The 69764-nt window shown below is 45.4% G+C and overlaps 4 protein-coding genes across 4 annotated transcripts in view; 3 read left to right on the top strand and 1 right to left on the bottom strand.

Moving 5' to 3' along the window:
* SOAT1 (sterol O-acyltransferase 1) overlaps window positions 1-9794 on the top strand; it is a gene marked incomplete at both ends in the record, with an annotated part of 23061 nt that extends 13267 nt beyond the window's left edge. The window contains 11 exons of the mRNA XM_080348962.1: window positions 391-498; window positions 2207-2489; window positions 3555-3633; window positions 4316-4397; window positions 5108-5153; window positions 5576-5705; window positions 6631-6728; window positions 7214-7312; window positions 7805-7940; window positions 8730-8875; window positions 9738-9794. Coding sequence (XP_080205088.1) covers window positions 391-498; window positions 2207-2489; window positions 3555-3633; window positions 4316-4397; window positions 5108-5153; window positions 5576-5705; window positions 6631-6728; window positions 7214-7312; window positions 7805-7940; window positions 8730-8875; window positions 9738-9794 — 1264 coding nt within the window. The remainder of the gene's footprint in view (window positions 1-390; window positions 499-2206; window positions 2490-3554; window positions 3634-4315; window positions 4398-5107; window positions 5154-5575; window positions 5706-6630; window positions 6729-7213; window positions 7313-7804; window positions 7941-8729; window positions 8876-9737) is intronic.
* A 4778-nt stretch (window positions 9795-14572) lies between these two features.
* Window positions 14573-35259, top strand: AXDND1 (axonemal dynein light chain domain containing 1; the record flags this gene model as incomplete). Its single annotated transcript, XM_080349101.1, has 25 exons — window positions 14573-14669; window positions 15348-15529; window positions 15897-15997; window positions 16589-16715; window positions 16813-16898; window positions 17866-17922; window positions 18044-18149; window positions 18867-18988; window positions 19485-19625; window positions 20052-20156; window positions 20778-20898; window positions 22133-22299; window positions 23150-23213; window positions 23646-23880; window positions 26172-26385; window positions 27008-27101; window positions 27787-27995; window positions 29008-29104; window positions 29933-29953; window positions 30074-30394; window positions 31247-31372; window positions 31515-31646; window positions 32813-32904; window positions 33771-33922; window positions 35078-35259. The coding sequence occupies 25 exons, from the start codon at window positions 14573-14575 to the stop codon at window positions 35257-35259; spliced, it is 3351 nt and encodes a 1116-aa protein (XP_080205227.1).
* A 2503-nt stretch (window positions 35260-37762) lies between these two features.
* Window positions 37763-44186, bottom strand: NPHS2 (NPHS2 stomatin family member, podocin; the record flags this gene model as incomplete). Its single annotated transcript, XM_080348751.1, has 8 exons — window positions 37763-38041; window positions 38497-38575; window positions 39390-39445; window positions 40151-40354; window positions 40621-40703; window positions 41008-41080; window positions 42583-42686; window positions 43910-44186. 8 exons carry the CDS (start codon window positions 44184-44186, stop codon window positions 37763-37765), a joined length of 1155 nt encoding a protein of 384 aa, XP_080204877.1.
* Window positions 44187-45990: 1804 nt separating this feature from the next.
* On the top strand, window positions 45991-62413 carry TDRD5 (tudor domain containing 5; the record flags this gene model as incomplete). Its single annotated transcript, XM_080349100.1, has 12 exons — window positions 45991-45998; window positions 46481-46719; window positions 47675-48103; window positions 48889-49016; window positions 51901-52121; window positions 53102-53308; window positions 54046-54112; window positions 54990-55190; window positions 56406-56564; window positions 58612-58758; window positions 60956-60989; window positions 62220-62413. 12 exons carry the CDS (start codon window positions 45991-45993, stop codon window positions 62411-62413), a joined length of 2034 nt encoding a protein of 677 aa, XP_080205226.1.
* Between the last annotated feature and the right edge of the window lie 7351 nt (window positions 62414-69764).

Raw genomic sequence — 69764 nt, 5'->3', positions numbered from 1 at the left:
GAGCAAACTAAATAGCCTTTGCTTTGAGATACTCTCCCCACTGCCATCTGTGGTCTTATGTTCAAACCCATGTGGACTAATCTGTTTAAGCTTTTCTGTCTCTTCATAAAACATCTCTACTACAGCTTTCAGGCTTCCCCAAATGTAAACCTTAATTACAGTCCTCTCTGTACCACTGAGATAGTGGCTAATTTTCCTTTCTCTGACAATAAACTGAGGAAGTGTCTGTACGGACTGGCACCCAAATTGTACATTAACTTCAGTCTCTTTAATTGGGATGGCATTGATGTCATCTTACCTCACTGTGAAACACTCTGAAAGGGAACATATGGGAGGTGTGATGTGATATGCTGTGTGAATGGCCTGATAGCATTTTAATCTCTCCCTTAGTGAGCTATTTGAAGTGAGTCACATCAGGACGATCTACCACATGTTCATCGCTCTTCTCATTGTCTTCATCCTCAGCACGCTTTTAGTAGACTTCATTGATGAAGGAAGGTAAGAAGAAAGACAGGGACCGGGGCTGGGAAATGCTCTTTTCCAAAGTACCAGCAGTACACGAAACTACAGGATGGTGCAAAAAAAGGCAAAAATCTTTTCTTAGGGTCTTGTTGGAACGGGGGTTTTCAACTTGACTTACTTAAAATATATACTGGATTTCTTGTTGAGGGGATATGGTCATTTCAAATCAGATAGCTGGATTTTATTAAAATCTTGCAGATTGGTGTATTCTGTGCAAATTATGGCTAGCACAGTCTAGCCTAACATAGCAAGGCTGGCAAAAGGGAGGGCTCATCACTGAATGTGGGCTATTTTAGTTGAATAATAAAATGGTAGCTTTCAGCTCCTTGTGCTGCCTGAAGGAGGACTGTGGTTAGAAAAACTTTAAATACTTCAGCAGCCCTTCCTCTGTTCAAAAATGACAGTTCTGGAACACTGTACTTGTGCTTAAATAAAAATAGAACTTTTTGTTGGGAAAAGTCTCAAGGATATTGGCACAGCCTCTGTTAAGATTGTGCTTTGCAGGTAGCCGGTTGTGAATGAGATTGAGAGACTGCTTTCCTCACACTTGCTTGTTGCTTTAAATAGTATCTTTTTGGCAAGCTGTATGCCATGTACGCAAGTAGGATTATGAGTCTATCTTGCTGCTTATCTAATCTTCGGTGTACAAAACTAGAGCTATATTTTGATTACAATCATTGTCCCTCTTGTGAAAGTGTAAGAACAGGCCTGTGCACTATTGAATGTTGTGTAGCTGATCCTAACTTAATAGTACGTATTTACCTGTAATCTCAACTAATAGAGCTGGATCCTCTGGTTACTTTAAAAGTAATTAAAATAAGATCATTGCTGTGTCCTCAGCTAGATCTGATAACTTGGATCCAGTTTGCAATTGAACCTCCCCATGAGAGTAAATAAATGGTGTTGGTGTACTCTGTACTACCTTCCTCTCTGACCCTAATTTAGAAGCAGTGCTTATGCATAGGAGTAAGCTCTGGTGACTTTGATTGCCAGTAAGCCTGAGCATCCTTTTGTTTATGTCTTTACATTTGAAGCTTCATTAATGAACTAAAGAACCTGTTGTGTACCAGTTGGACATATTTGGACTGACCATCTAATGGTCCTAAGCCTTTTTGGGCGAGTTCTAAACTGAATGCATGTGGAATGCCTACAGATTTCACAAAGCAGAATTGAATTATGTTTGAGCGCTAGATCTTAAACTACCTTGTGTCTGTAGAGGTGGGGAGAAAGCCACTTTAGGTGTTAAAATCCTGGGAAGAACTGATTCTTGATAGTGATGGTGTCCTGGGAGTGTTCCCCAAAAGCTCTTTTGGACCCTGGCTGAGCAGTGGATGGTTTAGTCACATGCTTGTTCTTAGCAGGGATGAGTTTGAGCATGCTCTTAAAGCACATGCTGATCTTAAAGATGTGCTTAAGCCCTGTGGGATTTGAAGGTAAGCTGTGCCTTGACAGCATTGATGGCATGAGTCCTTTATCTCTTATTTTCTGATGTGCTTGTGGGTGGTTGCTTTTAAACCTGCCACAGATAGCCCTCTGTTTCCGAACTGAAAATTGCTACAGTCACCTCTGTCTAGACTGGAATGATGACCTGGAAGCTGTGTGTTTTGTAGCTGCTTAGTGAAACAGTAGTATTTCCAATGAAACAATGGACACTGAATATTGTAACTTTCTTTGTGCCTTCTAGGCTGGTCCTAGGATTTGATCTCTTGGTCTTTGTTTTTGGAAAGTTCCCAGTCGTCTTCTGTACTTGGCTGTGCATGTTCAGTGCCACAGTGATCATTCCATACAACCTCTTTGTCTGGTGGGCCCAAGGCTATTGCAGTTCCTCCCACCGCAGAGTCCGCTCTTTATTCTACGGGATGTTGTTCACACTCTTCCAAACAGCTGGGCTTGGATTTGGACCAACCTACATTGCTGTATCATACGCCCTGCCTCCAGCTTCCCGTTTTATTGTAATACTGGAACAGGTAGGTCCCTACCCAGTATCTTTGGATATATTGAATCTTGTTTTCAAAATGGAAAGGGTCCTTTTTTGTAAGGAGTCAACTGTTGCTTTTATTCATTAAATTAAGCCTGGGCTGTGAATGGAGTTTATCTTTGACTTGAAGACAGACTTAACATGCAGCAAGTCTAATGAAAAAAAAGTAGATAGTAAACTTTTTCTTGACCTGGAAACCACTTCTATTATTTACCCTGTATTTAAGATTTTGCTGTGGGTTTTTTTCTGAACATACTTCAAGGCTGAAATTCCATTTATATCTAGTTGTCTTGTGGATGCTAAATGCTTAAAACCGATTTGAAGAGCCTGTTGTGCCATAGCTCACAAGGAAGCTGTAACATTCCTCTTAAAAAAACAAAAAAAAACCCAAAAATAAAACAAACCAAACAAAAGTCACCCACAGTGGTCCCTGTTTCCCTTTCTGTTCTCAAGAAGCAACTGTCTCTGTTCTGTAGTCAGAACTTTATTGAAAGTGGAGTTTTCTTTTCTGAGGGAATGGGGGAAGATAGCAAGAGTGTGGAGGACTGGTCAGATCTCTCATTAAAACAAGGATAGTCAGAGATGAGTGCAGGCTTGAAGAATTAACTTTGAACTAAACCCTCCTTTTGGTCCTTCCATGGCTACTTATATATGCAGCATCTAAGGTCATGGAGTCAGTTTTAAGACTTTGAAGCACACTGGCCTATTAAAATGGATAGGGGGTTTTTTGCTTCAATTTTAAGTTAATGTTAACTGGTTAGTGACTTACTGGTGTGAGTTGGAGTCCTTGTGTATGCTGTGGTCTTAACAGTGTAAATGAGAAACATTTTGACTTGGAGTCATGATTGTTACTGCATGTTTCACCTTGCAGTGTTGTACATTCATGTCAGTTACATTGGCTTGTGGGCAGAAGAAGCAGCTCTTCCCTTGTAAAATGGATAAATTGGAGAGAAATCAAGATATTGAAGGTGTTGCCTTAAAATGCTTGATCCCACTCTTCATCAGAAAGCTGAGAAAGTACAAATATTAAACTGATACTCTCTTGGTATTGCAGGTGCGTCTCGTTATGAAGGCTCATTCATTTGTGCGGGAGAATGTACCCAGAGTGCTATCTTCTGTAAAGGACAAATCCAGTGAGTAACTTGCCATAGTGTTTTTATTTGGCAGCAGTGCATAACCAGCTCTTGGTTTTGCTCTATTGTTTTGAGTTGGAGAGATAGGATTTGAGTACATGACTTTGAATGGGCAGGTCATGAGGCTCTAGACAGACCTGCATCATAATTTCAGCCTGAACCTTTTCATTCTGTATTAAGGAATGAGCTAGACTGTTGTTCAGATCCAAGTCATTTCTGCACCTTAAATCTTGCTTCAACAAGACTCCTTATTTCTGCTTTTAGGAGAAAAAATGTAGAAGTTGCCTGCGCAACCCCCAGTTCAGTGCTCTGATTGATATGACAGCAGTTGTAGAAGCACACAAGTTCTTTCAGCAAGTTCAGAGCTGAACATGAACCCACATGTTCATACAGGTCTTGGAGCTTCATATTCCCTAGGATGAAAGGAGACGTGATATCAGGGTGTTAGCACTGCTCTGCCTGTTAGTCACCCTCACTTGCTAACTGTGCTTCACAGGGACAGCTCCATATTATATGTCTAGTTTGCTTTAGTCTGTTGCAAATCTCAGACCTTTAGTTCCAGACTGAGGATTTTTGAGGTGGTAAGGGTTCTGTGTTGTGAAAGGGTTCTGGGGAAACTAAACTGTCAGTAAGCAGAAAGATTATAAAGTGTCCTTTTTTTTATCTCCCCCTCCTCTCCCAGGTACAGTACCTATTCCCAGAATTTCTCAATACCTGTACTTCCTCTTTGCTCCCACTCTCATCTACAGAGACAACTATCCCAGGTAATGTGAGCAACACCAACAGAACATTAGAACAGCCTAAAAACTGAAACCAACATCAAGCATCCCTGAATGCCATATGTTCAATTTATTAGAGCTTTCTTATAGATGTGGTTAAGTCAGTAACCTGGCAAGGGCAGGACTTGGCCATGAAAACTCACTCTAATGCTAAAGGTATCTTGACTTTACAGTTCTGGTTTTATTTGTTTAAGTAGTATTAATACACTTGAAGTGAACAAATTGAGAACTTGCTGCTGAACATCTAGTTCCTGCAGTAGGGTTGTGTGTTGTTTTGTGTGGTGCTAATGAGCAGCCCTGCCTCTGGAGTTTGAGGAGATAGGTTGAAGCCTTCAAAACTGGGAACTGTGCAGACTTTTCTGTACTTTGCTGGGTTGCACTTTGACAGTGTCAAGTCAGCAGTCCTTTACGTGACTATTGGGCAGATCACCACCTACGTAATGGCTTATTGCTGCTCTCAAGACACTGCCATTTATGGAATTGCTATAGTTGTCCTGATGAAAGCTGAAGAACCAGCAGTTTGGGCAGACATCTCTTGCTGGATGTCAATGTCAGGAGATTAAGAACACTGAAATTCATAAAACAGGGTTGTTTTTTTTTTTCAGAGTACAGTTCAGTAAAATCAATAATTGAAGAGAGGTTTTTGCTGCTTTGAGGCCCTATTTATATATGATATCATGTTCTTTTTTTCCTAGGAATCCTGTGATAAGATGGGGCTATGTAGCTACCAAGTTTGCACAGGTGAGTAGTGCAGCTTTCTGAAGAATGTGCTTTCAGAGATCACCAGAACTGTTGATAAACAGTTATCCCTTTGGCACTAAGTCACTGTTTACCTGGTGTGAGCTTACTAGAAAATAATACCTTTTAGTTACATTTACTTTGGCATTGGCATAAATCCTTTGTTTCATAACTTCTGAGTTGTTAGAACTATGAGAAACAGCTTCTCTAGTAAAAAAGACAAGTTGATTTTGCTGCTGGCTATCAATGTGGTACAGAGATGGCTGTCACTTTCTGCCTGGACCCTTTGGGAAGTTTATTAGCAGCAATGTAAAATAAATTATTTTGGCTTGTGCTAACAGCTACAGTTCCTCTCCTAGAGCTGTCAAGTGATGATGTGTTAATTGTGTGTTTCTCTTATTGAATCAGACTTGTTTTTGTTCCAGGTGCTTGGTTCCCTTTTCTATGCTTACTACATCTTTGTGAGACTCTGCATTCCTCAGTTTCTCAACAGTGGTCAAGAAACCTTCAATCTTCGTGGGTTGGTCCTCCGCATCTTCAATTCCATTCTGCCAGGTAAGACTCAGATTTATGAGTGATTATATCTTTATGGAAGAGGAGGTAGGGAAGGAAAGTGCTTCATACGAGATACATTCACGACAGGCAAAGATCTGCAAAGGAGGTCTCTTGGGCAGACTTCAGTGTTATGGTATTAAACTTTGGACTCAGCAGCACAAAATAAAAGCTGGGGTTTGAATATAATGGTCTTCAAAGCCAAGTTCTAGGCTCTATAGCAACCTTGCTGTTGCCCTCTGGGGTAAGCATGATGTGACCATGAGCCACATCTGGAATATTGTGTCCAGTTCTGGGCCCCTCAGTTCCAGAAGGACAGGGAACTGCTGGAGAGAGTCCAGTGCAGGGCAATGAAGATAGAGTGGAGCATCTCCCATATGAGGAAAGGCTGAGGGAGCTGGGGCTCTTTAGCTTGGAGAAGAAGAGACTGAGGGGTGACCTCATTAATGTTTACAGATATATAAAGGGTTAGTGTCAGGAGGATGGAGCCAGGCTCTTCTCAGTGACAACCAATGGTAGGACAAGGGGTAATGGGTTCAAACTGGAACACAAGAGGTTCCACTTTGAGAAGAAACTTCTTCTCAGTGGGGGTGACAGACACTGGCCCAGGCTGCCCAGGGAGGTTGTGGAGTCTCCTACTCTGCAGACATTCAAACCCACCTGGACACCTTCCTGTGTAACCTCATCTGGGTGTTCCTGCTCCGGCGGGAGGATTGGACTGGATGAGCTTTTGAGGTCCCTTCCAATCCCTGACCTTCTGTGATTCTGTCATTCTGTGGTGTGATGAGAAACTGAAATGCCTTTGTGTAAGTGGTACAAAGCTCATTTATATCAGTGCCTGTAAGAACAGTCTTGACTGCATTCCATGTTCTTGATTATTGCTGAGAGAAAACACTGCAAAAACTGTCTGAATCTACCTTGTTTCTAGGTGTGCTGATTCTCTTCCTGGTTTTCTTTGCATTCCTTCATTGTTGGCTTAATGCGTTTGCTGAGATGCTGCGCTTTGCAGATAGGATGTTCTACAAGGTAAGAAGCAGCAGTTCTAGTTTCTAAAGCAAGCTTTCTAAGGCTTCTAAAATTCATTTTTCTAATGAAAAGAGGAGGAAACTGAAGATTGTTTTACAAAACAAAGCATCAACAGAGTTTTGCTTGTTTATGCTGTTTATGGCTTAAGTTTGTTGCTGTGCTGTAGAACAGATCCGATTTCTACTTGGCAGTCTGAATTGTTTTTAAGGTGCACAAACAGAACCAGCCGCCAGACCTACCCAACAGCTCCTTTAGCACTCTTTTTATTTGTATCTCATCTGAGCCACTGCAGTTTGGAGTAAAACCAAACTTTGTTAGACGGAGTAGAATGTTGAGAGAGCAATGGAATGCATTATTTCATTGTGCAACTTAATATATTAGCTTGGTATTATCCTGATTAATATTTTTCAACTTGTTATCCCAGAAAAGACCTGTAGAATGTTTTATGCTTCATTAGATTTGTATTTTTTCAACTGTGCTTTCAGGACTGGTGGAACTCCACTTCCTATGCAAACTACTACCGAACCTGGAACGTGGTAGTACATGACTGGCTGTATTACTATGCCTACAGGGACTTCCTTTGGGTGAGTAACAAGCAGATGTGTTCCTTTTGTTAGCTGTATGCTCAACCACCAAGCAAGACAGTACATTTGTCAAGGTTCAGCATCACTGTCCATTGAGAAACACAAAAATGTCTTGCCTCAGCTGTTGTGGGTAGCTGCGGTGCTTTTTAGAGATCCGTTGCTCATTTCCAAGTCCTTACTGTTTGCAAAATGGGTTTCTGGGATGTAGGAGTGTAAGGATTGAGTCAACCCTCTGAACTCATGTTGCACTATTTTCCTGAGCTACGGTAGATATTTCATGAGTGGGCTCAACCTGAGTACTTACACTGGAGAGCAGAATTATGCCTGAAGAAAAACACCTAAAATCTGAGATACTCTGTAAAGCACTTAGCATTTCATGTATGCCTCTTGTTTGGAGCAGGCGCTTCTTAGCTCAGGTTTAAAATAAAAAGTTGAAACAAACAAACTGAAAACAGAATATCTTATAATACTTGGTATTCTTCTCTTTTCCAGTTTTTTGGTAAGAAGTTCAAAGCAGCAGCTATGCTGTCTGTCTTCACAGTATCAGCTGCTGTGCACGAGTATGTTCTGAGCATCTGCTTTGGCTTCTTCTACCCAGTTCTTTTTTGCCTGTTTATGTGCTTTGGAAGTAAGTTCCTGGGAGAGCATATGTGAGTGGGTTGTGAGTTTTGTGGCTTTTGTTTGGTTATTTTAAACAAGCATACTTTGCTCTTCTGATGCCAGTTATCCTTTAGGCACACGGAACTGTTTCTTGTCCAGGAGTTGGAATTGTGCGTCCAAACTTTGTGAATGGATTTTTGCAGCCAAGCGGCTCAATAGATATATGCATACACACAGTGGGTTTGCAAGCTTGGAACTTAAATGAGCAAGATACAAATGTGGAGGAACAGAGAAACTGCTGTTCATGTGGCACTGTATATATTTTAATAGCACTCCTTCCTCCTTGTCAAGCCTTAGTTGAATCACTGCATGTCAGCAAGCTGGAGGTTTTCCTCTTTAAAGTCATGATGTAAAACCAGTATGACTTTGCTGTTGCAGGGAGGAAAAGAGCCCATTTAGTAGATAAAGGTCTTGCATTTAGTTTTGAGTTTTGAGCTAAAACGAGTTAGAGGGCTCTAATAAACTCTAGGCCATCTCTGCCAGCATGTCTTGGTCACCAGCATGACACAATGATATTGATCCCCAGAGACATACAGCTAGGCCAGCTTGTTGGAAAACTTAGTGGAAGTGTCAGAATCAACTCATAGTATTTACTCTGCTGCCAAGCATAATCAGATTTTCTTCCACTATACTGACATCATGGAGCAGCTTTGTTGCTTCAGAGATGAAGTGAAAGATTCAGTGAAATCACTTGGTCTTTGATTATGTAATCCCAAGTTTGTTTCTGAATGGTACTTTTTGTTTCACCTCTTCCCAGTGGTCTTCAACTTCATCCTTAACGACCGTCGAAAAGGGCCCATCTGGAACGTGATCATGTGGACATCCCTTTTCCTGGGCCAAGGTGTCATCATTTGTCTCTACAGCCAGGAGTGGTACGCCCGCTGCCACTGCCCTGTGGAAAACGTGAGTGACTGACCTTTCCCTTGGGATAACTGGCCTTGAGAGTGACTTGTCCTTTCTTGCTGCAGGGACAGGGCAGAAGTTAAATGGCACAAGCCTTTCTGGCAGTGTGCTCCATCAGTTCAGTAGGAGTTATTTAGTCTAGAAACTATAGACAGTCTACGAAAGCTTAAGAAAAATGCTTTCGTTAGTGCTCTTTCTATGCTGAGTGTGTTTCACTACTTGAAACCGAGGGTGTTTCCCACATTCTGAGGACCCAAGCCACTACATGAGAGTATACAAGGCCATTCAGGATGTTTAAATGGAACTGCAGCATTTGGCTAATGAGGTCAAGAGAAGCTTTTCTAGGAGGCCCACAAAAAATGAGCCTATTGTGCCTCTCCCAGGCTAGAGTGGGTGGCAGTGAGAATGGTTGCCTATAAATGGTCAGTTTGGGGTTTTGTTGGTGTTACTTTCTCTGACTTACAACTTAATTTCTTGGTACCAGATTCTGTTCTACATAAAACTTCTTGCTGTCCTAGCTGGTATCAGTTTTAACCAAAGGTGTATCCTCAGACAAACTCTATTTTAAGTTTGATTTTTCCCCAGTTAAGATTTTGCCATCATAAATGACTGGCTTCTTGACACAATATGCCACTAGATGCAGCATTTACCTGGTGTATCAGAACTGGGGTGAGGTGGGTGGCAGGCAAATAGCTTGTGGCTGCAGCTACGTTTCCACACGCTGTTTAGTGAGGATAAGAATAGTGTTGCAGGATGTGAAAATGCTGTTTGATCTTTGCTGTTAGGGAAGTTTGAGTTCAGACCACACCCCAGCTGGAAAGATTTTCCTGTGACTAACTTGCTGCCTCTCCATCTTTTGCAGCCCACGTTCCTGTACTACTTAAAACCACGTTCATGGTCCTGTCCTATGAAGATGTAGAAATGGTACACTCGGGCTGTGTCATCACAGAATATCAGAGTTGTCCTCCAAGTATTTGTACCAATGACCTAACTCACTATGGACTTTTTCTAAAGGAAGTTGTGCCTCCTGATTATTGGGGAGAAACTGTAATTTTTACTGAGGCAAACCAGTTGACCTGGGTTGCAACAGGCTTCATAGACAGCATGTGCTACATGCTGTCCCACTTTGAGCCATTTCCATGCCAGTTAAACATTGAGCTGAAGGTGGAGTCTACTGGAATCCTGCTCATCCAGGGGTCCCCCCAAGTTGCTGCTCTTCTGGACAGTAGCTCCTCTAATCAGATTTGCTTGTAGCTCATTGTTGGCGTCCGTCCATCTTCCTTAGCCATCCCTTTGCAATTTTTTTCTCCCTTTTGTTAGTGGGATGTCTACAAAACTTCTTTGTGATCCTGTCTGCTGCTGTGATGTGGACAAGTGGCAGAGCAACAGGATATTTGCCTCCTTGCTCTGAAAATAGCCAAAGTATTCCTGGGTGGCTCTGAACTGTGTTCTGTGTATGTTGGCTGCCTACAGATTTAAAATGGGCAGAGGAGGAGGAGATTGTCAGTTTGTGGCTGCATTGGAGAACCAGGTTCAGAAGCAGGGCACAGTGTGTGTAGTCTTTATATGACTTTTTACACTGAAAATTTGTTTTTTCTGTTTTCATTAAGTTCCCAACTGACAGCATTTTTGTTCTCTTGAAGGCCTTTGTGACTAGAGGAACTGTTTTTCTTCTAGCTACTACCTTTCTATTGCTCCAGATAATCAATTCTTTTAACACAATTAACTTGTAAAAGAGCTTTTGCTTTAATATGGCAGGTGCTTTAAGGTATATAAGTCATTAAGCCTTCCTTTAGTATGGAAGATTTTGAAATACTATGACCCAACTGTAAGAAAACACAAATGACTTTACAGGTACATAGCATGTTCTCATCTGAAATGGCTCCGTCCAGTTCCATATGCCAGCACATCTTGGTGCCTCTTGCCAACCTGTATCGTAGCAGCTTCTAACACTGTCAGTGGAAAATGAGGGTTTGACCCAGTGTCTGGAATCAGAGCTGCTTTTTATCTGCCCGAGTCTGCTCTTGTGTCAGTGGGGCCTTCAGGTGAAGATCCATTCCACAGGTAGTGCCTGGGTAGGACACCCTCCCATACACACAGATAGCAGAAGCATTATGTTAATTTGGTCCCTCTCATACACACAGATCAAGGCAGAAGCAGTATGTGAATTTGGTGTTTCAGTATCTATTAATTAGGCATTAGTTAGGCATTCAGTTTCCTTGTTCTGTCAGATGCTAAGTGCAAAAGGGAACTTGCGTAGTATCCAAGTATGTATCTCTCCAGTTTTACTGGAGCTGCAGCTCCCATTATTGGAGAGGGAGGGTAACCTGATGGAGGTACCTTAACTTTGGTCACAGGGATTTTTGAATTACTCAAATGTTCTTTATTGGCCGTTTTTGGTAACAGCTTTTCCTTACTGACCTATGGCCCAGGTATTTGATACCATCAGTCTTGGGACTGCTGATGGGCTCGTCTTCCCATCCACATAACCCTTTTGGGCTTTTGTTTTTTTATTCACCTGAGTTAAAAGTAATGTCATGAAAGCTAGATGATACTTAAACTCTTCCAGGTTTTCACTTTTCTTTAAGAAGGAATCTCACCCTTCAGAAAGGACGTTTTGTCAGGTCAAATTTGCCAAATCCAGTGTTTGCGTATGTCACTCTCCTCTGAAAATATCTCCTACTAGAACTACTTTGTTAAGACAGTTGAGTTAATTTCAGAGGAAGAGGTTCATGTATATACTCAAACTTGGCCGTATTAGTATATAAAATCCTGAGAATGAAATAAATAACCACATTCAGTTTGATTAATCCTTAATTTTTCACTGTACCTTTTCTGGGAGGAAGGGATAGAATTGCTGGAGCAACTAAGTTTCCTTTTTCTAAAGAAACAAGCAAAAAACCTCAGCCTTTGGCCAAACAGCTTTGTCACCTCCTTAACGTAAGATGAAATTCAGTCCAGTACATTTTAGTTCTGGTGCTCAAAACATTTATGTACAGCTGTAATTGCACTCAAATAGGGTGTGATGGATTAGGGACTTGATTTATCTTCTTGATGCCTGTGTCAGGTCTTGCTACTGTCTCAGCGTTCTCAAAAGGAGATCAAATCATGGCACTTCGTGCCAAGTTTTGGTGTTTCCTCCACAGCTAGCACTGTCATTCCTCATAAAGAATATCAGCATTTGCTGTGTCAGCGTCCTCAGTATTTAAAGCCTCTGAGGGCTTGAGCATCTGGCAAGCAAAAGGAAACCAGAGAGGGATGCTCAGCTGTTGGAACTAGTCTTAATTTTTGACAGATTGAGGTTTTTAGCCTTGTAGACCAAGGCATCTGGCAACTGTGCTGTCAGGGCATTAACAATTGGGATAACTTTGTTTCCTGGGGGTTTGTTGAAATTGCATTTGAATGTGGGCTTATTTTCCTTTTTCTCAAGAGTACTGGTGGGGAAATACTCTTTTGCACATTGTTTAATTGGGGTAAATTATACCATGTTTGTTTCAGTTTTCTTAGGCTCTGAGTGCCAGAGCCAGCAATATTGTATTCTGGTTGGTAATGAGGATGCTAAGGTTCACAACCTGCCCTTTACAAATTCTTAATAATAGTATATACTGTTTTCTGTGGTTCTTTCCAACACAAGAACCGTGCAGCTTGCTTCCACGGTAACTCCCTCAGTTTTGAGGTGGAAAGCTCCCAGCTCCTTCCTCAGAAACATCACAAAAATCAGTATTAATATAGCGAAATGTGTCCTGGTTTTCGCGCAGACGATTTTGTTCTCAGGAGGCACCAAGTCTTCACGCCTAGAATGTCTTTTCTGTTGGGGTGTTTGGCTTCCAGCCTGCCGAGGTGAAGCAGATCTGCGTCTGAGCTGTGAACTCTCTGCTACCCTGCGGCAAGGCCTGTGTGGGTGGTGGCAGAGAGAGGGGAATTCCTGATGTTTGGGTTTTAATATAAAATGCCACAGATTACTTTAATCAGCCCAAATGCTGAAGGAAAACCAGGGGAGAGATGTGTGGGCAGGGGATGGCTGGGCAGCCACTGGATGCTGCTCTGGGCCCGGGCACCGGCTGTTCCCTGTGTGCAACCTGTACCGTGTTCTGTCACGTGGAAGAGCTGTTTATAATCTACTGTATTACAGCAGTTAAAATATATTTTGCTATTAAGGGATGAAAAAAAAATCGCCTTGGCCTGTTTGTTCTCTGAGGGTTCTGTTTTGGGGAGGGGGGGAGTGGGGTTGGGGGTGTAGGGTAAGATACGTGGGGTTGCTGCTGTGGGGAGAAGATGGGGGGGCCGTGAGCCTTGTGGGGCTGGGGAGGGAGAGAATCTTCCAGAACATGGTGGCGGGAGCTCAGCGTTTCCATGGTGATGGAGCCAGAGAGGAGCTGCCAGCAGGTATGGGGGTGCCCTTCTGCTGTTCCTCAGATGAGGAGGGGGCAGCTGGCCTAACTTTGGGGTCTGGGGGGGTTGAGGAGCACCAGTGGGGGCTGTGGGGCAGCCAGAGGCTGAGCAGGATGGAGATGACCCTGCTGGGGCAGAGCCAGGCCTGGGGGCACCAGGAGGTTGGGAGGGTTGGGAGATCTCCTTGACTGGGTGCATAGGAAGAAACTTTTACACAAGCCTGTCTTCAGGCCTTAAAAAGCAGCAGGGAATGTCAAGGCTAAACCCCAGCTGAGAAGGACAGTTGGGGTTTTATACGCTGCGTGTCAGCCATCATTTCTCTGCTAGAGGGGATGCCCTTGGAAGTGCTGGAGAGGAGCACGAGGAAGGAGCTGATAGCTCTTGGAACAGGCCAGAGCTTCTAGCCTCTCCCTACTTAAATATTAAATTGGAGCGACTGCCAAACTTATATCATGTTTGTGATTTCTGCCTTTATTTTGGGCCTGAAAAGGGTTTGTGTGCCAAGAACTTGATGTGATATTTTCCAGCTGTGTCCCACATGCTCTAAAATCTTGTCTCTGTCCTTAAACTGTAGCTGCTACAGAACAGTGTCATTAATCTCATTCTTTCTGGTGGGGATGTAATGTACTGCCAAACAGAGTTCTTAAAGGGGGGGGAAAAGTTCGTCTGTCAGCCATTTCTAACAAACTTCTGTATTTTCTTTCAAATAAACCACTTATGCAGCAAGACAAGAAACTACCTGGCAAGATTACATGTTTAAGAGTGTAGGTATAATCTAGAAGTATCTGAAGGCAAAGAAATGTAGTTAAGCTAATTAGAAACCACAGTACACAAGGATACAGCTGATAAAAAGGTCAAAAAGTTAATACTAAGAGCATTTATAAAGAACAAAATACATACTGGCAAGGCTAGTGAGAGGAAAAGGCTTCAGAAAAGAATTCATGGAGATGATGAAAGTAGTGGAAATATGTTTGGTTTTTTCATTGCTAAGATATTGCTAAGAAGAAAAAGTGGTAATATTAGTAATTTGAGACAAAGATAATTAAATCTCTGGCCCAGATACATGTAGAAGAGAAGCAGTTGTTAACACCATTTGTAGATGGAGGATATAGCAAAGCATTGGGGGCTTCTTCTGAACTGATGAGTGTTGTCTCAGATGTTTAAGGGGTTTTTTCCACAATAAACAACAAAAAAAACCCCACACGTTAATCCTGTGAAGTACGATCATGGGTTTAATTCTGTTTCTAGATCACATATTACTGCAAATTTCCTTGGCTAAGCATTAACATAAAATAAAGCTTCACCATGCCTGCAACTGGAGCGCCGGTTTCTGGACCAAAACCCGATGGAAGGAAGGCGAGCAGTGCCTTGTTGGTGGGCTCGGTCTGCACAAACCCCTCAGGTAGGGCTGGACTGGAGGCCATGGGGGCTGTATGTCTGACCTTCATCCTCCCAGGTTCCCTTTAACAGCAGGATGCTCCTCTGCATTAAGTTTTGCTTTTATTTAGGCAGTTTTAGGATGTTAATAACTTTGGAGAAAGCTGGCTGCTAGCAATCTGCAAGGAGGAAAATGGCCTTAAAGAAATATGTGAACTTCAGCGGCCTAGAACATCTCTTAGGGTCTGTGTACCTGACAGCTTGGCGCAGTCCTGTGGCCAGTGCTGTATCTAACAATGGGGTTCACTGCCTGTGATTTAGATCCCGATTTGGGGTAAGAGAACAGACACCTTGTCACCATTTTTCTCGGCCCTGTATTTTATCATTGGTTTTGCTTTCTCTTTCATCAGCAGTAGGATGAAAGGAAACAGCTTCAAGTTGTACCAGGGGAGGTTTAGAATGTATATTAGGAAAAATGACTTCTTGGAGAGGGCTGTCGGGAATTGGAACACGCTGCCCAGGGCAGTGGTTGAGTCACTACCTCTGGAGGGGTATAAAAGACATATAGATGAGGTTCTTAGGGACATGGGTTAGTGCCTGTGTTGCGTTAATGGTTGGACTTGATGATCTTGAGGATCTTTTTCAATTGAAATGATTCTATGGATCAATGCTGTTAAAATGGTTCTGACATGCTGTTTTCCAGAGATCTCCAAACTGAGGGGTACCTCAAGGATGCTTGACCCCATCAGGCCAGTTTCTTCCTCCCTGGAGCTTAGTTTTGTTCCAGAGGAGGTTTTCCGAAGCCTGACCTGTGCCAGCAATTCTCTCTACAGCCCAGAGTACTTACAGTCCCCACAAACCACCAAAACCCCAATGGGATTCAAGGTGAGCAGGTTTCCATCTCTTGCCTTTTTCTGTAACAAATCACCTCTTCATTGGCTGAGTGTTCATTCCCTGGGCAAAACAAAAAGTTTGCCAACCTCGTAGGATAAATCTATCTTATATTGCTTCACTTTTCTGACTATGCTATTTGATGCAGATCTAAAGAGCTGCCTGCCAGTCTCTGCAAAACATGCTTGCACCCTGGTGCTGCCATGAAACTCTTGCCAAGGCTATTTTGTCTACACCAGTTTCTTTAGCTCCAAGACAAAAATAATAACGCAGAGCTTGTTTAGACAGCCACCCTTCCCTCTCCCTGCTCCTTGGCACATTTCTCGCTAAGAAGTAACAGCCACATGTGCCTTGTCTGCAGGGCTGCCTGCAAACCCCAGATCGGATTTGGCATTATCCTAATCGTCGAGGCAAGTTGAGACACCTGACAGACCACCCTGTCAGTTTGACGGGTGCTGGAAGGTAAGCAAAGAAGGGATGAGCCCAAGGGCGATGGAAAGACACTTGAGCTTGGAATGCAGACCCTTGGTCTTTTCCTCGGGTAGGTGACTGTGTTGCTTGATGTGGCTGGATGAATGGACAAGCTGTTACATCTGAGTTTGGGCTGGAGAGATTTGAGGGAAAGATGTTTCGGGAATAGCGAGTTGTTAAATGAGCAAGCTTTGGAACCATCCTTCCAAAGGATGCCAGGCTCACAGGGGTGCTCTGTGATCCACGATTAAGAAAAGAAGCTCTTCTGGCTTTAATGGACTTAGCAGGGAGTAGCTTTACACTTCTTAAATAAGCAATGCTTAATGGTGCGAGGAAGTGAAAAGCTTTGCTCTATCAGACATTGGACATGTATGCAATAGGACATTGGCAGCAGATGTGAAAATCAATAGACACTGCAAGGTTAATCTGCCTAAAAACCATGATCTTGTTTGTATTTTTGGCCCAGGGGAAGGAGTCTTGGGCTGAGCAGAACAAACCCACATGTGGCTCAGGCTGGCAGTAAGGGACTGATGGGTTGCCTGCGGGGTGGGTCGGTGAATAAGCGCTTCCTCTCCGTTTCAGGGATGTCTCTTACCTGTGTGACGTTGCAACTGGCCAAGAAGCCAAGAAAGCAATGGCCAGCAGAAGCGCTTTTGCTGGGAGTCACTGGCACCGGCGAGGGAGCCTTGATACAGTCCCATGTCCTCCTGTGAGTGTTCCTCTGTCCCCTCTTCGGGAAGGAACCAGGACCATGTCTATGTCATTTATGCTGATTTTTTTGTGCGCTCTCTCTTGTCCATCCCCAGCAAGCGACCCTAGCAGATAGTCTGGTTCCCAAGGAGTTTCACATTGTGAAGAACAGGGGAGTTTTGCCCCTGAAGTACTTCGATGGGTGAGTGCTTTATGCATTACAAGGGCTGGTCCTCAGCTGTTCAGTGCGGGGGGATAAACTGACAAGAGCCTGAGGATGCTGCCTCACACACTTCTCACCATCAGGAAAGGGAAAGTATAAAAGGGAGGTTATGCAAATCCTGTGCTAATGACCAGGCTTTAGTGCCTGCAGAGCAACATCTCCCTCCATCTCTTTGTCCCCACTGCTTTGGGGTGTCCAACAGAGAATTTGCTGCACACAAGTGTTGCTGCTTGGGGGAGTTCTGGTAGTTGGACATGAATGTAGAAGCTGAAGTACGATTTGATCCCTGGAGGCAACTTTTGGAAGTTGCTACTGTTTGATTGGGGTTTTTTTTCCTTTATTTGTTTTTGAGGGGGATGGTGGCAGTTGGTTTTTGTTTGTCTGGGTTTTTTTAAAAAGTTTTGTTAGTTTCTCTGTTTTTCTCTTAGAATTGCTTTCTGCTGCAAAGCTGGGTGGGCTCTGGGTAGTTCTTATTCTGACTTTATTCTTGTGTAAGCCTGTTAGTATCTTGAGTTTAAGCACTCTGGGGTTTTTATTTTGTGTGTTTGGAATTTTTTTTTCCGAGGCTGTGAGTTTTGAATTGAGCTTACCAAGCCATGTCCAAAAAATGCCACTAAGAGCCCCCTTGGTTTCTCTGGACAACTTACTACATTTAGAGGAGGTTCTTTCTCATTGTTCAAGGATTAAAACACTCAGATTAGGAGTGAAATCTGCACAAATGTTTGCCAACATGACATAAAAGAACATTATTTTTTTATTTCAATGGTTTCCTGTAATCAGTATCTGGGTGTGGGTGATGTGGACACATGGTGCTTTTCCGGCCCTACCAGTAACTTTTAAACCCGTTGGTCACTTCTTAATGAAGTACCAGGAGAGAGTGGGATCCTGTAGCTAGCACTGGGAGGATCGCTTTGTGATCAAGTTCTAATATTTGTGTTTGTTTCAGTAAATACACAACGCTGCTCAAAGACCGTGAAAAGAAACTGCGGCTGTTCCCATCCATGTAAGCACTACCCTGCGTGAAGTTGTTGGGAACAAAAACCCAGCTGTTTGTATTTCAGTTCCTGGGAAAGCATCGTAATATGCTATGCAGAATAATGATGTCTCTCTCTCTGGTCTGTCAGAAAACCTTCTGGGAGGCTAGAGGTGATCCAGCTGATGGAGGCAATGGACAGCATGTTGGAAAAAGCTGGAGTAGACAAGCTAATCAGAGTAACAGGACCTTCACAGGTGGATAACTTGCTTGTACCTGAAAAACTTTCTTGTTTCCAGAAAAAGAACATCCTGTTTTCCCCAGAGTTTATCCCTGCTGTGCTTAAGGTTCCTGCTAGCAGCCAGTTTCTGCCCAAGCCAGCTGTCTGTAGGTCCTGCCATAACCAGGGGTTTCCTTGGTTGAGCTTCTGTTCATCTTCATCTGATTCACAAAGAACAGTTAGCTTGCTGGTGTAGGAAGTTACATTTCTTGCAAAAATGCCAGAAAGAAATACATTAGGCATTATTACTATGGTAGAACGAAGGCAATAGCTGTCTTATATCTTCATTGGGAGACAGGCTGCTGTGTTACAAAATGGGCCATCGGAAACCTTTATACACCTAAAAAGCAGGTGTCAAAGAACATCTGTACTTTGCTTCATCTTATTTTTTGTTATTCTTGCACAGTGATGGGGAAGGATTTTTGAAAAATATAGAGCGTTGCCATAGCTGGAATTAGCAGAGAACCTTCCATGGTTGTTGACAGGAGGGTAGTCAGGATAGTGCATAACACGTTTGAATACAAACCTGTGAATGCATGCAGGATGGCTCTTTCCTTCCCCTTTATACATTTAGTAGTGCTTTGTCCTCAAAGGGAAACTTTCTTCAGAAGAAATGAGAGATCTGTGCTAACCTCTGTTGTTAAAGGCTGGCCAAGCTTTGTAAGGCTGTGATTTTTCTCGTGTGTTTTTCCAGCTGCATGAAATGCTGGAGCTGATAAAAGCAGAGCAGAACATCTACAACATCGTTTTCCATGAGCTGATTCGTCAGGTCAGTGTGGACTGTGTGGAGAGAGGACAACTGCTTTCGAAGCTCAGGTCATCATCAGCCAACCCTTAATCCCCCTCTTGATTTATGGCAGAGCCTTGTCAGGAGCAGCATTAATTATTGCAGATTGTTCCTTATGTCCTTGTCCAGAAAAGCCAGCCTGTCACCATGTAATTGGTGTGGGGTCTGATGCCAGAAGTGACATAGGATTTCCTTGCCTAGTAAACAACCAGGACTAACGAGCCTCTGTTAATAACCTGGAACTTGAAGTCGGTGGCACTGTCACCACCCTTGAGAGTGTGGCCACCGTATTGGTGTGACATTCAGTGATCACATATAGAATAGCTGGTACTTCCCTCACAGCCGGTGTTCCCATGCTCAGATTACCACTATTTGTAGCAATGGGATTGTTCCAGAGTGTTTGAAATCCCCAGTTCAAACACTCAAGAGTTTGCCCCCCGTGCACTGAGAGGAAAGGGTCTTCAGATGGCATAAGAGAGCTCTGCACTCTCGGGTAAATACCCTTTTCTACTCATTTTACTGCAGGCAGAGGTATGTGGATCTCATGGAAAGGATTCCTGAACAGATCAAAACCCTCTACAACAAAATGATGGCACAGCGGTTGGTCGACACGCATATTACAGAAGAACTTCTTTATTTTAAGGAATCTGTTGGACAGCTGGCCAGGTTTGAATCCTGCTTGATCCTAAGAAATTATCTCTATGCCCTAGGCTTAGTCCATTGATTTTTGTCCAATTTTTCTAATCTTCCTCCCATAGAAGCATGAAGAGGGTGTTAGGATTTGGAGAAGAACTACAGGGACCAGACTTGAGCCTCCCCTCACACTCTCTCTACACCCTCTTAGTGCCAAATAATGACAAAGCCACCTCTTTTCCTTAGCACACTGGAGGTTTGTTGGTGGGGACTGCAGAAAGGGGTTGTTGGAGCAACATGCATGTGAAAAGGTGCTCAAGATGCCTTTCACCCCTACACTGAGATGATGGTGTTGGAGGAAGAGACCCCTGCATTATAGCATATGGCCCACCAGGCTCTGTCTGCAAGAGACCTTAGGCTTGGGCTAAGTTGCATTAGGACTGTTTCCTGCTGTTTCAGTGAGCTGTGCGAGATACAAGAGCACGACCGTGAGATGAGCAAAGAAGCAGAAGAAACTCAGGAGGAGCTGGCTGTGGCCATGGAGGAAGCTGAGGAGAGTGCAAAGTAAGTTACTTTCTAAGTTGAGGTTGGGAGATTTCTGCAGTGTGCTGGTATCACTCTCTTGGGGTTGTTGGGAAGGAGAGGTGAGGATTGGTTTACTTCTGGGGAAGAGAACTCGGCTGTTTATGACATTCCATTATTTTGTGATACGTCCTAAACTCACCAAAGGGATAGAAAGCTCTTCAAAACTTTTTAAAACATGAAAGTTGCATTTGTTGCCCAGATGCTGACATTCCCTTTTCTTCACCCCATATTGACAGCTGGTGAGCTCTTCATAGTCTAGCAGAGCCTGCAGCTCTGAACTTCTCAGGGCCTGTAGATGTCCTCAGGTACCTAAGAAATGGAGGATTTAGGTGGCTGATATCAGAGCTGTGGTGAGTGCTTAGGCAGATGAATTCACTTATTGTACTCATTCTGATCAGAAACTTACAAGGGAAATAACAGAAAGGTGTTGTAGGGGCTCAGGTAAAAGGAGCTGTGAATTTACAGGCTGTGTGGAAAGTAACTGAGGAAGGAAGGGAGAAGAGGTGGTGACTTAGAAAAGCTTTAGTAATTGGGAGAAAGATACTAAACATGAATGAGAAACACGTGTGCGCATATTTCCTTGTCTTTCCCATCTTCTAGCCTTTTGGAAGAGTATCGGGAGTTATACGAGTTACAGAGACGACGACTGGAACAGCAAATTCTGCTGCTAGCCCAAGAGAGAGACATCTGGATCTCAGCTGCCTGTGACCTGGCTATGAAGGTAGGTGCAGGACCTCTGTCACACCTTGCAAGGTATAAGCCATTGTTGCTAGCCGTCTTGTTCCAAGGGCAGATTTCATCCCAAAGAACATTTTCATTCAATGTGATTGGGTACTAACACATCTCATACCTACCCTGACATAATTTCCTGAGGTCTCTTGTATTTCATGGGTACATTTTTTGAACAGAAACAGTTAATTCACATAGCACTTTTGGTATGGATCTCCAGACTCTGTGCAGGAAGAAATTCTATGAAATTAGTATTTCCATTCAGAGATGGATTTGACTAAGAAGTTTCCTATTCCTCATTATTTATAGTATCATAACCAGATTACTTACACTCACAAAATATCATTCTTGGTTCATTCTGTGCTTCCTTGTTTGTGTGTCCCCATTGTTTGTGATCTCCTACTTTATCCCATTTAAATTTAAAATTTATTAGCAGAACTTCTGGGCCTGTCTGGGAGATCAGATATTTAATTATGAGGAAAGGGGACTCAACCACTTCATGTTCATTTCATTTATGTTAAAGGTCCCCTGCTACTGTCAGATGCCTTTCCTCTCAGAAGAAAACAAGGCAGATAATGTTTCTTTCAGATAATAGACAGAAACCAGTTCACGTTGGTTCGCAGGCTCCATGTTAGTGGAAGAACACTGACCAACATTCTCAAGCATTTCATGGTCCTCTTGGCTTCAAAGGTAGGGCCTGTCTGTGATGGGTACCTGTTTAAATTGTGTCTATGTGGGAGTATGTGTAGCTCTATGGCTGTTATTTGAACTTGCAAGTCTTGGTCTAGTTTCAAGCAAGCATTGAAATTTGAATGAGTTCGCTCTGCTTTTGTCTTTATTTCAAGTCTCCTTTTCCCAATCTCAAACTTTTTTTCTCTGTTGCCCCTATTTCTTTGTGGCTTTCTTCCCTCTCCCCATACCTTCTCCATAAAACAAAACCAGATCCAGGCTAGTGCAATTCTGGCCTCATAGATATGGGGCTACACGGTATCTCAATAGCATAAGCATCAAGGAGTCAAGAACTCAGTTCTGGCATGCATGGGGGGGGGTCAGCCACCCTACTCCCCTCTCAAGAGGTATATGAGGACTGGGCTGTGGAATTACAGACATTTCCCAGATCTCTGATACGTGCGTATCTCAAAACAGCTAGAGCAAAGGGAGAACTCCTCCAATTCGGATCAAAACAATCGTGACAACCATCCATTTCCCCACCTTCTTGCCTGCAGGACATGAGAGACCTGGCCGATCTGCAGGAAGAGACCGAGCAGTTCAGGGAGAGGCTGGTTTGCATTGAAGCAGAAATGGAGTTTTCAGAGGAGTCCAGCCAGGGAAAATTGCAAATCGCCTGCGGCAGCCTCAACAAGTGGCTTCAGTACTTCCATCACAGTGACCCGTGAGTGGCCCAGAGGGACTGGAGGTGCCAGTTGCAACCCCAGCCTTTGCCTCATGACAGTAGGTCTCACTGGCCACGTGCAAAGAGTGCACTGACTCTCAGGTGTGGTGAGATCTGGTGCAATCTGCACATCCCTCACTGCTCGACTTTTCTGCTCCACGCATGTATTTTGATAATCACATCCCTAACAGTAACACTGAAGGTGGGTTTGGGGTTGAACTCACTGGAGCAAGGCTTGTGCCTTCCTGCTGTGAGCCAGTGTCCTTTGTGCAGTTGTAGCTGCTGTAACAGAATTCTTCTGTTTAGTTTGTTTCATTTTAACTTGAATGCACACACATTGATGCTTCAATAGAGCATTCAGTACTGTCATGTACAAACACAAAATGAGGCTTGGAGACATGAGGGTTCAAATCCAAAGTAATTTTGTATGTTAAGGTGATTATATTTTGCAGGCTTTTTGTTAGTTCATTGTGATATGTTAAAGCAAAGCAAAAATGCAAGTAAAAAATACAAAAATTCACCCAGTATGTACATTGACAGGAGACATCACTTTATAGGTTTCAATCACAGAGTCAATAACACTTGAATTCAATATGTGCTTGAGCCTGACTTTCATCCTTGCTGGGAGTATGTATTTTCTTAACTGACACACAGTATTGGTGTTATTTTGAGTGAGAGAACAAAAATCTCTGGTTGAGTAGGGCCTGGTGGGTTTTAATTCTCTTTCAATTTACAGTTTGTTTCACAAACTTCATACGCATAGAGTATATGTTGACTCTTGGTTTTACACTGGCTACTAAAGGAGTTTTTTTTCCTCTCAGCTCTCATCCCTTCTTTCCCTCTGCTTTAGCTCCTCTCCAATGAATGGAAAGCTACTAGATGAAATCCTACAAGATATCGAGAACTTGATAAATGTAAGATTTGGGGTGGGGGGGTCAGGCATATTATGGAGTGGTATCTGGTCAGCAAATTACCATGTATTAGCTGAGCCCCAGTGTGCATCTGTGCCCATCACGGATGTGAACAAAAACACATCAGCTCAAACTTAGCTTAAGCTAAGGGTCTACGCATGAGAAGTTATAATTGGCAATACCATGGTTCAGCCAGCACATTGAACTTAGTTGTGCATTTGACAGCTCTGGTGACTGATAAATGATATTAATCTAGAGAAGCACTGAGAATTGTCACCAATAAGGTTCCAATTTATTATGCTTTTTATTCACTGTGACATCTTTACGCTCATGGATTCTTCACACTTCTCTTACCTGATTTCCATCACCTTTCTGCTGCAGCCAAAGGGTGGTCCAACTTTTGGGGGCACGGTGAGCCTACTGCTTTTCTTTCAGATGCTGGAAGAAGATCTAGAGCAGTTCAGAGGGGAGGTCCACCTAAGAAGGACTGAAAGTCTGAGGAGCACTGTCAGGCTGCAGGAGCACTGGGCAGAGATGGGACAAATGCTGCTGAATCGACACAAGGACTCTGCTGAAGCATTGTCTCCACAGCACACTGCCCTGGAAGAAATAACCCAAACGACATGTGAACTCTACCGGCAATACAATATAAGGATAAGTGGGAATAATGGTAAGGAATGACTCATTTTGCAGTTTGGCCCTTCCTTGAGGATGCCCTGAAAGTAGTGGGTAATAAAGGACACAGTCTATACTGGCTCTTTCCAAAGCTAGTTTGACCCCCAGATATGTGCTGAGGATCAAGAGCATTCAAGGGGCAAAGTCCAAGAAAGTTTCAGTCACACGTAGGAAGAATACCTGAAATTTTAAATGTGATGCAGTGCAAAGAACATGCAATGCAGACACAACTTGTGGAAGTTGTGTGCAGAGGGCACGTGGGCAGTATGTGATTATGTAGGTAATGCATGGAAAAGAAAATAAATGTAAAAAGAAAGAAGGGGTGTTTAAAATGTTAAGTAAAACATCACTTTGGAAATCATTAATCAGGTAACACTGTCTCAGAGGGTAATACCTTTTTTATTGTTTTATCATTTATACAAAGTTTCTTAATCAAGATATTGAATTATCTTGATAATAAAGTAGGTAAATAAATGTGGGTTTTGCTGATATGAAGTTATCATGTCCCGTGTAAGATAACAAATATATGTTGGGTAATTTGCAACTAATTCTCAACCTTTGCCTCTGCAAGACCTTGACTCATTTCTCATTTCAGAATTGTTTCATCTCTGTTTTTTTAATCAGCTTATTACCTTTTAGCAGGCTAAAACTAGACTGAACATGTGCTATCAGAAACTGCTGCTCATGTCTGCTAGGCTGCTTCACATACTGTCATCTTATTTTTTCATTCAATGTTATCCTTGTGCTTTTCCCTACATTATCTTATGCTATATGTTATATTTCAGCCTACAAAAAAGCTGAGGTAGAATCGTAAGTCTGTCCACCCTAAGAGACAGCTAGAGGAATTAAATATTCCCAGTAGCTCTCATTAGAAAGTGACAGAAAGAAGGAGGAATTGGGCTATAATTGGTCAGATACCAGCACAGCAAAAAGGTAACAGCAGATTGTCAGAAGCCTCGATAGTTGGTCATGGTCTGAGCAAAGGGCTTGGGCAACACAGACATCTGCTGCAGACCTCCTTCAGCCAGGAAAGTCCCTAAAAAGGGATCTTAGCTTATTCTAACAAAAGCTTTGTGAACTGAGCTGCAGGAAAGGTATTCTCTTGATCCACACAAGGCAGTGTGTTTTGAATGGCTTGGATTCATTTTTGCATTGTAATGCAATGGCCTTTCAGTAAAAAAGACAAGATATCCCTTCTCTTTACATTGCATCTTTGGTAAGAAACAGTGAAAATGAGAGATTATATAGTAAGAGACAACATAGACAACATGGTAATTTCGCCCTGTAAGGCAATGGGACTCAGTTACCTGAAGTATTTCTCAGTTACCTGAAGTATTTATTATCTTCTAGGATCTCATTACCTGATCTCAAGCAGCATGTGCCAGAAATACAAAGGGTTTGGTATTTGATGACAAGGATTAGAGATGCACAGAGAACAATGAGTTATGAGATTGTTTTAGACAGGAGATATAATAGAGGACTTACATTAAATTTATGAGGTTTGGCTTAAGGTGTTTGCTTTTATTCAGTCTTCGCTTTTATTCAGTCTTCCTTGATCACTTCTCAGAGCTTTCACGGTGTACCTTACCTTTTTTTGTGAGAATAAGATTGTTGTCTGGACATCCCAACACTGCTTCATTGCACTTCTCCCAGTCCAGAGCAGAGAAGTTAACCGGTTCTACCCCACAGCTGTACAGTGGGCAAAACAAGTCATGCATCCAAATAATTGAAATATTAAAAAAAATTGTCATTACCTTCACATGCATAATGTGCCATCTTTGCTATTAGATGTCATGGAGGCCAGGACCTAACCAGGATTTAAAGAAAGCTTAAACATTGGATAGCAAGAGCAAACATCGTTACATTTCAAGCATATTCCACTGTAGACAGGGAATATCCATCAGCATGTGCCAGATAAGTGAATGAACAAGCAATTTACTACCTTGTCCAGGCACTTTTGCACATCCTAGCACACTGTATCACCTGCATCTCTGAAGAATCGGGTTGTAGCTGCAAAGCTGGTTTAAAAAGTGATCTATTAAGCCTTTATGCAGTGAAGGAGCCAAGTTTGCCAAGACAAGAAAGAAAATCAGGGCTTCAAATCAAGCCTGTTTTATTTCAGTTTGCTTTGAATTCGGTGCTTACTAAACAGCTCATTCTTAGTCCTAAGCATAGCCAGTTCCCACATATGCTGTTCATTCCCCCTTGGCATCCCTCTTTGAATCCAGCTTTGTTTTTGTTGGCTGAAGAATTGTAATTAAAGGTTCGTATTTTCTCCCTCCACAGGCACAATTAAGTTTTTGACAGCCTTGCTGAAAAGTATGGAAGACTGGTTATTCAAGGTGCAAAAGCTGAAGAGAGGCTCTGGCACACACGAAGCAGAGCTGCAGGTGTTTTATCACAAAATTCCTGCGTGGCTGGCCCAGATGGACGCAGCGATGAGCTGTATAGGCTCCAGCCAGCTGCATCAAGCTGGGAGCAACGAGAAACCACATTTCCCGTAAGGACGGAGGTGTTAATTGTGTCTGGGCTGGCTTTGTACATTAAATTACACTTGTAAGAAAATAGAAGTATTCTTTTGTGGGGATCCTGGTGCAGGAAACTGGCAGTGGGATAAATGTGATCAGCTGAAGTGTTAAAATGATTGGCAACTGCCTTTCTTTTGCTTTGATTTGACAATTTCTGTGGAAACAGTTGGTGGCTTCAGTATTGCTCCTGGAACATCACTGTCTCCCTCAGAACTGCCACCTGCTCTGGAAATCTTGACATTTGAAGAAAAAACAGAATATATGATTCACTTACATTCAGGTTTGTGGGGGCATATTTCTCCTCATGGTGCTCCATTGCCCTTGGTAAATATCATCAGGAAATAAATTATTTGCAGACCATAGGCATAACATATATTAAGAGATTACTTGCAAATGACAAGTTTGCCTGCAACTATAGCATTAACAAAGATGCCTGTGTCATGTTTCCAGCATATGGTGTTCTAAAATATGTTGTTTTCCTTGAGTTTGGCAGCAAACTGTGTCTTATAGGCAAAAGATCCTTGGGTCTGGTGCGCTAGAGTTCACTTTGTTTCTGGATTTGTGTGTGTGTTGGTTTTGTTTTGTTTTTTTTAGGGTGGTACCTAGAGAATTTTTTAAGATGATTCAGCAATGGGTTCTGTCTCTGAATACTGAGGTTGAGAAGAAAGTCACGTATCTTACTGAAAGAGTAAGTGCAAGCCTGAAAGTGCTGGGGATAAGAGCACTATATGTAGTATTCAGCTTTTCCTTTAATTTCCAATTGGCCAGAGTTGAAATTGAGGGCTGCTCATGTCTCCTTTGACACCTGCTTTCCTGTTTGAGTTTAGTTGTATCTTTTGTTTCCCAGCCAATGGAGCAGAGGAGAATACCTCTAAAAATAGCTGTGAGTTCTCCTATACAGTACATGAGTGTAATTTATTGCTTCATCTTAAGCAAGCACTTCCCCTGGAATAACATCGATATTTCCTGTTCAGAGAGCTGCTGTGGCTGCTGGGTCTTGGTGGTTTTTCTTCTCTCTTCCAGGATTGCAGACTGGAAGTTCTCACTATGCATTTTTAAATGATCTGTAAGTGTAGTGTGTGATTTTTTTGTTTGCTGAATTCTGGAAAAGAGAAAGCGCCACATGGCTGATAAGCAGCATATGATCCTAAACAAGAACTTGGAGAAGGACAGATCTGTGACAGGAAAAGATGTGTTTGTAATGGGAATGAACATGTGAGAAAAAATGGTAAAAACGAATGTTTCTGTCATTAGGTCAGTTTGCAACTGGAATTAGGTAGAACACTGACTTATGTGAAATGCACTGACTTGAGACTCCTTGGCAAGACCAGTTATTTATTACTGGTTTAGATTTGCTCTGATGTTTTGCACAGGTGACAGAACTGCACCACAACCTGACCATGTGGCTGGTGAATTTGCTGAAATACCTGGCAGCAGATCGCTTGTCCTGGGAATGTCCCCCACGACAAAAGTCAGATACTGAGATGGACAAGGAGCTCAGACTTCTGGGGGTTAATAAGCTGCAGCATGAAGCTGAAGAGCTGGTTGCAGAGATGTGCAGACACTCTGGTTCTATAATCAGGTATCAGCAGAAGTTTTCAATTTAATTTAAAGGGATTTTCTCAAAAAAAAAAGTGTAGTATGCCGAGAGATTGACCATGGTGAGAGATCGCACCAATTTGTTTGTCCTTGGATCTTTTCCCAGGTCTTAAACCACAGAGTCATAGAACAGTTTGGGTTGGAAGGGACCTTCAAAGCTCCCCCAGTGCCACCCCTGCCATGAGCAGGGACATCTTCACCAGCTCAGGTTGCTCAGAGCCCCGTCCAGCCTGGCCTGAGATGTCTCCAGCAATGGGGCATCCACCACTTCTCTAGGCAACCTGGGCCAGGCTCTCACCACCCTCAGTGTAACAAGTTTCTTCCTAATGTCTGGCCTGAATCTCCCCTCTTGTAGTTTAAAACCATCACCCCTTGTCCTATCGCAACAGACCCTGCTAAAAATTTTGTACCCATCTTTCTTATTGGTCTCTTTTAAGTATGGCAAGGCTGCAATAAGGTCTCCCTGGAGTCTTCTCCAGCTGAACACCCCAACTCTCTCAGCCTGTCCTCCTAGCAGAGCTGTTCCAGCCTCGGATCATTTCTGTGGCTGCTCTGGCCCCTCTCCAACAGGTCCATGTCTGTCCTGTACCAAGGAGCTTAATAAGATAGGAACACCTAAAAAGAATGGCAGTGCCTGCTTTATATCTAGTACAGCTACAAAACATGCATGGGTTCTGCCCACACTTCTGAAGGTGACCTTGAGGATGTACAGGCAGCAAGTCTGCAGCCCAGGTCACCTGGACAAAAGCCTCTGCCTGATTCAGGGTCTGTGCTCATATGTCCTCTGTGGGTTAGTACAACACTGGCACAGACAAACTGCCCGGGAGGTTGCTGTGTGAGTGGAGCCGGTGAGGATTGCTTATCTGGAGACTTCTCTAGTGCAGAGGTCTACAGATGTCTCCTGTGCCTCGCTGACAGCAGCAGGCTCCTGGCTGAAGGGAATAAAGCATTTGCAGACACTCCTGCAGGGCCGATGACGTTCTGCATCTTTGCAGCTGCTGCCGTGATGTTGTTGATGCAATCGTACGAAAGAAACGGGCTGAGATGGATGCAGAAGCTGATTTTGAGCTGAAGGAGCTGAATAAGATCAAGGTAAAAGGTGTCTGTGTTTACAGCTCTCTAGGTCTGAGGTAGATCAGAATGCATCTGCTTTGTAAAACGCAGAGGAAAATATATGTGAGGGTTTCAAGAAGGAGGACTCCAGCTACTCCAGTGGATTACCCTGGTTCCCCAGGTTTCCTGCTACTCCACAATCCTGGAAACCATGATAAACCTGTATCACGTCATCTTCAGTTTCAATATTTTCCTTACCCTGTTTCAGGGTACATATGTAAGGGCTCTCCTGTGATATTTTATTTCATATGGGTGGCAGTAAATTTACCTCTGGTTCAAAGCTTGTCAGAACTATGTACATCCAGATTTGAGTGGTGCTTAGGAGTTCCTGGAGGTACTTGGTGCAATATAAGTTTATACAGATGCTGTTGAAAGTTTTTGCAGTCAACTAGCCTACCTGCCATCTTCTTATTCTACACTTTCGTGTAAAGTTCTTAATTGCTACCACTGACATCACCAGTGTTTAGCTGAGCTTTGCCTGTGCAAATGTAAGAGGTGGAGTCTTCCTGAAACCCAAGTGTTCCTTCAGCACAGGGCAAATCGTGTTGGTCCAAGGAATGTAAGAAGCCGCTCTGCAGGGATTGAAAATACTTGTGCTTCTGTTCTGTGTTACCTCAGAAAGCGAAAAATTAACCCCTGGGATTTATGCTCATTTCTCCTCACATGGGCTGGGACAGCAGCTGTGACAGGGATGTTCTGCACTGGCCTGAGAAAGAGCTTGTTGAAGGAATTAATTGGTGGGAGTGATTAGCCACTGACAGATGTCATGTCTGAAAGCCTGTAGAAATGTGTCTTTTTCCTTTGTAGGTTGAGGATGGAAGGGACCAGGTAGGTGCCTGGAACAGTCAAAGACAGAAAAGTGGAGTTATTTAACTGTCAGTATGAATATGAGAGTGCTATTTTTTCTGCTCAATCTCTGAATAATTATTTTCTGTTATGTGTTCCTAGGCTGAGTGCTGCAATTGGATTCAAGCGTGTAGTCTTCTCCTTTCAGAGATCAAAGGCACTCCTATCTCCATTCTACATTTAGAAGACCTGAGAAACCTCTTCGGATCAGAGGAAGAACTGAGAGATCTCTTTAGATCAGAGGTAAAACTGAGATACTTCTTTGGATCGGAGGAAGAACAGAGGAACTTCTTTGGATCGGAGGAAGAACAGAGGAACCTCTTTGGATCGGAGGAAGAACAGAGGAACCTCTTTGGATCGGAGGAAGAACAGAGGAACCTCTTTGGATCGGAGGAAGAACAGAGGAACCTCTTTGGATCGGAGGTATATATAAACTGCATTTGCTGTTCTATGTTGAACCAGTTGGAATGAAGATCTGCTTCAAAACTTTTCCTTAAGGAAGCATTGACTGTTCCATTTGAGCGAAGGTTTAGCAAGGGGACCTGCACGCACTCAGAGTGGCAGCTAGATCTGAGGTGTCATGGTTATAAATTGGTTAAAAATCACAGTGCTTCCTGTGAGGGCAGGTCTGAGGCAAAACAAGAGCTTCAGTGGAGTTAGGTTTTATCCCACTGGTAGATCAGCTCCCCATGGTGAGGGATAGCTCATGCTTCACCCCTTGGGGTGGCCTCTGGCTGGAATGGTGGTGGTTACCTTGCCCGGAAGATCGAGCTGGACTTCTAGTTTAATTCCTTATGTGGCTAGATGGATGTCTGACACTGCTTGTGACAATTAGATGTGTTTTATAGATGGTTGGCTTGTCATTGGCCTAGTTTAATATGAAACAGGCTAAATTCAGATAATGAGGAAATGGATTTAGATTTATTGTCTTGAATAGTTTGTTTGCGTCAGCTCTGAACTCAACACCCAAGTAAAGTGACGTTGTTCATGACTTTGTGTACAGTCAGTGCTGTAATTCATGTGTTGCCTCTCTTTTTCTCTGTGGCATGGCCTATACAAAGCAGGTATGCTGCAGGAGGTCCTGCCTGTATAACATTCAGTAATTAGTATATTCCTTTGTGATTTGAAATATATTCCTACTCAGGATATCCTAGGTGGCTGGAGTCCAGGTCTAAATATGTGCAAGAGAAAGTCAGAGATCAGTTCGCTTTGCCTCGGTTATTTGGATGGACAAAGAGAGCACACTACTAACCCTATCCTTATGGTGCCTTACAGGATTTGCAGCCAAATCTTAAGCTTAAGGACACTCTCATTTCTTCAACTCAGGAAGAACTTGAAGCTGAAGATGCCATAACAGAGGAAGAAACATCAGAAGTAAAAGAGGAAACTGCTGTTTTGCAGGTGACTGCAGTAGCTGCAATATGCTACTTTGCAGCAGGGCATTTTTATTTATTGCTCGGTGTATGCAATGTGAAATGTGGCTTTTCAGCTGCCTCGAATGCCACCAGGCTGGTGGTATCTCCAATTTCTTGTTCTTTCTCAGGAGCAGCCAGGTGCTGGTACAGATTCTCCGACTGATAACAATGAAGCTACTGCAGATATGATCAAATATGTCGGACATGACTCCAACATCCACCTGAAGTCTCTGAAGACAGACATCGTTTCGGTTACAGGGGTAAGAGTCTCCACTGCTCCGATGGTTTAGCCTGTTGGCAGAGATTTGGAGTTGGGTTTTAGCTGTCTGCACAGACTCTGTTATGTGACCTTTAACGCTTGTGCCAGACCTGTTAGGACAGTGCAAGGTGTTGGTGTTCTCTCCGATTTCTCTCTTCTTGCAATTTTAAATAATCATTAGAACAGTTGTCACAGCTGTAATTTGTCCTCCTGACCTATGCATTAGTGCCACAACTTGGAACTTTTGTGGGACCAGTGACTGGTGATGTGTGTAGTGTGAACCAGGACTATCTGCAGAGACTGGGATGGTGAAAACACTTTGGTGCTGAGCACATGGGAGGAGTTGAAGAGGGTTCAGAGATTCAGGGAGATCTGACACAACAGGGAAGCAAGAAGTTCAGGTTTTTCAGCCTCTTAGGTCCTTGTTTTCTCCACTTGCCTTTGGGATAGTGCTTTTTGCTAAATGTGCTCTTCCGAGGTCATAGACTTGCCTTTTCCAGTCATTCCCTGGACAGTCTGTTATCCAGAGTGGAGCCCAGAGGTGCAGGAATTGTGGAGCTTTAGCAAACTGTCCCTGAATGGTCCCACTCCTTAAGCGTGCTGCATTGCTGAATGTGTCTTGTCCCTCATGCTTTAGAACTGGGCGGCTAGTTCAGGGTGACAGTGGGAGACACAGGAGGGTTTCTGGATGGACTTTGGTTTGCTTTACAGAAATGAATCCCTGGAAATCACAGTTACCTTCCAGAGTTTAGAGTAGGAGCCTTTCAACAGTTACCTTTACAGAAAAACCCTGGTTGTCTTCTTTGGATGAAGAAAACTGACTTATGCCTTGTGGGCCCTGTGAGGAGCTGCCTCTTTCTGTTCTCTGAATATTGTTTTGCTGTGTTTTGTTGGGTTTTTTTTTCCACTCCTGGTCAGGCTACAGCCAACTCCAACCTCTGTAATCCAGTGAATGCATCAGCAACCCAAGACCACGAGCTAGTGAGACTTTCATGTCTGCATCAGAAAAGCATTTTAGTCTATTTTTAATGCCAAGATCAGCTCGGTGTCTGAACTGGGCTCTGGTTTTACATGTTTTGCTGATACGGAGCTTGTGACTGCACACTGAGACATCATGCATTGTTGGTTTCATGTTTACTTATAGAATGTTTTGCTCTTCCCAACCAGAGGGAGGTGACTGCCTCCAAGCCCTCAACTCCCTTTTCTCAGAAAGAGTTTGAAGCCCTAGCAATGCTGGAACATCTGCAAGCGCAGGTCCTGTGAGTACTGGTGGCTGGAGCATGAGCGGGGCTGGGTTTCATCGCAGGCAAGTTCTGCTGTTCTGTTCTCTGACAAGGTTCTGCTTCATCCAGTGTCTGTTGGCCTAATTTTGCATTTCCTTCCATTCTGATTGTCTTGAGCCATTGACTGTCATTTATATTAGCTGAAGACATGACCCATGTCAGCTTCCCCTCATCTATGTGCAGCTTTTCCATTTTGTGTACTCATGAGGTATGTTGCAGAGGTCCTCATGATGGTTTTCTGCAAGGTTTCTTAATACTTCAGGTCCTGGTGGCACTTGCAGGGTGCTGTGTGAACACAGCTGAGCACTTCCAGGGCCTGCTGGTGCCCAGGAACTTGGCAGGTTCAGCCGTGCAATGTGGTGCCTACGTGGGGGAACACAATGAAGGGACACCCAACTGGCTCCGTGCAGAACCACATTAAGGTTCGTGTTGGTAACGACTTCTTCTATGCTTAAGCAGCCTTGGGCACCCTGAATTGCATTCCCTCATACTTCTTTTTTTGTTTGTGAGCTTGTATTACCCAGGGTAAGTCCATCTCATTAACCTTGCTAACAAAATTGCCTGTGCTCTGTATTTATCCTTGCACAATGAAGATCAGCATCTCACCCTTTGCTGGCAAACACTGAGCTTTAAAATTAATTCAGTTTGCAGGGTTTACATAGATGTGACATGAAGCCCCTTACAGTTCTTTTAACAATGCCCTTCTCTGAAACCATAAATGTGTTTTATAGGATCTGTCAATCCTACTGAATGTTTCAACTTTCTAAATCTTTCTTGTAGGTATCCTGCCAGCAACTGCTTAGATTTCAGGTTTCAGCATTATCTTTGCTTCTGTGTTCCAGAGAAAGAGAGATCCGTGCTCAGAATGCAGAGAAGAGATCTGAAGATCTTGAAAAGAAGCTGGAAGAAGCTCTGCAGAGAATCAAAGATCTAGAGATTGAGCTAGAGAAAGAGGGGGAAGTCATCCCAGAAGCAATACACAAAGAAGAGCAAGGTCAGGAGAATCAATACTCTGAACCCTCTCCTAGACTCTGAGGGTGAAAATAATCTTAGAGGACACCTCATTCATCTCTCATTTAGTGCATGACCCTCTCCTGGGCAGATCCTAGGGTTTTGTCTTGACTCTGTCAGAGCCCAAGCAAGGAGACTTTTACCATGACTCTAGACGGGACAGAAATAACTGCTGAACGTGGTCTGTTTCAGAAATAATTTTGTTTGATTTTGACATATAACACAGGGTCTATATCTAGGAGGTCAGTGTAATTGGCTTCATCTTCCTTGTAAGTGGAAAAGGACAAAGAACAGGAAATAAAATGTTTTCCCTTAGTCTTTCAGTATATCCTATCTCTTTGACATCAAAGTGGGAGGAGAAGCTAATTTGTTTGTTAAGAATGCGATACCTGGGGCACATCTTTACTCTGTGGTATTTTTAATGGCTTTGGTTTGTTGTTTTGTTTTTTCTTTCAGAAGAATGTATCCAAGAAAGTGTCTCAGAAGTCAAGACCTGCTCATCTCCCAAAGCTTCTACCTCTGGCCAATCCAAGAAATCAAAAAAAAAGCAAACATTAAAGAAGAGCAAAACCTGAATAGTTTCTTGGTGCCCATTCATAGTAGCATCTCACCCCCAATCTGCTGCCTTACTTTCCATCCACTGCTCCAAAATCTCTGTGCCATGTCAGCATTTACACTGTTCTTCTAGCTGGTTCTGCCACTTCCACATGTCTTGCTTGTCTTCTACCTCCTCCCACAGTTCCAATATCTTTACTTTTCCTTGTAATACCATTGCTACCTTGACTTGCTCCTACCCACATCTCTCCTGCCTGTGCACCTTCCTCCCCTGCCCTTGCCCTGTGCTTGCCTCCTCTTTGTGTTTGTCAGTCTCTTCTTGTTACTGTCTCATTCAGCCTCATCCCTGTTGGACTATGCAAATAAAAGTTGTTTGCACCTTTTTCCTCTCATCTAAAGTGTTGGGGTTTTTTTCTTCTCAGTGCCAGCATGGCCTGGTTGTGTATCTGATTATGGGTACCTCCTTCACTCTCTGGACTTTCAGATGACTAGCAGACTGGTAAGGAAGAAATTGTACAGAATTGTACAGGCAAATTTTTGTTCCTATTTGAATCCTCTTTTGAAGGTTTAATCCTTCTTTCAGAAAGTGTGAAGCAGCCTGATGCTGTGCATGATGCGGATTATTTTCTCAAATTGCTGCCACAGGAGAGCTGCCTGCAAACGAGGTCACAAATTCAGACTTCAGATGATGCCAGTTTGCCATCTCGGTGCACTGGACTGGCATTTAAAATGCATCCTCCATCTCCCCATGATTTCTGTGTTTGACCCCCTGGCTTTGCATCTACAGTAACCCCTACAGCCTCAACAGTGAGTTGGCCACCCAAGACTCTGTCGAGTCCCCAACTCAGGGCAGTCTGTAGTTGCAGAGCTCTGCAAGGCCAGTGGAACTGCCCAAGTTCAGTGTCACTCTGCAGCTGGATCCACTCTTGGCTCAGAAGAGCAGGCAGTGAAATCATCAGGAATCACATCAGCTCAGACAGCCCTTGCCAACTCCCCCAGGGTAAATACTGTTTTGGAAACATCACATATCACTAATCCTGAACTACACTTTAAAATTATGTTTTTCTTCTGCAAGGTTTTTGAATGTAATTTCTCCTGAAGGTAAAATGACAAGTTTCTGCCAGCTCTGTATATGTAAAAGACAGAAGACCCTGCTGGAGCAAGGTGTATTCTTTGGAACTGAGGATGCTCTTAACTATCATTTGCCTTTTCTGTAACTGCAGAAAAGTTACATGTTTGAAAAAACTATGCCTGACTTGTGCAAGTATGAGTGCAAATAGGTTAATGTGTGTCCCCTGGTGCAGTGCTGCATGTCTCTTGACAGTTGTTTTTCAGGCAGTGTCATTCCTTTGAGACATTATCTGTAGAGATGTTAGTCCTTGATGTGCCAAGGATGGAACATTTTACACAGAGTTAGAAATGCAGCCAGAGAACTGACCAGAGAAGGGATCATCTGCAGCTCACTCCATGTAGTATTTTCACCCTTTAGCACTAGGCTGGTAAACAGGTGCCTATTCCAGCAGCATGAGAAATAACCAGAACCAGCCTTAGAGAAGTAACTACACAGCTCATGTTCACCAGTGGAAGATCACAGAGCTGTTCCACTTCCCAGAGCTAGTTTTCCATGAGTGGATGACTCCTGAGATCTGTTACAGACACACAAGCAGAAGCCACAACCATCCTGCAGCCCTCTTTACAGGGGCAGAAGGATTTGGATGGATGTCAAGTTACATCTGGAGCTTGAGTGACCCCCAATATAACTTCACAGGTGGATGTGTCCCATTTCCCAGGCCAGTTTGCTGCATGTCCTTGCTGTTAAAAGGCTTGCAAATACTTGTGGAGCACTGAGTGTTCAGAAAGGGACTCCAGGGAGCTGAAGGGGCTGATTAAATACAGAATATGTGGTACTTAGTACAAGTAGGATCCTTGTCCTTTTGCAGCAGTATTAACCCAGTACCTGCATGCCATCCTTGTGACACAGCTGTATTTAACAGAAATATTACCAATTAATGTGTGTGAGCGTTACCAGCAGGCACAGAGGGACTGGAAAATTTAGTAAAAATACAAGAGTGAGCAACCGCCAGGGTAACCCTTGCTAGGCATGTGTGTGATGGCCAACTGCAATGTGGACAGTTAAGAGAAAGGCCACAAAGTGTCCTCTGTCTTGGCCTCTAGAGGCAACCAACAGCAGAAGGCTGGTTCTGGGAATGGCTGTACAGGGGATGTCTGCTTTGAAGCGAGGGGAGATGCTGCAGGTCAAGTAAAAGGGCAGGAACAGAACTGAGGTCCGCGCAAATGGCAGCAGGATCAGAGAAAGAGAGTGCAGCAGTATTTCCTTTGACAGTGCTCCCTGTCTTTGCCAAAGGAAAGGATTGCAGTAGCTGTACATTCCTGGTCCTTTCAAATAGGTGTTGGCAGGAAAGCTATATGGGAGTTTTGAGGACTTTGTTCCTTCCCTGTGTGTAGAGGTTGCCAAGGCAGCTGCAGGAGGGAAAAGTATTGTGTTCTCGAGGCTCTCAGCTGGTTCATCCCCAGCAGAGCTGGACTCCCCCTTGTCAGCTCAGTGGGAGCTGGTTAAAAGGGTCAACTCTAATATTCTAGACACACTCACAAGCTCAGAGCTTGTCCTGCCTCACCCCCCAGTGGAAGCGAGCAGCAGCACAGCCTGCCCTTTGCACAGCCTGCCCTTCCCTCCTCTTCCTTTTCCTCCTATTCTAGAACCAGAGCTAAACACCTTGTCTGCCTGCATGTGTATGTCTGTGTGCATGGGTGGTGACCGAAATCATATATCCAGGGAGACATGCTATGAGACACAGGACCCAGCTTGTTCCCTTGTTGTAAAACCTTGTTGCTGAGTCCCTTTCTGTTCCCCCAGCGACTGCTGGGCTCCCACCTCACCTGCCCTGCTGTTCAGTTTGGGAATGGGGGCATTTAAGCACACAGGGGCTAGTGTGTCCTCTCTGCCGAGGTGATGGGGCAGCATGGAGCAGTCCCCAAGGCCAGACCTTAGGGTGTCAGGGCTCTGTGAAGGGACAACACCCTTCTTCCCTCAACCCCCTGCTTACACGCATCCCGCCCCTGCTCCTTGTGCTCCGTATTTTTCCCTTTCCAAAACAAGCAGGAGTCGTCTTCCATGTACAATCCACTTTATATTATAGGCCTCCACTGCTTTCTCTTCTGCTCCAGGACCTGCTGGTGGGCTCCCTTCTTGCTCCTCTCTGAGCAGGACTGACCAGGGGAAACGTGGCAACTATTTCTGGGACAGCTCTTAGAGCATGGGTGAGTCCTTCTTGTCTTTCGGGCTTTCTGGGTGCTTTGTGGTGTCTGTGAGGAGGCTGCTCACGGCCGGAGGACTGTGAGTAGCTGAAGAGACCAGGTTCATGGCATCCAGAGGCAAGGGCAAGATGAAAGCAGCAGGTTTCTCTGCAGTGAGGGAGTGCAGAGCGTGGAGGTAACGGAGCTGAGCAGCAGCAGGGGCACTGGACAGGATCTCGGCTGCCATCCGCAGGGACTCGGATGCTGCCTTTTCCCCCTCGGCAGCGATCACCTACCAAAGAACAAAGAAGGTTTCTGTGAGGCTGGGAGCAAGGAGGCGTGAACTCTTCATTACAAATGGAGGTTGCCACCATGAAATTCCCAGAGCCAGTGTGATTATAATATTCTTGCTGTCTGAAGATCATGGGAGAGAGCAGCCTCCAAGATAAGCTTGTGGGAGGACAACATTACCCATGGGGATCACTGTGGGCCTGGGGGTAACCCCAGACTTCTGTGTCCTTCTGTCCTACCTGTAGGCCAGGTACCAGACCTGACACTCCAGTGGGCTGGCTCAGACTCTTGCTGCAGGTTCCCTTGCTAGACACAGCTCTTGGACAGAAATTAAAGGAGATGTGTCTTCCCAGAGCTCTACCCTTGTATAGCATTTCCCAGGGACCTCAAAGCAGGGGTGGGAAAGGAAGGAGGGACGCTTTGGAAGGAGTAGGGGGGTATTCAGGGTTGGCATACCCGCACTTTGGCTTGTCTCTGAGCCTCTGCTTCCACAGCCAGGGACTGCCGGACTTCAGCAGGCAGCTGCACATTGTTGCTGCAGTAAAAAGGAAGGGACAGGGATTAGCTGGGCTCTAGAATCTTCTGACAGCACTGGGTGGTCAGTCTGAGGCTTGGAATGGGCTTATCAGTCAGTCTCTGCAGAGTAGATCACTTGTGGTTTTTGTTCTCTGGGTATCCCTCTTTGTGTGTTTCACTTTAGCCTTCTACCTCCACTCCCATCCTTCTTTTCCAGCCTGGTTTTCTAAAGACCAGGCTTGCATGATCACTAGGCAGCAAAGTGACAGCTTCTCTCTGAGGCTTGAAGCCTAAGCTCACTCTTTGTGAGACAGCAGAGAATCCCCTGGGAGACTGCTCTTAAGACAGGCACAGGGATTTCCTTCTGTTCATGGATTTACTCATTCACCATTTGGCTCTCTCCTTCATGGCCCTCTATGTGATCAGCATGTCCCACCTTTCTGCATGGGCCTCTGAGTGATGAGCCCATCCCAACCAGTGCCAAGACTCTGGAGCCTTTGATCTGGAGGAGGACACGGTGTTTGGTGCCTGCTGCAACTCTTGGGCTTCCAGAAGTGGGTGGAAACTCTGCCTGCAGCAGCAGTGAAATGGTGATGAGATCCCAGCCAAGGATCCTGCCCTGGGTGTCAGTGCCAGGAGCAAGCACAGTCTTCATACATGGAAGTGTTACATGATGCAGAGGCTGAAAAGGGTAGGGAAAGCAGGAAGGCAAAGGCTTTGCCTTCTGCAGAATAGCTAGAGGGAGAGAGCCAGAGGCAAAGCAGGCAGCAGTGAGCAGGACAGGTACTTGCAAAGAACAGGATAAGTCCCCTCTACCAGCATGTCCTACCTACATTTCTGTTCTCTCCACTTTGATCCCCCAGCAGCCCGTGACCGCATCCAAAGCCACCTGTGAAGCAGACAATTTGTTTACAGCATGGGGAGAACACCAGCCCTGCCCTATGCCCCTTACAAGCTGTAAGACAGCACAAGGACATTAATTCAAGACAGTAAGGAAGATTTATTAGTTTTTGTGTGCTATTGTGTGAAGCCCCTCAGAAATAAAATTACTTCACTCACTCTACTTCTGATTTGTGTTTGCTCCATGGGTTTAGCATGATTTAACTAGTCCATACTGGTTCAAGTGTGGAAACATTTCTATTCGACAGGAAACATTCAGTTCCTGACTGGTATCATCATGTACAAGTGTCATGGCCACAAAGACCTGCTGCTTGAGATCCCGTGTGTACTGGGTTTGTGGCAGCTCATTCAGGCTGCAGAATAAATTTCTTACGAGAATCTCGTCTCTGGGGTAAATACTGAAGCTGGGGTATCACAAAGCACTGATGAAGTGGTTCCTTCATGCCCCACACACCATACTGTCTGCTATTCACCATGGTCACCTGTGTGGCCCACACTGTATATCCTTCCCCTAAAGTAATGCAAGCCAAAAATAACCCCAGGAGATAAATCTCTCATTTTTCTGTGGAGGACACACATGTTATTGTACCCTTCTGCAAACCAGTGTCTGTGATTTTGAGGGACTGATCACTTGGGCGTCTTTGTAGAGCCCCAGTTCACCCCTTGCTCTGCTGTCTCCCCCCTGTGGAAGCACCTTTATCTCCTGGCTGATGCTCTTCCTCTCCAAGAGAAGTTCAGAGAAGGCTCGATGTGCCAGGAGGCGCTTTGTGGTGGTCTGCACCAGCAGCTGAATGGCGCTGGAGATGCTGGTCAGGGTGGTGAGGAGAAGAGAGGCATTCTCCAAACGGTAGTAGCAGACAGCATCTATCTCCAAGGTAACCATGTCTTTGGTCACCACCTAAGCAGAAGACATTAGGGAAGACGCAGCTGTTTTTGCAGCTCTGAGGTAAGATCTGTAGCAAGATCCTGAGAGCCAGCAATGCTGAAGAGTATCTTATGGCTGATGAATTGGTCTTTTGTGACCTGGAACCAGAATCACTACTGTAAGCATAATCTACTTGCTTATCAAGGCAAAATCAGGGCTGCCATTGAGTCCATGACCAGTCACAGGGAGAAGTAATGAGAAAGAGACCCAAAAATTAATATAGGAAGTGTCAGCCATACCTGATGGAATGGGATCTCTAGGGTTTTGAGGCGAAGGTCTACCTTGTGGTACGTGTCCAGACAGGGAAGGAAAAAGAAAAGGCCTGTGGGAAGAAGAGAAAGGCAGCTGTTGATCATCAGAACCAAAGAAATTGCCTCTTGCTCTGGGGAACAGGGGAGGATTTGGCATACAGAACTACAAAGGAAGAGCAATACATAGGCACAAATTCTGAGGCCATTTCTGTCAATGGAAAAGCCATTAAAAGCTACTGGCCCTAAGAGAAAGGGAGCAAAGACATCCCATCTGTTGTCTGGCTGTGTCTGCTTGAAGGACACCAGCAAGTGAGTTTTAGTAGAGCATGAAGAAGAGGAGACACATGGCTGGGGGGGGCTCAGTAAACACTTTACCAGGCCCTCTAGCTCTGCCCGGGAGAAGACGCCCAAGTCTGAAAACGATGGCTCTCTCATACTCCCGCACTACCTGCAGAGGGAAACAAAAGTTAGGCTGGAGAGGAAGATGTAGGACTGGGGAAATGGGAGGATGTCTGTTCTGGGAAAGCCCTGCAAAGGAAGGATTTCGGTAGTTGTGAGCTAGTGGAGTCACCTGTCACTGGATCCCTCTACCCCCACAGAGAACCTGGCCCAAAAGTGCTCGCTGGCTTGTGTGTGAGCATCATTAGAGCAGCTTTGTGACAGCCTGAGATGTGGTGAGAGCAGCCTGTGTTAGAGCTGCCCAGAGTTTCCCAGGATGAGGCCAGCATTCTGTTTCCTTATAGCCTGGCCAAACTTGAACACTCCAAGCTAAAATTTTACCTGTTGGTTGTTGGCCTCCAAGGGAACCAGGTGTGCATGTACTCACATGTGTAAACTCTGAGCCATAATACTGATCCTTTAACTGAGAACAAGAGGCATGCAAAATTTCCTGAGGAGTGGGAATCAAAATATGCCTACTTGTAGCCATGCTAGAAAGTCTGCTATTAACTGAGAGATCAATCTCTCTTAAAATCACAGAATCACAGAATGGTGGGGATTGAAAGGGACCTCAAAAGCTCATCCAGTCCAATCCCCCCATGGAGCAGGAACACCCAGATGAGGTTACACAGGAAGGTGTCCAGGCAGGTTTGAATGTCTGCAGAGAAGGAGACTCCACAACCTCCCTGGGCAGCCTGGGCCAGTGTCTGTCACCCTCACTGAGAAGAAGTTTCTTCTCAAATTTAAGTGGAACCTCTTGTGTTCCAGTTTGAACCCGGTACCCCTTGTCCTACCATTGGTTGTCACTAAGAGCCTGGCTCCATCCTCCTGACACTCACCCTTTATATATCTGTAAACATTAATGAGGTCACCCCTCAGTCTTCTCCAAGCTCAAGAGCCCCAGCTCCCTCAGCCTTTCCTCACCCGGGAGATGCTCCACTCCCTTCAGCATCTTTGTTGCCCTGCGCTGGACTCTCTCCAGCCGTTCCCTGTCCTGCTGGAACTGAGGGGCCCAGAACTGGACACAATATCCCAGATGTGGTCTCACCAGGGCAGAGTAGAGGGGAAGGAGAACCTCCCTGACCTGCTAACCACCACCCTTCTAATACATAAAATTTCAAAATTTCTGATTCAAAATTTATTATTTCAAAATTTATGACTCAAAACTTATTTACCCTGCTGCTGCAATGCGAACATCTCTGGGATGGGTAGTCTGAAGGTTATTTTTGAAAGTGAACAGACTTGCAATTTGTTTTAAAAAAAGAGAAACCTAAGCCCTTGCCTGCTGATATTGAAGCAGGAGTATTTGACAGGTAGTGGCTGGATCCCTGTGCAGCCCTCTGCTGCAGTAACATATGATAAAGGATAAGTAAAAATTAATAAGAGCTGAAGAAGTGTAAATAGAGCCTTACATCAACTTTATGCTCATGTCTGACACATGCTGAATCAGTGAGTTACATCCACATCAGACACTGAAGCCCAAACCTAGAGAGGCCCCATGACTATTCTCACCTTCATGCAGAACCAGACAGAAATGGGGAAGGTCATTATGACGAACATGAAAGATAAGATGGTCAGAAGCCACTCACAGACACCCAGACCTGGAGACTTTACACCTGGAGAGAAATCCAACATGACTGTGTTAGATGACTGCTCCCAAAATACTGATAGCCTGACAAGTGCCTGCATGGATCAGCTTCAGTGTTGTCGTTTGCCTAAATCGGGTGTCTGTGAATTGTTTATCTCTCTGGAGCTGTGTTAATGAATGCAGGAGCTGCTACCATGGGCTGACAGATTTTGTTTCTGCTTTACTGTCAGAAATTGGGCCATGCTTCTCCATAGCACCTTGACTAAAGAGTAGCCTTTAGCTTGAAGACCTGTGGCTACCAAGTTGCATTGAAAGGCTTGGAATGGGCAGCTTGCTGGCTGAGATGGAATCCCAAATGCTTATCTGTAGAGATAAGTTAATGGCCAAGAGAAAGATTTAAAATAAGACATAGCTTTCAACATGCACAGCCTGAACTACCCTTCCCTATCAGAGTATCTCAGGTCCTTTTGGAATAGAATTTTGGTGGCATCCCAGCTCCCTAATGCAGCGGGACCAAGCCCAGAGGAGGGACTATGTTTTCTAGCAGTGAAGTTGGCATCTCTGCATTCCTCCTGTTTTTAATCCCTTCTAGCCCTTCCATCCCTTCCCCTTTGCTTTTGGAGCTTTCTGCAGAGTCACTGGTTTCTGAGGAGGTTCAGATCCCAAAAAACTGTGTGATGACTCTACCTTCACAGCACTGCTAACTAGCTGGGACTCTTCTACTCCAGGCAGGAAGAGGCAGCTGCGAAAAATCAGTTCCCAGAGAGACAGGAGCAAGTCTGAAGCTCTGTGTCACTCCAGGGCAGCAGAACTGCCAGTGTGGAAGCAGACAAGTGACATGGGCTCCTGTAATACACATCCTGTAATAGAGCATCTGTAGTGATGCTGGGTCCAAAGAGGCCTAGCCATCTCACAAAAAAACCTCCATCTACCCAAAGAAGGGCAAGGGAGAAACGCAACAGAGTATGAACAGAACAGGGGAGCAGTGAGCTGATACATGAAGGATGCTGGGGATGTAACTGCTCATAGTGAAGTTCATTCCTGTGCTAGGCTGTGCTATCAGCCAGGACTGACTGCAGAAGCTGGCTGGGAGGCTGGCTGAAGTCTCCCATATCCTATCCTGAAGATAACTACGTGTCTGTGCAAGGTGGGGCTGGAGACACTCACCATGCAGAGAGCAGAGTCACATTGTGACCACACAGGGCAAATGAACCCATAGCTTTCCAGCCCCTTCCCTTCTGTAAGCCATACCTTCCTCTTGCTGCTCGCTGTCCAGCAACGCTATCGCCTCCATCTCTTCATCAGATATCACGTCATCTACATCCACCACTGTGGATGTGTGCACCCTACCGTCGGTCCCTGTGGTGCTCTTGATCTCCTTTGCTTTCTCCTGCTTTGTGTCGCCCCTTCTTTTGCCGGCTTCTCTGCTGCTCTCCCTCTTCTCCCGTTTGCTCTGTGTACCTGGTGAGTCTCTGTGTCTCTTATGAGACTCCCTGGAATTGCTCCGAGACCTCTTATCCATCCTCATCTGTGCTGAGGAGCACGCAGCTGCCCGTGGGAGTAGAATGGATTTGTGCTCAAATTTATTGCTGCAGGCAGGAAAACCCAGCTGGGGAGGAGAGAGGGGAGGTGTCAGATCAAGGAGGCTTGTTTCAAATTCATCACAGGCTTGTCAAACGTAATGGACAGTGAAGTGAGCAAGCTGGTTCCCAGCTGCTCTGCTCCCATCACACACTGCTGCGGAGATGGGAAGGAAGGTTAGACCTGGATGGGATGGACTCCAGGAGGACATCCTGTTTGTATCTTCCTTTGGAAATAAAATACAACCAGAAGCACTCAGCTGATTTGTGATAGCTGTTTTCTGCAAAGACGTTGAAAAGCAACCTAAAAATAACCATCAGACATGTGGCTCTGAAGTCCTGAAACGGTGAGAATGGCCCAGAACAATAAGCATCAGGATGAAAAACCTTTACCTGTGAGACCAGTGGCTTAACTCAGGAGTATTTGGAGGGGGTGTTGCAGAGAATTGCTGGGTGAGTAGCATCTCACTCTGGTCTGCTCTCCAGAAACCTTTTGTCTGGCACAGTGGTGGGATGTTGACAGCAAACTCCCTCTCTCTAGGGTCACCTCACATTTTAACAAGGCAGGACATCAACTGGTCCACAACTTTCCTGAATGAGTGCAAAACGTGGAGGCCATTGCAGGGCTAGAACTATCATAACTAAATTGCAAAAAGAACTTGTGCGTAAACACCTCCTTAGTTTTCCACAGCAGGCCCCGAGCTTTTTCTTTTCCTGCTGCACAGCCTGCGATAACAGCTGTGGAAACCTCTGCAATAAACACTTTTAAGTGTTTTAAAGCCCCTGGACGTATTAAAGAAACCTGCTCCTGGCTAGAAATCATACTTAGCAAGACGAGGCTGGGACATAAAGCTGTCACCTCCCTGTCAACGGCGCTGTGCTGAGCTCAGGGATGCCCAGTCTCTGGTGTGTAGGAGTGGCTGGAGGGAGCTGGGAAGCTGGCTGGGGAGGTGCTGCTCTTGTTTTTTTCATAGATTCCTATTTTATTGGAGGCTCGTGGCTTGCACGGAGTCAGGATATTGCAGGCAGGGAGGGCAGGAGCAGCAGCCCCTCCTATCTCTGCTCCGCTGTGCTGGGTGCTTTGTCAGCAGGTCACCGGGGAGGCGATGGATGGAGAGGGCTGAAGGCACAGGAGAAAAGTTGGGCGGAAATGGAGTGTAATTAATAAATCCACACAGCGCCTGTGTTTGCTTTGGAAGTGCTGCAGAGACATTTTTCACTTTGTGTGTATCCCTTGGGCAGCGTGGGGCAGGGGGAGATGTTCTGGAAGGGCTGGTGGTGATTTAAGAAGTGAATGGCAGCTCAGGTCTGGTTCTGGGCAGCACAGGCTCTGCCTGATTTCTTGTCCAAAACACCATGGGACAGCGAACACCTGCGAACCCGAAACTTTCCAGTTTTGTCTGATGCCCAGGTCTTGACTCCTTTGTTTTTTGGTCACTCTATTGTACTTTAAAGAATTGCTCCTTTTTTTGCCCGTCACTCTGTGGCAGTGCACTAACTTTCGCTGCCAGGGAGGGAAACGCACCTAACGCTTCAACTCGGGGGAAGGCAGCGGCACCAGCCCCTCACCGGCGCTACCGGTACCGGGGGACCCGCGGCCGCCGCCATCGCCCTCTCGGCCCGCACGGGGGCGCTCTCGCTGCCATAGCGGGAGGTGAGGGGGGGGGGGGAGCGCCCCGCCCTCACGCCCTCAAAAGCGCGGGAAAGGGCGCGCGCAGGCGCTGTGGGGCGGCGCGTGAGCGCGGCAGAGGGATGGCGGGGTGAGGCCAGACGGGGAATCGGGGCCTCTGTGCGGGGTCTCCAGGCTGTGGCTGAGGGGCACAGAGGTCTCTTTAGGGGACGGTGGCTCTGTATGCGGAGCGGGGAATCCTCAGGGCCAGGTTTAGGGGCGCAGGGCTGGCTGTGAGGGGGTCCTCAGGCAGCAGCTCAGTGGAGTGGCAGGGTTTGCAGAGTGCAGCCCCTGGGTGGGAGTTTAGGGGTGCACGAAGCTCCGGGGGTGCAGTGTATATGGGCCAGGCGGGTGCAGGAGAACCTTGATCCTGGCTGGGACAGCGAGTGCCAAAGGTGGCAGCTCCAGAGGCGAGGAGGTACAGGGGGTGGTGGGGAGCGGCTGTTGGTGAACATGGTTTTCTGCCCCCTCCCTCCTGCAAACCTCCATCTTCTAAGCATTAAAAAGTCTCTCTGTCTGTATTTGAGCTGCTTGGGTGTGGGTTGTTTTCATCTTGCCTTTGTTCCCCTCTAGCGTGGATGGGTCGAAGCGGGCACAGCTAATGGAGATGCTGAAGAAGGAGCTGAGGTCTTTGCTGACGGCTGCCAAGGAGGGCTTAACCCCAGCACAGCTGGAGCAGGAGTACGTGGCCATGATTGGCAAACCTCTGCCTCTGCGTGACCTGGGCTTCCGGTCCACCTTGGAGCTGGTGGCAAACATGCCAGAAGCCGTCAGAGTCTGTCCTTATGAGAAAGGCACTTTTATCCTCAAAGGTGAGGTTTTGTTTCCTTATGGATAGAGCAGTTTTTTGGAACAAAGTGGGGATGTGCAGGATGAGTTCCTGGAGATGTAGGTCATGTATCTCTGTTATTCTTTTTTTCATATAGCTCAGTTTAATTTATTGTCTTTGGTGTTTCTTCCTGTATTTTGATCTGCCTTTTAATGCTTTTCTATGCTTTCCTACTGAAAAATCACCCAGGTTTCTAGTTATTTTTGTACATTTTTTTATGCACTTAGTTTAGAAACTGCAGTAACATTTCTTATGGGTACACTAGGACTGGTAAGCATCACTTTTCCTGTAAATGCAGACTACAGCAGGAGCCAAAACTGGGGATGGGGCCTCTCAGGAGAAGCTGTAAATGTTTCTCTACCTGACCCCATGGGAAGTTTAGTCTGTATCAAAGAAACTTCTTCATTTTCCTTTTCTTTGGGGAAGAGCTGTCAAAACAAATGGTAGCTGCAAAGAGTTGATTGGGAAGGGTGAAATGATAAATTTTTTTTAAGAGTGGAACAGTAAGACAAGAAAAAGTTGTTTAAAAACATGGAAAAGACTTGGACTGCTTCTTAAGGGAGACCATATCTGGGCAGGTGGGAGAAGTGAGCCATATACTGTTTTCCCAGCAGAACTCACAGCAGCTGGGTTTCCTGTTGTGATCCTGTATCCAAGAATTTGACCCACCTTCCTGCCTGGATCTAGCTTGATATGGATGAGGGTGCAGATTGTTTGTTGGCTGTTAAATCTGGTTCAGTGCACTTTGCAAAGGGAGAGGAAAAGCAGTTGCCCTGCTGGAAGTCAGCCATGGTTTACTGTGATTGCTTTTGAAAGAGACACCTGTTTCTGAACAGGGTGGGGGAAAGAGGGAAGGAAAGAAGAGAAGTTTTGCTTGCGTAGAGCTTTTAATGGTTTGCCGTTTTGGTAGTCTAATAGTTTGTTTATTTCGGTTGTAGCCATCACAGATGAGGCCACCAAAGGAATTGCCAAGCTGGTTGCCAGACAGAAAAGTGCTAAAGCCCGGAAGAATGCTGTTGTGAAGGCAGATGCTGCTTCTCCCTCGAAGAATCTGCAGAGTTTCCCTTGGAAGGGCAGGGCTCCTGTCCTGCCAGCAACAGTGAAGGCTGAGCTGCGGGATCTGCTGAGTTCCTCACCGCTTCTGCTCTTGGAATTCAATCAAGCTTTCTCCAGACGCTTTGGCCGAGTGTTTCAGTACACGAAATATGGATTTTCCTCCATGTCTGAAGTCCTCAGAAGTGTGTCCGATATCATTGCGGTGGAGCAGACAAGAGCAGGTTCCTTGCTGACCCTGAAGAAGCACCTGGCAAGAGGGAGAGAGAAGAAAGAGGTGCCGCAAGATAAGGTGTGGGAAGAACTGTCTCAAGGTGAGGTGTTGTGTTATTTAACTGAAAGCACGTAGCTCTCAGTGCTGTGGCCAAGCAGCTGTGTTGCAAGTGGATGTTGCTGCATTTCCAGTTGTTGTTGTAGTCCCAGTTCCCCCAGTTTTTAGCACATAAGGGCTATGGGGTGCTGGATAAGCAGCTGTCTCAAGGGACTTGTCTTTGTAGCAGAGAGCTTAACTGGAAGTTTACACAGGTTGCCACTGTTCGTTTGGTGTGAGGTGCAAGAAGGGTTGTTTAGCCCATTCAGAGTATGGACATTCTGAATGTATGTACAAGTCTGGAGTTTCTTATTGTTCCAGTCAACAGAAAACAAAACTAACATTATCCCCTGAACATCTGCTATGCAGGCTGGTAAAGCTTTTTCAATGTGCTTTTTGAGACTGAAGGTTTAGTACTTGTCTGAAAGGCATAGCTACAGTGTTCCACACAAGAAGAGACTGCAGATGTCCTCAGTGTTCCCAAAGCCACTATGAGAGAAGGCAGAAAATCACATGCAATTCCTGCCAAATTCCTGAATTGTCTGAGCAAAATTCATTTGAGCATCATTCTAGCATTTGATTTAACCCTTGGCATGCTTGCAAGAGCAAGTGCGCTTTGTTTTACTTTAGTAATACAGTGAAGGATGCCTTTCAAGTGACTCCTTGTGAATCAGGTGGCTGTGAATGCTACAAGAGATGAGGAAATTTGAAGCAGTACTTTCATTTTCAGACGTCTTCTCTTTCTGCTTGATATGTAAATAAAGAATAACAGCCACCTTGTCTTTACAGCAACACCTGCAGTTGGGATGCCTCCTTTGGAACCCGTCTGTGAGACGGAAAACTTACACCTGACAGCAGAAGAGAAGACAGAGCCAGTGGAAACACAAGTAGTAGATTTGAGCGATCGTCTCAAACAAGTAAGTGGCTGGATGAGTGCTCTGTAGCTTTATCATGTCTTAATCCAGGAGGTGATAATCTTTTTACTGCTTTTGTTTCTGTTGAGTTTGTATTGTTGATGTGCTGCTGCTTACAAAAATTTTTATCCCTGTTTTAGGTGAGTCTGGAGGTGACCAGCCTCACACCGACCTGGTATACAGCTTTATATGCTGTCCAGACTAGATCTTTTTCTGGTCTCGAGATTTATGTTACAGATTATCCAAGATCAAGGCATCATCTTGCTCCCTGACAACAGTGGTGATACCTTTGGGGGTACTTACTTGTAACTGGACTTTAATAACTTTGTTCTGAGACTAGTTCTGTGGTATTTCCCCTGCTGTGATAGGCAGGGCTTAAGTGTCAAGCAGCTATGGGACAGAGCTGCGAAAGGGTCCTCAGAGACCTTGATTTCTTTGGTCTCAACTCTACTATCTGGTTGGACTTGGAAATTTTTTCTTGTTTTGTTTAGCAATGTGTTTTTAGAAAGGGATGGAGAAGAGCAGTACAGAGGTTCCAAGCTGCCAGACCTGAGTGGGAGAATTTGCTTGTGTCCTATTTTCTTTTTCTTTTGAGCATCTTTAGGCCTTTTTTCAGGAAAACCCTCCTAATGAAGAGTTGTTTCCTTTGTGAAACTGATCTTGTGGCAGCACACAACTGTACGTTTGGAGTGCATAGACAGGGAAAGGGTCCTAGGAATTCTGGAATTTGGTGTTTTGTGCACTAATGAACTTAGAAACCTGGGAACTACAGGTTGGACTTTGTGTGGCATTTCATAAAACATACACTTTAAGAGATTTTTGTCAGCCTGTTCGGATCCTTTAAAGAAGTTTTAGTTTGGTGTGAGGAAGTCCACAGGGACTTCTCCTGGATCGAACAAAGTCTGCTTGTGGGAAGGGTAAAAAAAGGGGGCATATGGTCCAGGTAGCCCCAGATTTTTGATCCTTTAAAGAAGTTTTTCTGATCCTTTAAAGAAGTTTTAGTTTGGTGTGAGGAAGTCCACAGGGAATTCTCCTGGATCGAACAAAGTCTGCTTGTGGGAAGGGTAAAAAAAGTGGGGATATGGTCCAGGTAGCTCCAGATTTTTGTTCTTATGTATCATACAGTGAACCTGTTTAAAAATCCTAGCAAGATAAGTCTTAGAAGATGTTTCCAGAACTAGTATTTGCCATGAAACACCCAGCTTACTGTTTTGTTTAAAAAATGCCCTGAAGAGGAGGAAAGCATGTTGGAATGTGTTAGTTCGGGTGTGTAATGAATGCTTGTCCATCAGGATGCTGCAAGGTGGAGGGGAAAGATGCAACCTCATCCCCGCCCTGCTGCAAAATACCTGAGTGTCTGGTCACGAGAGACTAATAGTGGAAGTGTCATGAGGGACGAATGAGGGACAATGGCTGATTTAATCCACTCAACCCTGAAGAGGCTGAAGTATCTAGGGGTGCTGCTTTCAGCAGCTTTTTCTTGCTTCCAAGAGCAGAAGGAAAAGTGTAATCTGCACTGCTGACAGCTACCAGTCCAGCTTAGGGCAAGGAGTTAGCCAGTCTTGCAAACCAACCATCTCGTAAGCCTAGTTTTACAGTGTGTTCTTTTGGTTTATCTTTTTATAATTTTGTTTCTTTTTTTTTTTTTTTTGTGAACGGGTATGTCTTTCAAATAAATCTCTGTTACTAATGAATGAGCCAAATTATAAAGGTCGTGTATGTCCTTAACAGTCTGATATGAAGAGCATTCTTGGAGTAAAACTGTCCCTTAGAAATGCTACTATTCACAGGCACTTCTTACAGGAAATCCATGAAATGTAAGGGTTTTTTAGAGGTGATGCTGCTGCACAGGCAAGAGTTCCCTCAGTTGCTCTTTAACTCAATGTTAACTCACTGCTTAACTCATTGCTTTAGTCAAAATTTTTAACTCAACAAAAACTCAAGGGCATTAGCCCTGGCTTAGTCTGCAGAAGGTGAGACTCTTACCTGCTTCTTTAAAAAATGGTTAAATGAGCCACTATTGCAAAACCCCATTGTTTGCAGTTGAATATAGCCACTTAAGCAATGGAGTTGGTGCTGGAAGACAGATTTCCTGTATATTGCCTCAGTATAATGCAGTGGTAACTTGTACCATATTCATGATGAGTAAAACCGAAATAATTTTGACTTCTGATCATTGGAGGAGTGCTCTTTGTGGGCACAAAGTAAAGCTCTTGAGGTAGTGAAAGTAGCTGATGTCTCATTAAGGTTCCCATCCACACTAGTTGAAGTGAAATGATGTGCAAACAGCTCACTCATTTACAAATTGTTCTAGAGTGAGCAAAGAACAGAATTTGTTGTTATCCTTGGGAAACCGCGCCAGTGTGAAAGTGACATGCCTTTGTGCCTTCTGACACTTGGAATCATTTTCAGGTAGTGTTTTGCTGGCTCAGTCATGTACTGTTTCATGGTCACAAAACAGAAATAGCAGCTTTTGGGTAAAATCCAACAAATGGGTGGGTTGTGTTTGGTTTGTGGGTTTTATTGTTTTTGGATTTTGTTTTGCTTTTTTAGCAATAGCCATTCAATACTTCTGTCTAAATATGTGACATGACTTCAGTTCCTCTCCTTTATTCCTTGCAGGAATATGAGCAAGGTATTTTTGTTGTACCCCTCTTTACAGTGGAGGGAAGAAGGAAGAAAGGGAGAGAGTGTGAAAATGATTGCTTCTATCACAGGGAAAGTTTTAATCTAAGTTTGCAAAATTTGTTGGCATTCTCGGATACTCAGTAATACTCAGGTCCCCAGGAAAGCAGAACTATCTTTTTACTCTAATGGGAAGGCCAGTCATATGTGTTCAGTGCATGATGAGGCATCCTAGTGGCACCTTCCTCTTGTCTCTTTGTAGCCTCAAGATTTGGAGCAGTCCCTACAAGCCAAGTTGATAAAGACTCCAGAAATCCCCCTTGATGCTGTTCAGGACAGAAACCTTTGCAGTTTACCACAGCTGGAGACAAGGTGCTTGGTGGGAGTCTTTGTGGAATTTATTGTCTCTCCTAGCCAGTTCTACATCCATGTCTGCAGCAGGGAAACATCTGATAAACTGCAGGATATGATGATTGAGATGAGGTAGGAACATGCTTTGCTGATTCATAACTACTACCTGTTGTATGTGTGTCGGTGCTTAGGGAACAGGACACCCAGCTGTTAGTTTTGGTCACTGCTGGCTGTTTTACTTCAATCAGAGATGCCAGTACTGTACTGAAACACCTACTCGTAATGCTTACCCCTTCCTTTTCACCAGCAAGCAATAAGTTTCGTTAATAGCGGTTTGTCGTGGTTTAGCTGTGTCCTAGACAGACCTAAACTTTAAAAGCCTGGAAAAGTTAAAGGAACATTAGGGTTCCTTTGCACATCTCTGTTGTTAGTGCTGCTATTGCTCATGTCCTTAGTTAAGGTTTTTACTTCCATGTACAACACTTTACAAAAGCAACATGTAATAGGCCTTTGTCATACCTATATTTGAAAGCAAAACCCTTTATTTGTATCAGATACCTTATGCGTTTGGCATCCTATTCCATCATGTCGGTGCTACAGTTGCTGCCAGCTGTGTGCCCCAGTAAATGCTTGGTGTCTGGGGTATGTGTGATTGCAGACTCTGCAGAGAGATACTGTGCATGTGAGCCAGTTCTCCAGAACCTGGTTTGTAAGAAGTGCTGACATGTCAAGGTAATGTTAAAAATTAATGACTAGAATGACTGTATTTAGCCTCTGATTAGTCCCTATTATTTCACTTTTTGTTGCACCCTGAGAATATACAGGGTGTTTTAAAAAGATGAACCCAGTTATACCCTGTGACTGCTTTGAAACTGGATCTGTCTTTTTGAAACACCCTGTAATTCCAATGGTAAAAGTTTAGGTTTGTATTTTTGATTGATGTTTCAGTTTGTGTGGCAGAACAGAAATATAAAGGATCTGTTATAACAACTCCTAAAAATTTGTGTCATGGGAACTCTGAGAAATCAGGATTCTTCTGAAGCCCTGTATATTTCCCGTTGTTTATCTCCTGCATCCCACCAAGCACGGTTTCTCATTATGATCTTTTGCAGACATCTTTACTCAAATAAACTTATTTCTGATCGTTATATCATGCCTGAGTCTGCAGTACAGCCTGGAAAGCTTTGCTGTGTAACAGTGTCAAAATGGTGGTACCGCGTTATCATCCACCGTGTGATCAATGATGAAGAAGTAGAAGTGTTCTACGCAGATTACGGAAACCTTGAAATTGTCCGAAAGTCTTGGCTGAGATTCCTCAAGTAAGTAAATTACACATGGGTGGCAGAATCACAGAATGGTTGAAGTTGGAAGAGAACTACGGGAGGTCACTTCATCCAAGCTCCTTGCTCAAACAGGGCCACCTAGAGCTGGCTGTCCAGAACCACGTTGAGACAGTTTTTTAATGTCTTCAAGGGCAGGGATTCCACGACCTCTTGGGGCAACCCATTCCAGTGCTTGGTCACCCTTGTGGTAAAAATGCTGCTTTCCAACCGGTCGGCCCCCATCATGTACTGGTGCATGGTGGTGTTCTTGCCCAAGTGCAGGACTTGGTTGAACTTGATGAGGTTCCTGTCAAAGTGGGACATGTTTGCAGTGTCAGAGGTGCTCGTTCTCACCTGTGATTGAGTACCTTTTCCATATTTGTTTCTTCACTCGCATTTCACTCCACTCGTGCCCAACCATTAGAATTCTTTGGTTCAAAAGTCATTGGTCTCTGCCTGTACCTTTGTAATTTTAAGAGATTTTGATGGGAAGATGCTTGGGGAAGGGAAGGCACAAGGGACTAGTTGCTGTTGCTGCTCCTGCTGTGCCCATTCTCTGGATATGGAGCATTTTCCAAAGCCGCTGTTGAGTTTTAGTCATAAGTGCAAAATCCAATATGTGCCTCTCTATCCCTAAACAGATTTTAAAACCCCGAAGATGAGGAAGTTCTGCTCTTCTGCCTGGCTTTGCTCTGTTTTTGCTGTAATGGTGATAGCCTCCTTTTGTATTGTAGGTGGTGCTACTTGAAACTCCCTGCTCAGGCCATCCCATGTTCCTTGGCATGGGTAAAACCCATGGAGGTATGTGTTCACGTGCTGTTTTGTTTACTGAGATATGTATGAGAGCTGTCCAGTAGAAGGTGGCTTTATCTTCTGATAAGGGCAAGCATTTGGATTAATTCAGGTCGCGTTGATGTTTATAGCAGAATTGCTGCTGTTATGTTCAGCAGAGTGTGACTGTGCAAGTCTCTTCAAGTGATCACTCTTCTGCTGACTGTTGCGTTACCATCAGAGTATTCTTGCTTCTATTGTTGCAGAGACAGATAGATACTGCTGAGCAAGTCAGGAGACTTGTTTCTTCCCCTGCCAGTAGTATTGCAGGGTCCTTCTGAAGCCTCGGTAGCTGCAGCTCTCTGTTTAAAATACCACTTCTGCAATGGAGCTTTAAGTGAGTTGGTTTGATGCAATCGGCACAGGCAAAGAATTTTAGAGGTCATAAGAAAGTTTCTCTGTGCTGGTCAAGAAGCCTGAGAAATACCATCTCTGAAGAAAAGCATGTGAGATGAGTTGCTGCTTCTGTGTTTTAAAGACAGGATCTTTAAAAAAAAATCTTTCCTCTGTTTTTAGGATTAAAGAATCATAATTTTCATTGTGGTGAGGCTTAGCAGCTTGTTACCCACAGGGGTCAGTTCTGATAAAATCACTGGTGAATGCCATCAAACTGCGTTTGAAAATAGATCTTTAGGGTGAAAGGGCATTCCAAGTGTAACTAGCATTGCAGGCTTTCGGGTAGTTTGATTTAGTTCCATGCTGGGAAGCTTGTCTGCCCAACTTTCCTGTATATGTCCCTCACCTGACCTGCCTTAACTGCCTTGTTGACAAGTACCCACAAGGGGAAGTCTCAGGTGGCGGATGTTCATCTGTTTACAGTACCTTTACATCCTTGTTTCTTCCTCAGGGTACGTGGTCTAGCGCAGCAACTCTTCTGTTCAAGAAGCTGTGCAACTCCAAGCTGCTCGTGGGCATCGTGGATGAATACGTGAACGGCATTTTGCATCTCTTCCTGTGTGACACATCCACAAAGGAGGATGTCTACTTCCACTGCGTCTTGAGGGATGAGGGATACGCTGACGTCTGCGGAGAGAATGTTCCTTCCCAGGTTGGGAAGGACACGTGTGCTGCTGAAAGGAGGGGCAGGGAAAGGATCAGTTGGGTGCCTGTAAGGGGAAGATCTTTAGTTCGAAGCAAGTAGTTTTGTGAAAAGCAAAACTGGTATTCCCTGTTTTCCTGTAACTTATCATTTTGTGACTGCATACCTTGATGTCTTCTATTGAGAGCTTTCTTTTTGTTAAGGTGCAGTCTGATGGTGCAACAGAGATGATCTGGTTTTGTAGAAGAACTGTTTTCATCCTGTCTTCTAACAGTGGATTAGAAGACTTTTTTTAAGTTGATTGTCTTGCTAGAATTGCAGATTCATCTGAAGCTTGTGCACATCTTGTATAAATAATATGGAAAAGTAAATAGCCATAGATGTTCTTAGCATAAGGCTGAATTGAGAGGTTAAGAGATGTTAGATACTTGGCTATGCATTTTTAATTCCACAAATTTTTCCTGGCCATAATTTAAGAGGCCCCTGATTCATACAAACAATTAATGAGAGCAACTTGATTAGATTTTTAGTGTCTTACTTGATGTAGTGTTACATACAGGCAGGGGCAGTTCGATGAGGAACAGAACAGTTAAATAGCTTGTTTTGGCCTTCTCTGCTCCAGTCATTGAAGATCGGTTATGCCATTAACAAAGTGGATTGTGAAAATGGTCTTGGTTAAAAACGTCTCTTACTGTGCCACTGAAATGTACCATGTTGGACAACACAACCATGGTAGATGGCATGTTGTGCCTTGGACAGAGATTCAAGTTATAAGCCAGTGCAGAGGGCATTTATGATTTAGGCCCATCATTATCTGAATGTCTCAGCTCAGTTTCACCAAAAACTGTGTGGATACAAAAACCCTTAGAAAGGGGCTGTCACAGATTTATATCTCAGCAGAAAGTCAGGCTTTACAGAGCAGAGTGCTTGTATCTGTTTTATTCAATAGATGCAGAATGTGTGCTTTGGCAGGATTAGATTCTGCAGTTGTATTTTTTGCATGTGTATAAGCAATTCTGGGGGGAGAGAGGCATTGCTGAGCAATTTTGTTGCTGGAGGGAGGGGAGGCGATTTTTGTAGTGAGACAATTTCTGCAAGAATTTGAAGCTAACTTGTGGGTGGTGTGCCTCTTCATAAAACCTATTAGAAACTAGCTGAATCTTTTTTATGCATTGTGGTAGTGACAACATGGTTTTCTTGACTATAATTTTTGTTTGTTCCCAGGGGTTCATGGAACTGAATCCGTCAGCCTTGTATGTTCAGGCCAGTGGAACGCAGAATGCTGAACCAGTGGAGCCAGACCCTGGCTTGCGGCAGGAATCTCTAGATACAGATAGTGAAACAGCAACCTCAAAGCTAGATGGGGATGAGCTGTGTGACCAGGTGGGAGTTTGGCTGTGGCGTAGCTATCATTCAATGAAATCAGCTCCCGGGGTTGTTAGACATGTGTTGGTTTAGTTCCATTAAGTTTTTGGTGGAGTTGGTTGGTTGGTTTGTTTGTTTTCTTTTATAAAAAGCAAGCAGAACCATAACATAACAGTTACTCATGAACCATAAATACATCTCTAGCTGCTTGTCCTCTGATCCCTGTGCAGGCTGCAGGGAGGCTGCGTGCTCAGTGATTTCTCTAACCTCTCATTTGCACCATAATTTTTCAGTTAGAGAGAGAATGGATTCTGAGAACTCAAACCAGTACCAGATTCTCAAGATCAGTTTGACTTGACACTTGTGTTTTGCACCCCCAGGAGCCAAGAAGTGATGTGTTTTCCTCTTGCATCTCTGGGGTTTGGCAAAGGCTGTGTAATAAGTCAAGGCATCATGTAAATGTGGGAAAAGACCAGAACTACTGGTGTATTCTTTGCATTAAGGGTCTTGCTCATTCTAAAACTAACTTAAAAGAGCCCATTTGCAATCTTGGTTGTAGCAAGGGATAAGGATACAACTACAGTTTTGTTAAAACAAACAAGCAAACAAACCCACAAAACACCCCAAAACAAAACAAAAACAACCAAAAAACTTCTAAAGGTGAATGATATCCAGGTCTTGATTTCAGAGCATGTTTAGAAGAGGAGCCCTTTGCTCTTTAACAGATTGAGACCCAGATGAACTGAGGGGTTAAGGAGGGATTAAAACCCAGGTGTTGAGGGCAATCTACTGTAGTTCTGTTAGAAACACCAGAAACTCTGACTACAGGTGACTCTCTCTACTTTTCTGTGTCATTTAAATTGTAGTATTTTCATGACACATTTTATTACAGGGGCCAAAGCACCTTTGCAGTAAATGTCAGGTGTAGAAGTGTTCAGTGGTTGGCCTGCTCCGAGGCTAGTTTTCTGACATTACTCTGAAATAGAAGTAAAAGCTAATGTAACACTGGTGACTTAACTGCATTTTCCATGCTAGAGAAACTCTCTATATAAAGCTGTGTATCTTGGATATTAATGGCCTTGCACTGTCAATATATCATCTGAACTGAAGGACAACAACCAGCATCTTAATGTATGTATTTGGAAGAAATTACCGTGATGAAGACTGCAAATCTGAGTTTCCTGTTTGGTTTTTTTTTTAATGGAAAAATCTGGAGAGCACCATAACTAATTAACTGTAGCAATATCCATTTGTGTAAATGTCAGACATAGCTGGTGATTTGGAGACTAGAGGAATGTAAATGCATCCAGGTTTTGTCGTGTCTGACTTCAAGGATCTTATTAGAATTCTTTTCTGGAAACTGCAGTCCTCCAGATATGTCTTAGTGTAAGACTTTAAACGTTTCCTTCTCTGCTATTCTGTTTAGCTGTCCAAAATGTTTCTTTCTCTTCCTTGGTCCATCACTAACATGATCATCAATGGCAGTTAAAATGTCTCAATGTTTTGAACTAGGGGGAATATGTCTAATATGACATTGTTACTGCTTAGCTAGCATTTTCTGGTAACTCCTCATAAGCAGTGGGGAACTCCCTTTGCAGTGTCCAACTTTAGATTTGCCTTGTCAGGTTTAACAACTTTTTTTTTGTCCACCTTCTTTAAGTGCAAAATATTTGGACACTGTGTTGTGTCAGCTCTGCCATGTTAGGACACTTCTCCATGGTAAAATTTCTCAGAAGGCAGCAAGCAATAACCAGAAAACATTGCTTGAATAAAACTGCACTTTCCAAGTGGTAAGTTTTACTATGGAGGAGAGAAGTTAACGTGACAGTTTATTGTTCATGTTGTTTCCTGTCCTTTTTTTTTCTTTTCCCTGTCTTTTCCAAGTAGCTCACGCTTTTCCAGATAGAAATGTTAAAACTTCTGAGTGGAACAGAAAAGCTCCTTTGTTTTTCTCACTCAGTTAATCTCTGAGTAGTATCATCTAATTGCTCTGTCACTTGCTCCAGTGCATCCTGCTTTCTTCTGCCCGCACTAGCTGTGCCTTTTCTTGCTTTGTCCATCTCAGCAGTGGCACCTGTCTGCTAAGGAGGAGGCAGGGGATGATGTGCAGCCACTTTTGCATGAAGTGAGTGTCCCAAGAACAGACCAAGACCCTGAACTTGCACAGGAGGATACAAATGAAATTCCTGCAGAGCTTATGGCAGTGGTTAAGGTAAGAGTGTTTTGCTCAGATATTACTGTTGAGGGGGGTTGTTCTTGTTTTTAGATTACTTGAATCATCCATTGATTGACATGATGTGTGGGGTTTTTTAAGTGGCTGGCAAAGAAATAACTACTGGCTGTTAGCTTGGGCTCAGACCTATACATTTTCCACTTTGCTGTTGTTTCTGGTGTTATTGATGATCCGCTAGTGCTCAAGGTATTGTGGAAACAAGACTGTTTCAGCACTTTATAGATCAAACATGGCCCTTTATTCACTTCCCCACCATTCACAGTCCGTAGGGTTACTGGGAGTTACCGTGGGCCTACTCTGGATCACGCAGCCCTCCTTTTGAGTCAGGAGCGTGTGCTTGGGAGGGTTTTGTTTTGTGCTGTGCTTTGAGGTGTTGTGTGGTGCTGGTGTTGTGAGTTTGCTTCTTAAATACTGGTTAATGATGAGTCTAACGAAGCCTACAGCTTGGCATTTTGCAAACACTGCTCTGGGTTCAGCAGGGACCCACTGTTGCTTCAGATTTGTTGGGCCACAGAAGGCATTGCAGAGCTGGAAATGGGAGTGTGACTACAAGGTTTTAGATAACAGTAGCTCCTTACACATCTGGAGACTGATGGAGGCTGAAACACAGCTCTTTCTACAGGGATTAGGAGAAAAATTGGTTCTTGGATAGCCTAGAGCAGAGGTGGAAGAGTTGATATGTCTGGGATACATTACCTGAAAGGGATGGAGAGAAAGCAAGCTGGGAAAAGGAACCTTGAGAGACTGAGAGAAAATTAAACCCTCTGTTAGCACATGTAGGGGTAAAGTATGATGAGATGAGGCAGGTGGGTAGATAGAAATAGGATCCTTGTGGGCAGACTTAAACCATCCCCTGCTAGTTTTAAACTGTGCGAGTTTCAAAGCGTAGGAGTTTCCTAACAGGATCAGAGAAGTCCTGGGAACATTTTTGTCCCTTGCTGTGACCTCTTTAGAAAAAATAACAAGAATTTATATTGAGGAAGCTTGTGGGATGCCTATAGATGTTAGTGGGGGAAATGCACCAGTCAGCGAGTTCTGAGGACAGACAGAAGGATTTCTTGTCTATGGTTCCTGCTCATCTCTTGGCCTCAGGGTTTTGTGGCCCTTGGAGCATCACCAAGTGGTATTTTCTCCTTTTCAGATTTCACTGCTCGTGTTTTCCTTTTTACTAGTGCTGTTCTTAAGTGTGTGAATCAGGAGGAAGAGTAAATACTGCCTTACTTCCTGCCCCTCACAGCACTCTCTAGGGCATCTTGTCTTGTTTGCCTCTTCTGTAAACTGAACAGCCTCCTTTTTTAATTATTTCCATCCCAGCTTTTTGCAATGCTAACAGACATTCCTAGTGTCCCTCCCTGCACGCTGCCTGCTCCTGCTTTGCCCTGGAGTGGCAGTGACACTGCCTGTCCCCCAACAAGCATAGTGTGGGTGGGAAAAGGAGATAATAATCATCTTTGAATATTTTTCTTGCCCAACACTTTTTTTTTAACTGCATGTTAGGCAGGGTTTTTCAGTTGGCTGGTGGTATCAAGCTGAGTAGTTGGTTAATTGGGCTCCAGTGATGCCTGTTATTCAAATTATTCTGTATTGGCATCCTGTCAGCACTGAATTTCTGCTGCCTGGCCGTGTAACTCTCCTTGCTGCTTCAGGGGCACCTCATGGTCCCCTCGTGGGGAACCATTTAGGCTGCTTAAAACTGCTTGTGTAAAAACAATTGTTTTATTCTGGGCTCATCCTCTGAGCGCACTCTTGCCAAGGGGTGAAGTACCTCTGGATGGTGATTCACCCCTTCTAAAGATGGATGTCTTTCTTCTGCCTTGACAACAGGAGAAGCCTGGAGAGCAAGCACCTAATTTTTGAACAGCTACAGCTGGGCAGGGACAATTGCTGCTTGCCTGTCATTTCACCCTTTTTCTCCTGCAGACTAAGTTAACAAATACAAACATTGTCTCTAGTGGCTGCCTAAGGCTGAGACACAGCTGATCATCCCTGAATCCTAAGTTTAATTTGTGTTCTTAAGCAAAAATGCAGAGGGAGTCCCTGTGACGCGGTTCCTGCTCCCTTGCAGAAACTCCCTCTGTCGTTGCCATTGCTTGTTCTGCGTGGGGCTGCTGAGAAATGAGCCAGCTGTTAATTCTTTGCTAAGACATGGTGATTTGTATCCTGTCACTGTTTTCAGCTTGCTGTGCAGGAAGAGCTGCCCTTTGGCCAGGGTAACTAGGTTTTGGGGTGGGCTTTTTTTGTGTGATTTTTTTTTTTTAAGTTATCCACTTGCTGACATTCCAGTTCTTTGTGGACTTTGAGAGATAATAAAGATCAGGGCAGTTACTGAGCCGAGTGTGCATTAATCACAGCCTCTCCTGGGTGTTTTATATACATTTACAGACACCTCATTCTCTTGGAGAGTCCTCAATGCCTGCTGTCTTATTCAACTCAGTGGAAGACTTTCACACCTCCTTTATATACTCCAAGCAACCAGCGGAAATGAGCCAAGATGACCCTGATCACATAGAAAGATTTTCCAACGAAATCCAACTTCATGAGGCTGTCCATCCGTCTGTTCTACTTATGGCAATACCATTTATGCTGGACAACCGTAACAGTACGAATAGATTTATCAGTAAAAGTTAACACGGCAGAAAGCTGAGCAGTCTGTGACTGTGCTGAGTTTTGCAGTTGCTGTTGGGTATCCTAGGGCTGGTGCTGCTTCTGTGCTAGAACAGATGAAAATGTCAGTGTTTCTGTGGGATGGAGATGCGGCAATAATCAATGGCTGGATGCAATGCATCTGTTTGACCTTTGTGCAGCAAAATGGATTTGTAAATGTTTTAATGGGAGCAAAGGAATTGAGGGTTATTTCTTTCTCTGTTGATTTTTGTTGTCTGTTCTACACTTTCTGCTGCTTTCATGCAGAAGTCTTTGCGTCTCCACTCCATACATTAGCCTGTGTTTGTTTCATACTGAGAGTCTCTCAATCTTCCAACTGTAAGGGGCAAAAGCATTTTTTTTAAAAAAAACCTTATAAGGTTCCTGTGTGGGTGTTTGTCTTCCATCTTCCAAATTATGAAAGAATTTACAAAACATGTATATGAGTTGTGCAATATATGAGGTACATCAAGTGACTTGTGGAAGGCAGCACCTCTTTGTGCCTTGGAACAGACCTGTCTGTCTGTCTGGAGGGGAGGCCTGGTTCTCCAGACAGGAGCTACTCAATTCACATCTGATTTCCCACCCTGGGGAAATGGAGGTGAGAACTGGGAGGAGAGAGAGAGAGAAAGACTCTTGGATTGTGCCGTGTTGGGCTCATCAAATAGGTGTGCAGTAAAAAGTCCTCTTGCCATGACCTGGTAAGGTCCAGGCAAAAGGGGTTTCAATCTAAACTGGAGCTCTTAGAGTTACCAATGGAGATACCATCTTTCTTTTCTGTGTCCCTCCTTATGCAGGTGAAGAGAAAGTGAACAAAGACCTTCCTGGGAGCCTGCCGGCTGGCCCGTGTGGTGACAGTGAGCTGCCAGGCCAAGGGCCGTCTCAGAAAGTGTATGTCCCTCCTGCCAGGCTGTCCGCGTTGGTGGCGGCTGCGCGCTTGGCCACTTCCAGTGACTACTTCCAGTGGCTCCCCAGCCTGAAAAAGGTGTGAGACAAGAGGAGAAGCTGGAACAGCTGCCAGGGAAGGCTGCCTAGAGCACCAAAGGCCCTCTATGTCACCGTGCTGCCATTTTTTTTCTTCAGAAAAGTTTAATCCCTTGAAAAACTTCGAGTCTGACTTTTTAACTGTGCCCAGTACATGTGGTAAATGTTACTTTTTACTTTCAGGAAAACAGTTTGTTTTTGTTGCACTGGTTCAGGAGAACCTTTTGTGTTACACATAATGTTTTGTGTTATGTATCCTTTAAATTTAGGAGAGGGAAACTGGCTACTTATCCCTCCTTCCTGCAGCGCACAAGAAGTTTTGACATTGTGCGGGAAAATGTTTCTGATTTTTAACATAGTGGATGCTCTACACAGCCTTTCCTTTTGGGAGCTGTGGTTGTACAGAATCAAAGAATAGTTTGGGTTGGAAGGGACCTTCTGGTTCCAACCCCCCTGCCACGGGCAGGGACACCTTCCACTAGACCAGGTTGCTCAAAGCTCTGTCCAACTTGACCTTGAACGCTTCCAGGGATGTGGCAAGCACAGTGTCTCTGAGCAGTCTGTGCTGGTGCTTCACCACCTTCACATCCCAGCTCAGGCCTCAGTCTGTGGTAGTCCTGGTAACCTGCAAAAATAAAATTCCTTCCCCAAGAAAAAGACACTTTGATCTGTTGATGAACTAGGATGCCACACATCTGAAGCGTTGTGGCTGGATGAATGCGTGGTGAGATGGATCATGAGCTGGCTGAATGGCAGAGCTCAGAGGGTTGTGATCAACTGTGCAAAGTCTGGTTGGAGGCCTGTAGTTAGTGGGGCTCCCCGGGGGTCAATGTTAGGTCCAGTTTTGTTCCCCCTGTTCATCAATGACCTGGATGAAGAGACTGAGTGTGCGCTCAGCAAGCTGGGAGGAAAGGTGCCTGGGCTGTTCCTCAGGTCTTCAGAGGCTTCAAGGGCTGCGTTGTGCCCACTTGCAAACATGCCAGAGGTGTGCTTCACTGCAGACCACCTAGAAAAAGCTCCAGATAGTGTTTAATGGTAATATTGGAATGGATAAAAGCTCAGCATAAGATGTTTTTTTGGTTGGACGAGATAATCTTTAAAGCTCTCTTCCAACCCAAACCATTCTATGACTATTTTGTTGTTATTTCAGCATTTGGAGGTCATTTTTAGATGTGAGATGGCTGAATAAATGTAGAGAAAGAAAGAAAATCTGTGGCTCATTAAGAAATATGTGCATAGAAAGCTAATGAGGGAGGTCTCCTTAGGGTTTTAGGGAGGTGAGAACTGGGGTGGGGTGTCCTGAGGAGAACCCCCAGCTCCTCCCCTGCCTGTCCCTGGGCTGGAGGAGCTATCACCCTGTCCCCACTGCTGCCAGTCACAGCTAGGTGGTGGCTGAGGCCAGCTTCCGGTGGCTCACCTCCTTTCAGCCTAAAATTCCTCTTTTTGGGGGGGTCTGGGAGAGTGAGGCTTAGAGGTATAACTGGGGGCTTTTGGGATGGGTCCCACTGCTGTTGGGAGTTGGGCTGTCCTGGGAAATTGGGGATGGGGAGATGCAGTGGGGTGTTGGAGGGGGTGTGTGGGCCCTGGGAGCTCATGTGTGTGGAAATTTGTGGAAGGGAGCTGGCAGGTGTTAAGCAGCATCGAGGCGTCCCCTTTGACTTGGGAGCTCCCTAGTGTGCTGGTTTGGGGAGGGCAGGAGCCTATTCTGGGCTGTAAACACAGATCGTCACCCTTTTTACCCTGGGTACCTGTTGGAGGTGGGGTACAGAGCTTTGCTGCCATCCCATTAACCTTTTCTGGTGCTTAACTGATCAGTTGGTTTGGTTTGGTGGGTTTTTTTTCTATCGTTTTTTTGCCATTCACATGTTGTTTGCAGGTGCTTGATTATTTTTCTGCACCCTTTCAATCAAGATTAAAGGTGTGTGAAGAACTGAGCTTTAACCCTGAGCCTGGACCCCCCAGCACCCCGGGGAACACAAACCCCACCCAAATCCACTGCTCTGCGTGACCTGGGCTGATCATCTCGGATGTGTGGTGGCATCTTCCTTCCCAGAGCAGCTCAGGTCACATTTCTCATGCCCAGCGGGTCCCTGTTTGTATATTTGCTGCTTAAGGCAGTGGAAAAAAAGAGAAAGACACCTCAGGGACTGGAAAGTGATGTTGTATTCGTGTCCCTGCTCCTGGGCATTGCCGTGGTGGGGAAGGAGAAGTGGCTGTGGCAGGCGTCATGGTAAAGCTGAGCAAGCTGTCAAGTTTGGAGGGACCCAACCCCACAGAGGTGTCTGGTGAGAAGGAGGAAGATGTTCTGCCCTGTGACAACCTTGTCTCTTCAGGTATCAGGCCCCTGGAGGGGCTGGGGGTCTCCTTGTCCTTGAGGAACATCTCTATGGGGCACTGGGGACCCTTCCACTGCAGCACCCAGTGTGGGTGCCCCTCATACCGGGCTGTATGAAGGGGTCCTGCTCATCTAGACCTTCTCTCCCTGTTTCCACCTGCCCCATAGCTGTGGGGCAGCTGTGCTGCCGTCAGAGGTTATTGACTGAGAGTCCGTGGACAAAACGACCAAAATGTTTAGCGCAAATTAAAAATTGAAAGGCAGCACAGCTCTGAGTTCTTCCTAAAAGCCGGGGTCAAGCAGAATGCCTGTGAGATGTGCACTCTGGGGACTCACTAATGGACTTGGGTGATGTGTGGCGCCCAGGGTCAGCCCTTCCAGGTGAGGGAAACCAAGGCAGGTGGCTCTTCTCCCACCTAGGGTGGTGGGAAGCAGGTGCTGGCATTTTGGTGATGGAAATACGGGGTCCCCTTGGCTGGGGCCATGTGTGTGAGAGCAGAGCTGGACCTGGATTGGCTTGAGGAGGACCCTGGTGCCCCCCAGGTATGGGTCTGGGCATGGATTTCATTTTGGGGGGAAAATATGGAAGAGTTTCTGGTGGTGTCTGTGAGCACCTGCCTGGCCGTGGCGCTAAGTGGTTCCTTTGAGTTTTAAAAGGGCTGTCAGGACGCATTTGGCTGGCGGGGAGGAGGCTGGAAAACGACAGCTCGCTTCGGATCATCGTGGCCAAACACCTCCCAACGCCCGGGAGCTGAGGTCGGGGTACCCAAGCAGCATGCTGAGGACATGGGGGTGTCCCAGGCTGGCCCCCGTGGGGGCCGCCACCCTGTGCCTGGTGCTATCTCAGCGTGGCTGAAATTTTCCAGGTGGATGCATCAGCCCGTCCCCTCCCCACCCTTCTGCACTTCTGGGTCAGCCCACGCTTCGCAAATTGGGGTTCAATTCAGCAAGTCATTTGGGCTTAAAAACCAAAATCGAGTGCTTCTGACCCCAAAAGCCTTTTTATTTTTAGATTATTTTTTTTCAGACGGCAGTTTAATCTTTTTTCTGGTTTGTAGACTGCACTCAGCCCTGCATCAGATTCTTTTACTTGACCCGTGAGTAAATGCTTTTCTTTTCTCTGACCTGGAAGGATTTCTTTTTCTTTCCATTTGGCAAGAAAAAGGAAAAAGCCAATTCTTGGTACAGGTCACTGCAAAACAAGGTCTGGAGCTGGACGCAGCTTTTTAGCCCGAGCGCTGTGCCAAAACCCATCAGCTCTTCCCACCGCTCCTGAGCGCACGCACACATCCCTGGAGTGGCTCCCTTTTTCTTGCCGTAAAAAGCCCTGCTTTCCCCTGCATTTTGCTGGGAGCAAACAGCTTCCAGGCAGAGGAGCAGCCTCTGGCCGCCGATGATGAGCAGAGATGAGGATGGTGCTTGTGTATTGCTGGCTTTTTGGAAGGTGACTTAGCAGCCACCCTGGGAGTGGTTCATGCAAGATAACCACCACTTGGTCCCTGCAGAAGCCCGTTTCAGGGAGATGCTGAGATATTCTTGTTTGCGGTAAGGAGGATGGAGGAGGCCTGGGGCAGCAGTGCTGCTGGAGCATCCTTCAGCTGGGAAGCATCAGCGCTGCCTTTTAGTTAAACCAGGCCTGTGCTCTGGGGCGAGGGTTTGGTGCCAGCTGTGAGGGTCTGTGCACACCCCGTCCTGCAGAAATAGGGGCTGTGGGTGCCCTGCTGAGCACCCACTTGCATCCAAGTGAGCCGTCCCATCTCTCCAGCTTGGACCCAGCTGCTTAGGTGTTGTTTCCAGCAGCGGTGACGCTGCTCCAAGTGCTGCTCCCCAAGGAGAGAGTGAAAGGGAGGTACTTGTGGGTGCTGTGTGATGCCTTGTGCTTGCGGGCAGGGAGAGAGAGGTGGGAGCAGCATGTGTTGCACAGTCTGCTCTGCAGCCAAAGTTTAGGGCAGGAGAAGTACCAACCCATGGGGATCAGTTGGATTGGGGGTGTTGCTGGTAAAACCCTTCACTGGCACTGCTGGGGGGGGTAGTTGGCTCCTTCCTGATGACGGTGGGTTGGCAGGACGAGCGAGCAGGGCTCGGGATGAGTGAGGTTTTCCCAGCCCCTGCTGCCCTTGCCCTGTGTGTTTGTGGGCTCCTCACCCCCCCCACTGCCAGGAGGGTTCTTTTCTGGTTCAGCTCTTCTAAGGCAGAAGCTGATTGCAGAGGGGTTGCGATCTCACTTGTGCTTTTAATCCCACTGCTGTCAGGCTCCATTAGGAGGTTTGGCATCATCTTGCTACCTCTGGGGCTGGGCCTCTGCTCACCCAGCCCGAAATGAGGACAAGCCTGTGCTATGCTGGAGCGGGCAGGGGATGCAGGGATGCTTTAGGGGCTGCTGCTACCCCCATTACCCTCCCCAGAGCTTCCAGCCATCGTGGGGGTCTGTGAGGAGGTGTGAGACCAGCCTGGTCACTTTGGGAGCTGGGTGTGGAGCTGGGGTGGCAGCAAGCCCCGTTCCCCAGGCAGTGAGGGTGTTTGAAAACCTTTCAGCACTGCAGCCTCAGCCCACGCTCTTCACACCAGGAGGGCGGCTGCTTTTCGGTAACCTGCTCCTGACTTCCCTCGGCTCCCGTCGCGGCACGTGCGGCCGTGTTCCCGCTGCATGTGGCTGGGCATCCCTCCTTGCGCTGCCACGTGTGACTCCTGGTGCATCTGTGGGAGGCAAAGCAGCTGGAGATGATGGCGGGAAGGGGAGCTAATGGGCCAGGAACTGCGGCTGAGAGTTCTTCCCAGCTTGGTGATGGGAGGGGAAGGTGCTGTCACTCATCCCCAGCCACCAACACCCTGTGAGCATCCCCTGGGATTTGCAGGGTGCCAGCCCACCGGGCACACATGCTGCAGGGAGCCTGGGGGCTGCCCTAGGACCAGCCTGGCTCCCCATTGCTCTCCTGAGCTTGTTGACAGCAGTTTCACAGCCCCATATGCCCACAGGCTTGCGGCTACCTGGGAAGGAGCCTAATGTATGATGAGAGTGTGAAGACGGGCAGGGAGGATGTGAATACAGAGAACTGGAGCGCTAAAAGTGCCTGGGGGCTGACTGCATGGTTATCAGGGTGGTGTCTTAATTTTCCCTGACCTCTCTGCCAGCTGTGCCCAATGAGAGCTGCCCTTGGCCACCAGTTCCAGGGCTTGACCGGCTCTGCCAGGTTGGTTATGGCTGGAGTGTGGCTTTTAAAGGCTTCTGTGCAGGCAGGGAGGCTGGAGAGAGCAAAAAGAGGGAAGAAAACCCTCCTGAGGCTGCCCCTGCGGTGGAGGTCTTCAGCCCTGTGCTGGGCTGGGGCTTAGGGATGCTGGTGCTGGTTGGGGTCAGGGTAGTACCTCCACATCCCCTGCCTCTTGCTGGTGGCTCTGGAATTTTTCTCTGGCCAGCACGCAAGTCTGGCTTCGTTCCTGTGGGTTTGCACCGTGTTGCATGGACGGCCCACGGCTGATCCCCGGGAGGATGCTCTGACCAAACTATGGAGCTTGCGTTACCTTGAGTGGTTAGTGTATGTGTGGTAAGGTCACAGTTGGCTGGAAGGAGTTAATTCCTTCCTTCCCGCTCCCCTGAGCATCACCCAAACTCCCCTGGGACCAACAGGCTGCAGTGGGCTAGTCTCCATGCCCGTGGCACTGGCCCTGTTTGGAGCCATGTGAACCACCAGTCCCGCGGGACGTGTTTTCTCCACACTGTGCCTGCTGCGATCAATGAGCCTCTGCAATGCCAAGCAGGGCTGTGGCTTGGCAGGCGAGAGACCCCTCAGCTGATCGATGCACCGTGCTGCTCGAGGAAGTCCCTGATTGCAAGAGAGCCCACTGGCATCACCTTCCCGTGTCCCCTCTCCCCTAACTGAGGCCTCTTCCATGGGCACCAGGGCATGGTGAAACCCCTGAGGATTTATTTTCCTTGCTGCATAGCACTGGGTTGCTCATATGGCTCAGTGTTTCCTTCCCAGTGCCAGAAAAAGCTGTTTGGCTGCGTCAAATACTTAGGCTTCTTGTTTGTGGGAGGATAGAAGGAAAGACACAGCTCACGGCAGCGCTGCACCCGCTAGTGGTGGGGAGAGCTGCACCGCTTTCCTGGGGGACACCCATGGGACCCCCAGTTTGGCCAGGGAAAATCCTATTTCCCTGTGGGTGCTCGGTGAGGGAGGTGAAAATCAATGAGATTTTAATTTCTCCAAGTTTCCCACATGTGCTGCATTTCCGTGGTTGGGTAAGGCTGGTGATTCTGCCCCAAATGTTGACCCTTTTTATCTCTTTTTACCCTAAACTTGTTCAGGCCCCTGTGGGGAAGCCTGCTTTGCGCAGCCCGCACTGTCTCCTGGGGAGGATGAACCCTGAGGGCTGTGTTTATCCAGCTTGGGGCAAATGTCCCAATTTTGGGCTGAAAATGTGACATACGACTTTTTGCCTGTATCTTGACTACCTTGGGGTAAGGTAAAGTGCATCCACAGCCCCTGACAGGGCTTAGGAGCACAGGGATAAAGCTCCATGTTGCACATTTGCCACTAAACAAGGAAAATAACTAAGACAGATGGTGAGCAGCCAGTGGCTCCTTAATGGGGCACCTAAAAATCACAGCACAGGACAAACAAAAGAAAAATCTCCCCTGACTACTCCAGATGTGACTTTAAGTGGCACATAAATCAGAAAAAGCAGCCCTGACTTGGGGCTGGGAGCGCCTCCTGTGCAGGTACCGCACGGCTGGGACGTTTACTGGGTGCCTGGCTTTGCCCATGCTGCTGCTCCCCCATGGCCCTGGGGATGTGCGAGGCTTGTGCACCCCCGGGACTGCATGTATTTCCCTTCTGTAACTTCAGGTGCTGTGTCTGGGTCCCCCCAGGCTCTCCCGCTGCCTCCCAGGGTGGGGGTACTGGGCCAGCTGAAGGAGAGAACTCAAAGTGACAAAAGGCTGATGCTTGGGGAATGCCATGGGTTAATACTACGCTGCTGCCTAATTGCATGGGAAGCTGGAAACCCCCACCTGGGGAGGGGG

The sequence above is a fragment of the Nesoenas mayeri genome (assembly GCF_963082525.1).
Source record: "Nesoenas mayeri genome assembly, chromosome: 8".
NCBI classification, from domain to species: domain Eukaryota; kingdom Metazoa; phylum Chordata; class Aves; order Columbiformes; family Columbidae; genus Nesoenas; species Nesoenas mayeri.
This window is presented reverse-complemented; position numbering and strand designations above follow the sequence as displayed.